Source organism: Colossoma macropomum, unplaced genomic scaffold (genome assembly GCF_904425465.1).
Source record: "Colossoma macropomum unplaced genomic scaffold, Colossoma_macropomum, whole genome shotgun sequence".
In the NCBI taxonomy this organism is placed as follows: domain Eukaryota; kingdom Metazoa; phylum Chordata; class Actinopteri; order Characiformes; family Serrasalmidae; genus Colossoma; species Colossoma macropomum.
Genome location: NW_023494800.1, coordinates 33360320 through 33432408, shown reverse-complemented (window position 1 = coordinate 33432408; position 72089 = coordinate 33360320). Strand labels below are relative to the sequence as shown.

At 39.6% G+C, this 72089-nt stretch overlaps 2 protein-coding genes across 2 annotated transcripts in view; both read right to left on the bottom strand.

The window, feature by feature from the left end:
- The window catches only part of notch1a (notch receptor 1a), a 31761-nt gene extending 27369 nt beyond the window's left edge, over positions 1–4392 (bottom strand). Inside the window, 2 exon segments of the mRNA XM_036588233.1 lie at positions 404–476; positions 4118–4392. Of these exon segments, the coding sequence (XP_036444126.1) occupies positions 404–476; positions 4118–4175 (131 nt within the window). The 5' untranslated portion in view covers positions 4176–4392.
- Positions 4393–33543: 29151 nt separating this feature from the next.
- Positions 33544–69829, bottom strand: kcnt1 (potassium channel, subfamily T, member 1). The gene is made up of 30 exons (XM_036588967.1): positions 69724–69829; positions 67625–67704; positions 65551–65653; positions 65313–65354; positions 64914–64962; positions 63740–63799; positions 63583–63657; positions 61100–61183; positions 60856–60950; positions 56757–56940; positions 55733–55897; positions 55384–55520; positions 53977–54040; positions 52809–52917; positions 52601–52709; positions 51360–51509; positions 50509–50744; positions 48909–49122; positions 47367–47472; positions 46397–46569; positions 45142–45213; positions 43285–43419; positions 42760–42871; positions 39962–40063; positions 38640–38723; positions 38414–38542; positions 36402–36693; positions 34887–34949; positions 34651–34735; positions 33544–34208 (listed from the first exon to the last, which is right to left on the bottom strand). The coding sequence occupies exons 1-30, from the start codon at positions 69810–69812 to the stop codon at positions 34103–34105; spliced, it is 3504 nt and encodes a 1167-aa protein (XP_036444860.1). The 5' UTR covers positions 69813–69829; the 3' UTR covers positions 33544–34102.
- Positions 69830–72089: the final 2260 nt, after the last annotated feature.

Genomic DNA, 72089 nt, shown 5'->3' with positions numbered 1-72089 from the left:
AACAGACAGACACTCTGTGATGTAAGCAGTGCTTTAAGGTCCTTTAGAGGCTTAAAAACTAGTAGCAGAACTTTAAAATCTATCCTGAATGATACAGGCAGCCAGTGCAGGTCTTTTAAAACGGTAGTGATGTGACCTCTCGGTTTTGTCTTTGTTACGATGTGTGCTGCTGCATTTGGTATGAGTTGTAAGGGATGTATTGTTTTCTTAGGAAGTCCGGTAAGAAGATCATTACAGTGATCAACTCTGCCCGAACAAGATATATGATGGGTAGTTAAGGTTTCAGTACTGGTTTCAGTAAAGAAAAAGTGGTTCTGTGCCATTTCCAGTTCTTGCCCTTTTAGTTTCCGTGGTGGATTTCATGCCTTCATCTGTGAATTTGCCGTTTTTGGCTGTAACTCACCTGCAGGTCGTCTGCCCGCTGGCCGTGAGCTCACATGTCCCTCCGTTCTGACAGGGCTCGGAGCATCTGAGACCTACAAACACATACTCATATTAGAGAATCGCTCACACTCATGCATGTGCCAACACACAGCTGCTGGGAAATAATGCATGAAACACACATGCATACAAACTCGCACCGAAGTGGAAAAACCCCGATGGACCCTAAGAAGTGGTGTGTCTTTTGTTTTGCAGTTTTCTAAAGCAGTTCAGGGTATTGTTTCAGCTTGTGACTCTGTGAATGACTGTCTTTGATAGACGAGTGAGTGTGCGTGATGGGGGGGGCTTCCCTATTCATCACTAACTACCCGTTATTCAACCCTAAATGGCAGTGTACCTTCGTTTCCTTTCAAAAGCTGACTAATGCTCTCCACTTCAGGGCCCTACCTTAAAGGGTACGGCACCAAAAATGCTAGCATCGCTAATAATGAATGGAAGACAATGGGGGCTGGTTAGCACTATGCTAATGAGATTGCGTTAACTGGTCCTCACTGGTTTGCAGTCATTGTGTGCCACTTTGTCGTTGTCAGATGATTTTGGTGAAAACTTGTCTCAGTATTGATTATTTTGTCTTGTTGCACATGTGCACAGCTGTGGCTTGCATGAACTTCCTCGTGACTGCAGCTGGAGGTGCAGTGTGTGGTCAATCCCGAAAGTTAAAGGGGAAGTCCACAAAGTTTCATATAATTAAGTGGTTAAGATGTAAACAGAGTCATTCAAAGTGGTTCGGTGTGAAATGCTCTGTTCTAGAGAAACTTGCAGAGTCAGAACTGTTCACAGTGGTGGTGATAGGAACCAGACGTCCACCTCTAAAAGCTCCCTCAGAAAGTTATTACACAAAATGGCTATGAATAAACTTACTGGTGACATAAAACGTCCTAAAACGTCTTGTTTATCCATTTATTTTAAGCCATGCATGGCGGAAGGATACACACAGGGTGTTGTGAGGTAAAATAGTCCCCAAAGAAATTATTTTTCACATTTATGACTATTTTGCCATCATCAACATTCCATATAAAAACTCAGAAGATGTGCAGGTTCTCTGACGGTTCTGGATAGTAAATAAAATGTCTATTTTTGTGTTGTAGACATGGTGACCCCTGGTTCCCATCACCACCACTGTAAAAAAAACCTAAGTCTCTACAATCAACCATTTCACTCCAAACCACTCCAAATGAGTTCATTTACATTGATGGAATTATGCAACATTTTTGAAAAGTTGGTGGAGTTCCCCTTTAAGACTGGGGTTTGGGGACTGTTGTCTGGACCGTGAGGCCGAATTTGGGCCTTAGAGCATCTGAACAGAACAGACTGGGAGATTTTCAGGCTCAGTATGAGTGCTGCAGCAGGTCTCTCTTCTTTTCTAACACTCTCTTTTCCTCTTTTTCTCCGGCTCTCTTCTTTTCTCTCACAGTAATCGAGCCTTGTGTGTTTCCTCTCTGATTGGCAGCGGTTCTGTTTTCTTCAGGTCATGACTTTTCTTGTATGACTGGCACTTTCAGTTCCTGTCTGAATCCGAGTCTATTAATGTTTTGAGAGTCTGTCTCACTGTCTGCTTCTTACCTCTCTCTCTATATATAACTCTCTCTCTCTATAACTCCCTCGATGACTCTATCTCTGTGACTCTCTATGTCTTTTTTCCCTTCCCCTTTTTGCTCTTTCTATATTTCTCTTTGTTTCTCTCTCTCTCCTTTCTAACTTTCTTTGTGTCTCTCTTTTTCTGTCTTTCCTTTCTTTCTTTCTCTCTCTATGCCTGTCTCTCTTTCTTTCTCTCTTTCTGTCTTTTTATTTCTTTCTTTCCTTTCATTCTTTCTCTCTCTGTGCCTGTTTCTCTTTCTTTCTCTCTTTCTGTCTTTTTATTTCTTTCTTTCCTTTCATTTCTCTCTCTCTCTCCTTTCATTCTTTCTCTCTCTCTCTCCTTTCATTCTTTCTCTCTCTCTCTCCTTTCATTCTTTCTCTGTCTCTCTTTCTCCTTTCATTCTCTGTTTCTTTTTCTCTCTTTTCTCTCTCTCTCTCTCTCTCTCCCCCCCCCTCTTCCCTTCCTTACTTCTGCCCCCCCCCTCTCTCTTTCCCCTGCACGCGCTCCGTGGGAAACAGCGCACGGCAGCTGCAGCGCGGACAAAAAAGAAATCAGAGCAGCACGAGCCATAAAGCAGCGGCGCGAGCTATTGTTCAGCAGCACGAGAACAACAGAGCGTCGCCCCCTCACCCCCCACCCCTCAATCCCGCTCCCCCCAACACACTCTCTCACGCACCCCCTCACACACTTGTGGCATCATGCCATAGAAAACCTATTAATCCCTCACACACGGAAACAGGAGGGCGATAAAACCGCAACACGATAAAACCGCAACTCAACCTGTAACACTGACACCAACACGGACTGTAAACGCTACAGAAATGACTGACGGGTCAAAACACACCACACAGAACCCTCAGCTAGAACTGCTCCCTCCCTCACAGAACCCTCAGCTAAAACTGCTCCCTCCCTCACAGAACCCTCAGCTAGAACAGCTGCCTCCTGAGCGGACACACTGATCCGGCTGCAGGTCACGAAATAAAGGCCAGCCAAAGCTGCACAATCCCCTGGCTAACGTTAAGTGCACTACTTTGGGCCAGTTTAATCACCTACGCAGTGCACTATGTAGGCAACAGAGTGATTTGAGATGCGGCCTCTGATTCAGTCAGTCTGCACGAACCTTATTCCAACAATTTGTCCTACCTGTGCAGCGGTCCTACTGAGCATGCGCGTACCATTACTATAACTAACAGTAACATGCGTTTTCAAAGGGGAACTCCACCAAAAGTTCACATTTTCTGCACAATCCAGTGGCTGCGATGTAAACAAAGTCATTCAGAGTGGTTTGGTGTGAAATGGCTCTCAGATGTCTTTACAGTGGTTGTGATAGGAACCAGGGGTCACCATGTTTACAACACAATGCAATTTTATTTACTATCCAAAACTACCAGTGAACTTACACGAGCCTTCTAAGCTTTTATAGGCTGAAATTGGTAAAATAAATTTGGGGACTATTTTGCCTCGGAATGTACCCATCCGCCATCAGTGTATATTAAAACATATGTTTTAAGCCAAAAGCTTAAGGCAAAACTATCGTAAAACAATGTCTCAGACACCAGGCAGCGGATTCATAACCACTTCACGTAACAGCTAAGTTTCTGTGACAGAGCTTTTAGAGGTGGACGTCTGGTTCCTGTCACCACCACTGTGAACAATTCTGACTGGGTAAGTTCCTCTACAACTGAGCGTTTCACACCAAACCACTCTGAATGACTGTTTACATCTTAACCGTTTAACGTTACTTACGTGGACCTTTTGAAAAAGCGGTGGAGTTGCCCTTTAGCGTTAACGGTAATCGTGGGAAAATGATGCGCAGATTTCAGTCAGGGAGATTAAAACTGGGTTTTTCGCTTCACAGAAACGTTTCACGAGCTTCTTGGTCGATTTTTCCGTTCCACCTTAAGTGGTGCAGCAGTTACATTCTGGTGCCTCAGGCGCCAGAATGTAATTGCTGCACCATTTAAGGTGGAACGGGGAAATTTGTACAAGTAGGCGATTAAGAAACCAAACTTTAGCTTCGTGTTTCCAAACAAGCCTACAACTTCACACAGGATTTATTCGAAAATAAAAGTTTAATAAAAGGCTGTTTCTGCTCACCTTCTGCCACAGTGCGAGTTACAGTCACAAATATGAAAATCACACAGAAACGGTTCATTCCTCTCCGCTTCAGCCTCACAGACGGGATAAAGTTCCTCCGGGAGTTCTCATAGAGTCCGACTTCAGTACTTCCCAGAGTCCAGACGTGTTAAAAGTGCGTCAAGGCAAAACAAAACAGACAGAAACGTAAAAGAAATCAGCGAAATAAATAAATATGTTGGTGAATAAATAAATAACGGTCAGTATCCTCGCTCGTGCTGCACCTCTCACAGCGTTCAGCGCTCTGAATGACTGCGGCTAAACACGCTCGAGCTCGGAAAAGTTCCCGCCTCCTCACTCACCTGATATCCCTCCGCCTGAGGCGGAGAACCGTTCGGCTGGAGTAAAGAAACAGTGAATGAAACAGAAGAATATAGTGTGATGATTATTATTCTTATTAACCCCACACGGTTTTACTGAGAGAGAGAGTTGGAGTTAGAGACTGGGTTCTGTTTCTGAGAGTTTGTTTTAGTTCGTGCTGTTGGTAAAGAGGGACTAGAAAAGGCAGACAGAAGAAAGAAGTTCCGCTCATTAACCAATCAGTGGGCGCGTGAGGGGGACGCGACGCTCTGTGTGCGCGTGTGTGTTGTGTGTATTTCTGTGTGTTTGTGCACGTGTGTATATGTGTATCTTTGTGTGTCTATGAGCGTTTGTTTGTGCGGGTGTGTATGTGTATTTCTGCGAGTGTGTTTGTGCTTGAGTATATATACGTGTGTGTGTGTAGGTTTTTTTTGTGTGTGTATGTGTATGTATGTGTGTTTGTGTGCATGTGTGTATGTGTCTATGTTTGTGTGCATGCTTGTGTTTGTGTGTTTGTGCATCCGTATGTATGTGTGTTTTTGTGTGTGTGTTTGTGCATGTGTGTGTGTTTTTGCATGTATATTTGTGTATGTGTATATTTGTGTTTGTGTGTGTCGCATGTGTATTTGTGTATGTCGCATGTGTGTTTGTGTATGTGTGTGTGTTTGTGCGTTCGTGCATGTGTGGGCTTGTATGTGCATGTATTTGTGTGTGTTGGGGTGTTTGTGTATAAGTGTTTTTGTGTGTATGTTACTATATGTGTTTGTGCATGTGTATATTTGTGCGTATGTCTGTGTTGCATGTGTCTGTGTATGTTACTGTGTGTGTGTTTGTGTGTTTGTACGTGTGTGTATGTTACTATGTGTGTTTGGGCATGTGTGTTTTTGTGTTTATGTGTGTGTTTGTGTGTGTTTGTATGTTTGTGCATGTGTGTTTTTGTGTGTGTTTGTGTATGTTACTGTGTGTGTTTGGGCATGTGTGTTTTTGTGTGTGTGTGTGTTTGTGTATATTACTATGTGTGTTTTTATGTTTGGGCATGTGTGTTTTTGTGTGTGTGTGTGTGTGTGTTTTTGTATGTTTGGGCATGTGTGTTTTTGTGTGTGTGTGTTTGTGTACGTTACTATGTGTGTTTGTATGTTTGGGCAGTAAACAGTAAAACTGCAGAATAAAAGTCTAAAGAACGTCGCTTGAATGACTCACACACTTCAAACGTTCGTGTTTCAGTCAGAAGTTGCGTGAAACCCAAACTGAATCCCAAACGGCTCTGTACTCCCTAAATAGTGTTCTAGCTATGAAAGTTTAGAAATTCTAGCCTTTACAGCCAAACAGTGCATCACTTGATTACAAATCACTGTTTCTTAGCTGTATTTTGCTCTGTTGGGCTGCAGCATCCAGTATTTAAACTCCTCCGTAGTGCACTATGTAGTGAGCAAGGAGCCATTTAAGATTTAGCCCCAGCGTGAGAAGAGGGGCCGCTGGACTGGTGCTAAATAAGACTTGGGGTGGTGATTTGGTGACCAAAAATACTTATAAAGTGAAGGTTTTTGCATTAAAACCGTGCTGTTATCATATGTTCATTGTTATATGACAAAAAGTTAAAATAAATTCATGAAACGACCGCAGTGTACAGCGATGGGCGACCGAACATTCTCCTCATTCAGTGGTCCATGGGTGCTTGGCAACGATACCGCACTCTAGGAACTACATTTCTTGGTGGAATACTTGTTTATGTCGATTATTATTAATAATAACTTACATTTTTTCTAAGAAGCTGTGGTTTTTGTCATATTTTTTGTTGGCCACTCTTTTATAAAAGCAGTAAGCCACTTGAGGCCGTGCGTTACTGAGATTTTATCACAGGAAAGGAGTTTTAGGCACAATGAGAAGCGAAGCATGCCTAAGAACACCCTTCCCGTGGTAAAATCGCAGTAACGCACGGCCTCTCGTGGCTTATTGCTTTAACATGTAATTAAGTGCACTCTTTTTTATGGTATATATTCTGAACTCACCGTAGATTACAGTGATTGTTAAATAAACATAATGAATAAAGAAAAAAAGCAATACAAAATCACATGGCATGTGAAAGAGGATGAAAGAATGATAATCTGCGTAATATCGATACCTACATAAAGGGCAGTCATTTAAATGATCGTGATATGTGATAATATCAATTATCAGCCCAGGGCCAGACTGAATAGCACTTTTTTGGTGTTAAAGTGCAATTTTGGTGTGAGTCATCTGCCAATACTATAGATTCACACACACAGATTGGGTAATAGTGACAGGCTAATCTTCACATCATACACTGCAGTGCTGGCAGATGTCTGATCTTATAACTGAAGCCCACAGTGCAGTTTCAGGCCTGCAGGCACTCGAGTAGAAACATTTCATCTCTGACAGCCTGAGTATGTGTGTGTGTGGGAACATCTCGCTAGTGGAATCTGCACCCGCAGGACACAGAGAGAGGGAGAGAGAGAGAGAGAGAGAGAGAGAGAGAGAGAGAGAGAGGGAGGGAGGGACCTGTAATACTTTTCATTCATTATAACTGCACTTTTTCTGCATTGCACACTCAGGTTTGCTTTAGTACTTTCTCAGGATTTAAGAGTTACATGTGTGTTATAGATGTATTATATATGTAAGTATCTATTAATTATGTGTATGTTTGCACCCCTATGTAATAACAATATGTCCAATATACATTTTGTGTAGGTAAGAATTTATATGTAGAAATAATGTCCCATATGTATTATATTTATGTAAGCACCCATACATAATACTAATATCCCGCATATAATAATATATCCCGTACATTGTGTACACATAAGTATCTACATGTTGTACTATATATATGTAAGTATCTATATGTAGTAATAATGTCTCATATGTATTACATATGTAAGTATCTATGTTTAGTTTAATAATATGTCCCATATGTGTTATATATATCACTGTTTTCTGAAGAAAACCTTGTATCTCCAAAATGGTAACTTTACAGGAGAAGGAAAAAACCTATTTTACTCTTAAAGTAAGTCAATGGAAGACCAGACTTTTTTCCAAGTCTTTTTGGGCCGTTTCTTTTGGTCCATTCTTTGAAATTTGCACACAGTGTGAAGGCCAATAGGCACTTTCAAATTATTTCAAAAACTGAAAAACAACAAAAATGTCGGGAGAAAATGAGGTTTTCTTCCGACAGCAGTAATATGTAAGTGCCTAAATGTAGTACCAATATAAAAGGCCTACAGAAGATACAGGGTGTCAATGAAATATGATACTGTTGTGCTCTCTAACTAAAGACCCTGAAGACCCTTAAGGGGACCAACAGTGACAGTTCAGTACCTTTTTTCTGAGAGTGCAGGTTAACCTGTAGGTTTCGTCCTGAAAAAGAGGAACTCATGCACCCGTAAGTCTGTATGTCTGTCTTCGCCCAGACTGGCAGCGGTGCAGCAGTGCAGGCACGTCAGACTCAGAGCTGTGATTATTCAAAGTTTGGCCCGTTTGTGTCTCCAGCTTTAGAGATGCAAATGGAGCTTTATTATTCAAACCGAGGGGGAGGGGGGCAGGGGGAGGGGAGAGACATATGTGTCCTCAGGGCATGCTGGGACCTGTTCACTCTGTGTGTGAGAGAGAGTTTTGTTTGTTTTATCATTTTGGTTTTAGTGTACCCCCCCCACCATTATCCACAAACAAACACACATTTTGGCTTTTTATAGGTTCAGTCTGTCCGTCTGTCCGTCTGTGTTCAGGGAGAAAGAAAGGAGTTTCAGGAATACAAAGCAGGTCTGAACAATTCCACTTTAAGTCTCAATCCATTCAATCCCAAATGTCTCCCAGAATGTGGGAACATGCTTTTTTTTACAGTCCTATAACACAAATACACAAACACTATTCGTGTCTTTGTGAAACTCTTGCCTTCATTCCAGCTTCCATTAGACTCACAGTCAGTTTCTCAAAGAATCTGCAGACACTCCTCCAAAGTTCAGTCTTAGAAGCTGGTTGATGATTTTCTGAAGTAATCAAACACATTCAGTGGTGTTGAGGTCTGGACTCTGGGGTGGTCAGTCCATTGTTCAGCTTCTTTGTTTGATGTGTCCGTCTCCTTTTCTCAGTGAGGTTCTTCTTGATCAGCTACACATCCTTTCAGACCCATAGCGCTGAGTCGTCTTCTCACAGTGGAAGGATGGACAGAAACACCTGTGGATGTTTTCAGATCTGAAGCAGCTTGATTTTCTCCTCTCTCTCAGAGATGAAAACTTTAAGTGCTGTTTATCTGATGGGGCAGTTATGGGGTCTACCAGCTCCTCCAGGTGTTTGGCAGGAGGCCCATTTTCCAGTTTTGGAAGCTCTTGGTTTTGCATTTGTTTGACTTTGACTTTCTCCTTTTTTACGAAAGGATTTTTTTTATGAAACGAGTAACATACTTAATGCCCGTTTTGACTGGAAATTCAATAAATGAAGAGCTGTTTCTGACTTTTGCGTAGTTTAGAGCTGCGTCAGCTGCTCTATTAGAACCCTGTTATACAGGGAATATAAAAATGAATTGATAAACAGTGAGCAATACTGATATGATAATAGAAGTGTTCACTCTCTACTGGCGTTATCATGTTCTGCCACATCCAAAACCTCAGATAATGTCAAGCTCTATATTTTCACATCCTTCCTTTGACTTCCTATATAGAGCTCTGACAGAGATATTATCTTTATCTGATACTTGCTTAAAATAAATGGTAACCAATTACACCACCTGCATGGAAATGTTTATATCAGCGCTGGCGGGACAAAACCTTGCACTTCCATTTTTGTAGGTTTTTTTTATTTGTTGACATAAATTGAATTTGGCAGCTACTCTTTACATTGTGTCAAAATTCAAAAATTCAAAATTCAAGTCAAAAATACATGATGAATGGACCAAAAGTATGGAAGTCCAGCGAGGCCATGAGGTGGCTACAGTTTTTTAGGACTTTTATCTCGTGATCACAACTTAATTGTGTTGTTATCTCGAGATCACAAGATAATTAAGTCAAGATAACAACTTTCTTATCTCGAGATCACAAGATAATTAAGTCGTGATCTCAAGATAACAAAGTTGTTGACTGTTATCTTGTTATTATTTTTGTTATCTCAAGATAACAACTTTGTTAAGAACAATTTTGGCCATTTCTATTGTACAGAGGTCCAGAGAGGCCATGAAGTAGTTATAATTTTCTGGATTGTTATCTTGAGATGACAAGATAATCAAGTCATGATCTCAGGATAATAATTAAGATTTTCAAGATAATTTTCTGGATTTTCAAGATAGTAATTTTCAAGATAATTTTCTGGATTGTTATCTTGAGGTCATAATTTAATTATCTTGGGATCTCGAGATAACAAATGTTATCTTAAGATTACAAGATAATCAAGTCGTGATCTCAAGACCATCACAAGATAACTGTCTTCAGATCATGACTTATCATAAGATAATTAAGTCGTGATTTTAAGATAACAACTTTGTTATCTTGAGATCACAAGATCTCAAGTCCTCTCTGCACTTCTGTACAATAGAAACGGTCAAAAATGAATTAAAAACTTTTATAGTTAAGAAGTTTTTTTCCTTCTCCTGTAAAGTAACCATGGAACAAAATCTGAAAAAAGCTAAATAATTAAAAAAATAATAACAGTTTATGTGAAATGAGCTTGTTAAATGATTACAGCATGTAGGCTACAGTATGCGTCACAAAATCTAACAGATAATAGTTGTTCATCTGTAATGAACTCCATTATTTCCTACGTATACTTTGTGCTTCACTGTCGTTTGTGAACTGTTTTGTCATTACAACGAACTGCAGCTACAGACGGAGTCGACGCATCCCTCATAATTTAATTTACATTTTACAGTTCAGTAGAAAACAGACTAACAGCTGAGTTTTACACACACTAAACAAATTTGGCTCAGAGCTGTGAGCGCCGGGATTAGACGGGTTCAGTTCTTTGTTTGTGCGAGTATTATCAGGTAGAGCAACTGGTCTTACCCCCATGACTGAGACAATAGCACTCAGGAAAGACCAGCCTCTACTCTTTCAACACACACACACACACACGTACCTGATAGTTGTGCTGCGGTGAGAAAGTCGGCGCCTTGAGCTTCATAGCAGGAAATAGTGCCCAATTCACACCAGACAAAAAGAACAGAGCAGACACCACACACACACACACACACACACACACACACACACACACACACACACACACATACACAATCACACATGCACTTTAATTGTGGGAATGTTTGATATTCCTGAGGGAGACGAATTAGGAAACACACACAGGTAATACATGAGCGTGGGAAACTGGGAGAAGTTCAAAATAAAGAAAGGGAGTGTGTATGTGTGTATATGTGTGTGTGTAGTATGCATGTGTGTATTGTGTGTACGTGTGTTTATTGTGTGTGTAGATACATATATTGTGCGTATGCTGTGTGTATGTATACATATGTATTGTGTGTGTCTTTATATATATATATAAATATATATATATATATATATATATATATGTGTGTGTGTGTGTGTGTGTGTGTGTATATTGTATATCATGTGTGTATATGCGTATTGTGTGTGTATACATTGTATGTGTGTGAGTGAGTATTCAGTATTTTTTAAGCTGGAGACAGATGAGTTATATCAGTTATATCAGATATTCAGTGTTCATGTTTCATATTTAGGGGAAAATACTCCCCATTAACAAGAGTGTCCCTTTACTGTAAAGCTAATCCTTATCAGTGTATGAGTTTATCATGTACAGGCCGATGATGCATAAACCCACCCACGGTTAGAGGAAGTAAACTCAAACTCCAGTAAAGAAAATGGTTCAGGTTTTTACAGGTTTCACAGAATGTATCATTACATCTCTAATCTTTTCTAGTCTTTGCATTCTTCAGTATCAGTAAGTCAGTGAGTCAGTAAGTACAAAACTGAAAATACTACAAAATGGAGGCTTCTAGCAATTCACCTCATTGACTGTACTTCATTTTAATAAGTTATGACAAAAGAAAAATCAGTAAAATAGAAGAATGTACACAATCAATATTTATTTTGCTGAATTTTATATATTGAAACAAATATATAATGTGGGCTGTACAAAAGATATGGCACACTGTATATTTCATTTTTCTCCAATAAGTTAAACTCAGCAGTATTATGCATATATCACAACATATATATATATATATATATATATATATATATATATATATATATTATATATATGTATATGTATAGACACACACAAACACACACACACACATATATATATATTATGTATATATGTGTGTGTGTGTGTAGTATATATATATATATATATATATATATATTATGTATATATATATATATTATGTATATATATTTTCTTTTACATATATATTTTATATATATTGTGAATAAAGGATTATATATACTGCTCTTCTCACACTACTCCCTACCCCACACCCTAAATGATCATATACTTCAAAACACTCTCCCTAAAATAAAAGCGTAGATCAATATCATCTGATGGCAATGACCCCAAAAAATTCCAGGGGAATAAATCAGATATTATTTATTAGACCGTAGCCACTCAGGAAATGTGTTGTGATCAGGAGAGAAAGTAACCATGCAGCACACACTCGGTCCCCATTACGGTCTAGGTTGGCAGTTTTAATGTGCAGTATATACCACACATGTACCGCGTGTGTGAGAGTGTCTGCATGACAGAAGCTGATGAGACCATCACTCGGCAGCTCTAAGCTCTAACCCTGATGCTGGTGGAGCCGTGTGTGTGTGAGATGGTAAGTGCTTCTGGCTTAGAAGATCAACGTTCTGCTATTTTTTGCTCAGAAGCTGATTGCAGGCTTCAGTAAAGCATCCTTCCATCTCTCCATCTCTCCTTCAAGGCCTCCGGGGTCAGACCTTGAGACATTAACTTCAGCATGCACATCATCTGCCCTTGTGTGTGTATGTCCGAAAATGTCACTCATGTGTATGCGTGTGTGTGTGTGTGTGTGTGTGTATGTGCGGGGTGTGTTTTGTGTCCCAGCTGTTCAGCATATCACTTTCTCAGAGCCTCCGACAACTGCAGCTCTGACCTCGCCCTCTTCGGGCACTCACCCTCTCACTTTCCAGAGCATTGTGTACATGTGTGTGTATGTGTTTTACTCCTGGATCAGCATAAAGAGAGAACAGAAAGTAGTTTACAGCACTTATTTCTGCCCTCACTCGAACTTCTGTCCCCCCTTTTCAGTAGTAGCCTCGTTAAGCACGCCAGGCTCGTTAAGCTCGTTAGCATTTTGAATTCCTTAGGCTCCGCCCTTGTGACAGATTCCTGCCCTCGGCATCAAAATATCATCCAACATTCTTCAAATGCCCTCATCTCAGTCTGGGGGTTTGCTCCAATACCTAGTGATCACCCTTGCCCCCTATTGCTTACATAGTTAGGTAGGTAGCATTTTAGCCAAAATGAAACCCTTTAAAGAAGCTGGCTAATGATGACAACAGCAAGCTAGGTATAGCGTGAAGTTTGTTAGCTAGATAGACATTTGATACAACAACCTGAGGTGACGAAGATAGCTAGCATGCTAACCTATGAATACCCTCAATGTAGCGACTGAAAATGCAGAATGACCATTGATTTAATTGAAAATGCACATCTATACAGTTTAGTCATGTGTTCAATAATAAGGCATCCCAGCATATTCAACATTCACAGTATTGTTATTGAGCACACTTTGTATTTTCAGAGTAGCTCCGCTTTTACCATCTCCCACAATGGTGTGATGTTCTGATCACATTTTACAAGCAAGATCTCATGAATAAACATGTTAGCAGTCACAAATTTCATGCAAAATGTCCAAAATCATAGTAAATATTCCCCATATAAGAAATAACAGCTTAGCAAACAGCTAATAAAAGTTTAAATGTAAATATTTTCTGAAAGATTCAATGTAAATTTCAACAAACAAAGTAAAAGAAATTGTTACTTGAATGTCTTACAAGCTTCAAACATCTGTGTTTAAGGTAGAGCTGCAGTAGTCATAAACCCAATGTGGGACAGAGAATGAACACTAGTGTTAGCATCGTCCTGATAATACATGAATACTTGCAAATCTATAAAATTAGCATTATCATAGTGGTACACTGAAACAAAAAACACAGCATGAATTCCATACTGGTGAAAGCTGGTTTATGGTGGTTTATGCTGGCCAAATGCTGTTCTCATGTTCGTTTAGCTGGTCACTCATACCAGCACTCAAAAAACATATGCTGGTTTTATGGGTGACCAGCATACTCTGAACACCTTCCCAGCTCTCTGTAAAGAGCACAGTGCTATCCTTTCATACTCATTGTGCTAGCTAAAGCACCAAGTGTCTACCATTGTACCCAGTGCCAGCTCTACCTAATACGTGAAATAAGCAGCTGCTGAGGGCCCTATGGCCACCAGAGGGCCCCTGACAACTTCTGGATTGTTACTGTCTTTTTATTGTTGTCAAAAATGCTTGATTAGGGAAAAAAACAACTGGTTAATCATGTCTCAAAAAAGAACATCTGGAGTTGAAAATGTATTGCTATTGCTACAGCCACCACGGTTAGGTCAAGCTTAAAAGCTGGATGACCAGCTAATCCAGCACTGATGTATTCAGGGAGTGATTGGGCTTCATATCAGGTAACTTCAAGAAAAACAGGCAGGGAATGAGGATTCTCAACCAAAACTGGCTAACCCTGATACAATGGTGGATCATTAAGACACAACCAGCATAGACCAGCATGGCTGGTCGCTAGCAACACCAGCATATTGTCACTTTCCAAAGATGAACACGTATTTCCAAAATGGTGAGTTTACATGAGAGGGAATTTTATTTTTAGCATTTTCATTGGAATATTTATCATGAAATGATCACATCATGATAAGCATGACCATGCTGGATGACCAGACAAGGATAAACCAGCTTTGAGCAGCATGGAATTCATGCCAGTCTGTGCTGATAATTTTCAGCAGGGAATTCAGTGAACATTAACTTTTAACACGTCCTTGAATTCCAACAGCTTTGCTCGCATTTAAGATTTTGTGTTCTGAATGAAAAACAAGTGCCTTAACGTGAGCTTATCCACTGACAAGGATATGTTATTAAGGATATACTTGCCAAGATAGAGATAATTACTCTAGACTAACTACTCTATCTGGCATTATCCAGAACCAAAAACAATGACAAGATATTTTAGTCTTCTAAATTTTACCCTAACAAGCTACCATGTTAGTTCATCATCCACTGAGGAGAAAACCTTTGTTTACAAGACAACCAGCCACTGCTGCACCCGCTAGATCTACAGTTAGCATAAGCTCATTAGCTAAATCAAGACTCTGTGACAAAAATGATTTCTCTCAGCTATTATCTGAATAATAAGACATGTTTTCATAAGTACACCTCAGCTAAATCAGCTGCTAATTCTTCATTTGTGGGGCTGGAGTTTTAGCGTGCTAGCACCAGAGCACCCGTGTATGTGTAGCATGATATGCTAATATTAAGCTAAATGTCTTTTTCTTACTTGCAGTTGACCAAATATCCATTCATTCACTCTTTTGGATACTTGAATATCAAAATTAGTCAGAATGCACCTCCTTAATTGAGACACATGTTGTATATTCATAAATACTCTCTCACTCTCTCTTCCTTTCTATTTAAATCTCTCTCGCTCTCTCTCTCTCTCTCTCTCTCTCTCTCTCTCTCTCTCTCTCTCTCGCTCTCTCTCTCGCTCGCTCGCTCTCTCTCTCTCAGCGGATGTGTGTCCTAGCCAAGAGTTTGCAATGCATATAACATTTCACTCTGATCCCATCAATGAAAGACTAAATTGAGTAGGCAGGAACTCAAACACACACACACACACACTCACACACACACACACACAGAGAGTCCAAGCATACCACTGCACAGTTTGTGTGTGTCCATCATTCTACAAGTGGACGCATCTGTGTGTTGGGCAATGTGCATTAGCATGAATGCATTAGTGTGTGTCAGCATGTGTTGAATCACATTGAGTGTGTGTGCGCTAAATGTATATTTAAAGGGGAATTCCACCAAAAATTTCTGAATAAAATTTTTCAAAATTTCAGAACACCTCAGTTCAGTGGTTGAGATGTAAACAAAGCCATTCAGAGTGGTTTGATGTGAAATGATTCAGATTTCTTTACAGTGGCAGTGATGGGAACCAGGGGTCACCGTGACTACAACACAGATATAGACATTTTATTTACTATCAAAAACCACCAGTGAACCTACACGAGTCTTTCGAGTGTTTATGTAATGCATTTAATTTATGTAAAAAAAGTGGAAAATCAGAAAAAATAAGTTTTCTTTGTGGACTATATTGGCTTAGAACACCCTTCATGTATCCCTCCACCATGAATGGATTAAAATAGGGGATAGCAGAGCACAACCTAACACATTTTGAATTTTGCTAATAATTTAAAAAATATTCAAGTTGAAATAATTATGTTTTTATACAAGCAACATATACATCTCTGCTACAAAAGAACACTTGAACTTTGTTTCTAGCGCCTACCTTTCATATGACATAATTTACTTTGTCTTTGTTTACTAAAGGTGCTAACAGCTAACCCTGCAGTACAGAGGCTGTACTTAAGCCCAGCTAGCACTCACTGTGAGCTTGTCAGCTGCTTCAAAATGGTGCTACTTTGTCAGCAACGAGACGGTGATTAAAGTCATATAAGGTTGGATTTTGTGATTTACACAAACAGCTCAGTAACCAAAAAAAAACTTGTGTTGGAAAAAAATGACTTATCTGCCCTGAAAACACTCTTTGGCTCAGATCTCTTTAAAACACTGATGAATCTCTCTGAATTTTGGTGGGAGGCTGCGGCTAGGAACTGTGGTAATGTGGCCAGAAGCTCATGTTGCTTGACCTTGTATTACAATGTAAAAAGCCCATGTTAAATTATACCCCATGTTAGGTGGTTCCCCACGCTCCACTACATTTTAGGCCAAACTTTATCACAAAACTACCATAAAACAATGTCTGTGATATCAGGCTGAGTATTCATTACCATTTCATGTAATAACTTGAGGGAACTTTTAGAGGTGGATGTCTGGTTCCTATCACCACCACTTTACGTTTCTCTACAATGGAGCATTTCACACCAAACCACTCTGAATGACTTTGTTTACATTTTAACCACTGAATTACATAGACTGAAAAATTGGTAGAATTCTGTTTAAATGAACAAGGAAGTGCACTTAAGTATCTTTTGTTCATCAACATTCTCAAATATATTACACAGCCATTGGGAATCCCTGTGGTGTTAACCACTGCTAGCCTAGCCATTGATTTATAAGCTAATATATGCAACCAAGCTAGTACTAGAGTAACTCTTGCCTCAAATGTAGAACTGAATAATAAAGAAAACAGCAATGCCATCTTTATTCTGTGGCAAAATGGATGCTAGACATAAACAAGCCAAACTACCTTTAGCTACCTTGCTAGCTTTTAGCTTCTCCACATCTGATGAGTCAATTCTGTCATTTGAGTAATCCATTCTCTCCATCGTAATAGTTACTACAGTTATTGCTGCAATAAGATTCAGCTTCCTAACAGCAACGTCAGTTATCTGCCTACTGCATTCATCAGCTAACAAAAAAGCAGCCAAAACAGCCTCAAAAATTACACAACAAAGACGTTTTTGGCTTTCAAAAGATTCTCCACCTTCAAGGTACATCATCAAAAGGGGTTTACCTAGTTTTTAAACTGCAAAATCCCACTTCAGAGACCACTGTATCACGGCTGTAGGAGGTGAGTAGACATGTTTACAACAGATTTAGCGATACATATTTCATTTTTGCTGGAATGTTTCTTTAATGTGTGTATGCACATGGGCTATTTATGTTAGTGAGTACATACACTGAGTGTGAGTGAGTATGGCTTCATGCCTGGATTAGGGGCTGTTTGGTCTATGCATGTGTGTATTAGTGTAGTAGACACTGTGTGTGTGTGTTGGTGCAGACAGCTGCAGTGGTGATTTGATAACCGTGTTAAAAAGCGAGGAATTGTTAATGGCAGCGTGTGCACGCAGACGCTCCGACATTACACCAGCTGACGGCTACTCAAACCTGACACCCTGACTCCCCCCCACCTCCCTCCGCCACACACATTACTATGCTGGAGTGGTTTTACATTGACTCCAGTAGTACTGTATCAAAACAACAACTAAATATAGACATTTTATTTACTATCCAAAACCACCAGTGAACCTACACGCGTTGTCTGAGCTTTTATATGAAATGTTGATGGTGATAAAATGGTGATACATCTGAAAAAATAAGTTTTTTGGGGGGGCTATTTTGCCTTGTAACACCCTTCATGTATCCCACCACCATGAATGGATTAAAATACATATTAGGCCAAAACTTTGTAACAAAACTACCGTAGTAAAATGTCCCAGACATCAGGCTGAGAATTTATAACCATTTCATGTAATAACTTTCTGTGAGGGAGCTTTTAGAGGTGGATGTCTGGTTCCTGTCACTACCACTGTGAACAATTCTGACATTTCTCAAGAATGGAGCATTTTACACTAAACCACTCTGAACGACCTTGGTTAAGTCTTAATAATTGAATTATGCATCTTGAAAAATTTGTGAAATCCCCCTTGTTTGTTTTTAGCTAAGGCCAGCTGCCCTTTAACCCTTAGATTCCTCGTGTTTCACGACAACTGTTTAAAGCTCTTTATTAATGCCTACTTCTGACTAAATGTCACTCTAACTACATATCCCAGCAGTCCACCCTCTAAATAGCATATCATGCCATAGAAACATAGAATTATCTGTGGCAAAAAAACATTAATATTCTGAAAATCGCAGCATGCCAAAGTTAAACAACATGTATGCGCCCTATTGACATTCTTTTTCCAACAGTCCTACCATGTTTAGTGATAACTAAATACAAATAAATAAATAAATAAATGAATAAATAAATAAAAAAAAAGTCTGATGAACAACAGGCCTCAGTTTTCACCACTTTTTAGTCCTCTTTTTAAAGAATTTATGATTATATCTTGTGTTCATGTTATAGTACCCAGCATACATTATGCAAACACATCATACAAAGATTGGTAATCCCTGTGCTGTCAACCAATCCTAACTACTAGCCTAGCCACTGAGTTATAAGCTACCAACCAAGCTAGCATTAGTGTAACGTGCCTTTAATGTAGCACAAAACCATAAAGAAAACAACAAATTCCTTCTTTTTTCTGTGGCAAAACGAATGCTAAACAAGCCAAACTGAGGTAAAGCACCTAAACAGGTAGCTACCTTGATAACTTCAGTGTTTAGTGTAACTCTTACCTCAGTCGTCAAACAAAAGTGTAAAGAAAACAGCAATTCTATCTGCATTTAGCACAAAATGGACGCCAGAGACGTGTTTTTTAATCTCTCAGGAAGAGAAAAGAAGCCAAACTGAGGTAAAGTTTCTAGTAGTTAGCCGTCTTGCTACTGAGCTTTAGGCTAATGAAACCAAGCGAACATTAGTGTAACTTTTACCTCAGTCTTCCACAAAATCATAAAGAAAGCAGCATGTTTATCTGAGGTAAGTAGCTAAACAGGTAGCTACCTCGCTAACTTTAGCTTTTAGTGTCATTTTTACCTCATTCGTCAAACAAAACTGTAAAGAAAATAGCAATTCTGTCTGTATTAAGCACAAAATGGTTGCCAGATATGAGTTTTTGGATCTCTCAGGCAGAGAAAAGAAGCCAAACTGAGGTAAAGTATCTAGATAGTTAGGTAGCCGCCTTGCTACTGAGCTTTAGGCTCATTAATAACACCCAAAGGAACATCAGTGTACCTTTAACCTCAACCAGCAAACAAAATCGTAAAGCAAATAGCATATCTATCTTTATTCTGTGGCAAAATGGATGCCAGAGACATTTCAGCCAAAAGATTGAAGCCAAACTGAGGTAAGCTTGGTAATTTTAACTTTTAACTTGTTGTTCTCCTCATTTGATGAGTCATTTCTGTTGTTCGAGTAATCCAATCTCTCCGTTGTAATCACATTTTGATGAGTTACTACAGTTAAATGGCTGCTATAAGATGTTAGCTATCTTCCTGCTGCATTAGCCAGCTTTTAAAAAAGATAAACAAAGAAAAACATCTTAGAACAGCCCACTCCCAAAAACACACCCTAAAGCAGGGGTACATTTTTCAAAAGTCCCTTCCACCATTACATCATCAGAATGGGGTTTCCTAGTCTTTAAGGTGGAAAATCTCACTCTAGAGATTACTGCAGCACCGCTGTAGGAGGCCAGAAGGCATGTTTACAAAAGATATAGCGCTGGTACACTTTCATTTTGTCCTTTAAGACTGTTTTCCTTTTCCTGCAGTTACCACTTCAGAGATACAAGGTTGTGTTACGACAGCTGACTTCAACAAAACTGTAAAAAACACCCCAAACCTCAGACCACATTAACCTTAACCACTATGAGGAAAAAGCTACTTTCTCATATTTTGTTGTTTTTTTAATCTCCATAATGAACGAATACATAAGGACCAGCAAAAGGTCATCGCAAATACTTCACACCTCATATTACTGTACTCATGAGGACACACACACACCGTTAGATGCTGAGCAGAAAGACTGAAATTTAATCTTCTCATCTTCAGCTGTAACCACAGCAACAAGAGACACTTTTAGGGCCAAAACCAAGACTCATCCTAAAATTAGTGATGGTTAGTCCACAGCGGAGAGGCCTAAACTGAGATCATTCTGGGTTGTTAATATGAATTTATTTTTTTACATTTTAAAGTCAACCTGAAATCAAAACATTTTTGTTTTGAGACCTGGGTCACCATTTATCATATCATACCCATGATTTAAAAGACAAAATTTTTGTTTTCCTGTGATCTTTTATCAAAAGTAATGACTTTTATCCACCTCTAACATGGCTTCTGATTTTTGATTAGGTCAGCGTGCACCATAACAATAATATTAAGTGTAATACTAATAATAAAAGGATTAAGCAATAAGATATCAATGGAGGGGCAAACTTTGGAGGTGTGTAAATACTGCAAAAAGTGATTTCAAAAAAGGAGAAAAACGAAAAAAAATCTGTTCTCAGTTTCAACTAAATAATTGTTTCAATAGACAATGACATTTTTTTTTTTTAGATTTTTATACTTTAAATAAAAAAAAAGAAATAACAAAAATTATATTTAATTGTATGATTATTTGGGTGACTTCTGGGAACTTGGCCTATCAGGATTATTCATTGGTGTCTGTGTGAGGGGGAGGTTGGTTCTCATGGCCTGGTGTCCCAAGAGACACGGTGGCAGATGTGATGTTTGCCCTCTAGCAAGCACACACACACACACACACACACACACACACACACACACACACACACACTTACCACACTGTTGCATTTCTCAGAGCAGATCAACAGGAAACAGCATCACATCATCTTCCTCTGAATCAGGGTCATATCTCTATTTTGAGGCCACTGAAGGCCTTTAAATAGATGCACACATGCAGTTTGTGACCTGATGAGTGAAAAATACATTCTGGTACATCAGCACACACACACACACACACACCTATTCTCCCTTTGTGTTCTGAACCGGTAATGTGGAACCTAAACAAATATGTGTAGTTACTTCAGTAATCAACAAATGATCAGACACTTAAACTGAATTATAAAAGTCAATCATCTGCAGGCCCCCTAGTGGCCATTCTGTGGAAACTCTTTAATCAGAAATCAGATCTTTAGCACTGCTTTGCGGTGCACAACACTAATGTTATCTCACAGTATATCGTCGCTGTCATGACTAAACCTCACATTAAAAAATGATAACTTTACAGTAGAAGGAAAAATGTTCTTAAGTTTAAATGTAAGTTAATGGAATAAGATTTGTTTCCAAGTAATTTTCGAGCTTTTCTATTGGTCCATACGTTGTGAAAATTTCAAAAAAATAAAACCAACAAAAAAAAGAGATTCCAACAGCAACATTCTTCTCATCATTACTATTATTTTCTGCCTGATTTATTTCTGCTAGCCTGCAGTTTACAAGATGTCACTGCTTTAACTCCAGATTGTTCAGTCTGATCAGGAATGGTGTGCTTACATACAGCTTTTTGGGATGTGTGGTTTTTGAACAGTAACGTTAAATGACAATTTTTTCCCATAGGAATTAATGGTGGAACTGTGTGGGCAAAACATTTGTGCACACCACTTCCATCACAATAATACAAGTACACTAGTAACACCCTAGCGACCTCCAGAGGTAGCATAGCAAACATATAGCAACACCCTTAAAAAGAACCTTGGACACCATAACAACCACATAACAACACCCTAACAACCACTGGAAATACCATAGCAACTGGTTTGCATCACCCTCGTAACCACCTGGGATATCATAGCAACACCCTGGCATTTACCTGGAACGCCATAGCAATCACCTAGCAACCATCTGGAATACCTTTTAAACACTAACAACAACCTAGCAACACCAGGAAATTGCTTGAGCTCCACAGTCGCTCTGTATTTTCTTAAGGAAATGCACATTTATAGTTCTAATCTAGGTTTTAATAACTGTTATCAGATTATCTAGGACACTGATGGCTCTCTGAGTGTGATATATTGTTGAGCTGCTAGTAAGCAATGAGGAGTGAAACCCCCCAGCTGTGAAAAACAACTCACACCTCTCCACAAAGACAGAGATTAAACAAACAAACAGCATTTACAGAGACAAAAATCCAGTTGGCTTCTGTTTTTTCCCCGCCATAACCATATAGATAACATTATTAAAGAAAAACAACCAGGGAGTTCCAAAGCAGGCGGCTGCTATGAAAAAGGGGTTAAGTTTGGTAAAATCAGTCGGGAACCCTCTAAAAGATTTCTGTGAAATGGAAAAATACATATCTGTAATATTTGTTCATTTTTATTTCATATTATCATCATACCTATTGTATCGAAACTTTACTGCTCCATTGCTAAGTTTTGTTGGAAACAAAACGGTTATATTCTTAAAATGCCCAACAGAAAACTGTCCAGTCAGGATTCTTTTCTTGGTGGTATCTAGGTGGATACAGCCAAGCAAGCTCTCCCATTGGTTAGGACTTCAGGAGCTGGACTGAAGGCCTTACACACTAGATTAACCAGCAATTTAACTAAGAAATGATAGATGAATCAACCAATCACATTATGATTTACATTGGGACCAATTTCATGACAAAAAAGGTCACTCTGGGCCTTCTGGAAGTGACTGTGAATAGGAGTCGGTATAGACAATTGGCCTCACTCTCTGCCATACAGCCCCCCCCCCACACACACACACACACACCCAGCGCAATGCTAGTCAGCTGATGGAGCACAACAGCCGGTGGTGCGTGATAGGTCTCGGAGGAAGCCTGTGCTAGCCTTTGCCCTCCTAGCGCTTGTGATGTTGTGTGATTGGGGTCCTAACTAGTGGATGGAATTGGACATGGCTAAATTTGGGAGGAAACTGGAAAAATCCCAAAAAAGGAATGGCAACTCTATGCCAGGACTCATTGCTGAAAGAGTTACTGTAGAATTGATACATGCAAGCTCAAATATACACTATATGGACAAAAGTATTAGGACACACCTTCAGATCAAATCAGACAGTTGGTGAAATTTCTTCCCTCCTAGATATTCCACCATCAACTATGATTGGTATTACTGAAAAGTGGATATGGGGTTGTTTTCAGGGGTTGGCCTAGAACTCTTAGTTCCAGTGAAGGGAAATCTTAATGCTTCAGCACCAAGACATTTTGGACAATTGTACACTTCCAGTTTTGTGTGAACAGTTTGGGGAAGAACCTTTTCTGTTCCAGCATGACTGAGTCCCAGTGTACAAAGCAGCTCCATAAAGGCCTGACTGGGTGAGTTTGGTGTAGAAGAACTTGACTGACCCTCACAGAGTCCTGACCTCAACACCATCAAACACCTTTGGGATGAACTAGAATGGATATTGTGAGCCAGGCCCTCTCGTCCAACATCAGCGTCTGACCTCACAGATGCTCTTCTGGATGACACAAATACCCACAGACACTCTCCAACATCTTGTAGAAAGCTTCCCAAAAGAATGGAAGCTGTTACATCTTCAAACCAACTCCATATTAATGCCTATCCAATGCCTGTCCACATAGTGTATGTTAAGGTCTATTACAAGCTTCAAATGTCTATGTCTAAAAAAAGTCTAACATCCTACTAGAAATCCCATAGAGGTGCTAGCACACATGATCAATATCATAAAGATCAAAGAGGGTTTAGCCATAGTTTCAAGTGTCTTGCAAAATATTTCTACTTTTATGCTAAATTTCCAAAAACAAGCAAATAAGCACTTGAAGTGAACTGCAGTCAGTGTTGCAGGACTCTTCAGTACTTTTCAAACCCTCTTATGTAGATGAGCAGCCTACTTTCACACACATGCCCACTGCTTTGTCACAGCGTGTTCAGATCAAGGTGTGTATGCAGTTCAGGAAGCTGTGTTTGTTTTGGTAACAGGCAGCCCGGCCACACACACTCTGCCGTCACGTTACTGTGGGAGTCCTAATATCACACCGATAGAGCTCCCAGTTCATGAGGAAGTAATGAGAGAAAGGTCAGTGTACTCACATACAGTATAACCACTGGGCAGACATGCAGCACCACACATCCACACCTGACCATCACACCTGTATGAGCATGTTGGACGTTCCATTCCAAAACTGTGGTCATTAACATGGAGATGGCCCCCCTTTGCGGCTATAACAGCGTCCACTCTCTTGGGAAGGCTTTCCACGTGATTCTGGAGTGTGTCTGTGGGAATTTATACAATTCAGACTTTTTTCCATTCTAGGAAGGTCTTGGTTTAAAACTGGGTTTCATCCAAGTTTGCTAGCCTTCACCCTCCAAGCTTGGTGGCACTGTGTGATGTGGAGAGACCCAGCTAGCGAATGGAACAGGACTCCACTAAATTGAGGTGAAAACTGGGTAAAAAATCCCCCCACAAAGTAAACGGATAAATAAATAAATAAATGTCAATATGAACAGAACACGTTTAAACCGAGCAGACTGGTGCTGTCGTGAGAAGCAGTGCTGACATTGTGTACCGCAGATGTGCGTGTGCTGCCCAGTGGAGTGTCTGATTTGTTTAGCCGGTGAGTGGACGAGTCTGTTTGTGTACGGTCAGTGAACGGTCAGTTTAGACTGAAAGTGTTTACAGTCAATTCACCCTCAGTCTTATCAACCACAGTGTAACAACACAGAGTTAGACACTGCAGAATGAGACTGTGTTTATCAGTAAACAACACAACCACAGCACCCTCCATCTGTTCATAGAGAGAGAGAGAGAGAGAGAGAGAGAGAGAGAGAGAGAGAGAGAGAGGAGAGAGAGCGAGAGAGAGAGAGAGAGAGAGGGAGAGAGAGAGTTTAAAACCCATTTATTTCAGTATAATTTAGAAACAGAATCTATCAAAAGCACATCAACTCAGCAACACCACCACCATCACCAGCACTTTAACAGAAAACTAATAAAACAGGCTTAAACACAGAAAGAAAACTCTAAGCAAAGTAAAACATTTCCAGTGTTTTTGAACTCGTAACAGCAGCTGGTAAAACTAACAACAGTGTTTTCGTGCTTTAAACTGGGCACATTTAATAAAGCAGCACGTAATGATCTTAATGATCTCAATACACTGTAAAAATGCGTTCAGTGTTTTAGCTTAAAAACATAAGTAACCTGGTTGCCTTAAAACATTAAACTTCTCAGACTGAGTTAACAATCATCCACATTCTGCTCATTTATTATTCAAAACTCAAAACTTTCAGGCAACCAGCTTACTAAATTTTTCAATTAAAATTCAAAATAAAATTAAAATTAAAAGTTAAAATACTGAATCACGTTTAGTGTTACTGTGTTTTTACATCCCTGAAATGCTGAAGAGTGATTTATGCACTTTTTCACAATGAGCGTTTTTCAGCAATTTCCAAATGTTTATCTCTGTCATCTTCATTTAAAGTGAATTACACAACACTGTGTGTGTGTGTGTGTGTGTGTGTGTGTGTGTGTGTGTGTGTGTGATTCTAATCCTCTCAGCGATGCTGGCTGATTGTGCGTGTGTACGTATCTGCGGGCGCTGTGTGATGACACGTGCAGGTTCGGGCCTGAGGGCGTCACGCTGCACTTCTCAGAGTGATGACACGGTACGCTGCTATCAGCCAATCAGAATTCACCCATGAGGGTATGGAGGCCACGTCCGGAGGCGATTTCTCTAAACGTTATCTGCTCGGTCTCTGATGTAGTAGACCGATTTCAGGATCTAATGCCGACTCCTGTGCAGCACTTCTTCTGAAATGAGGGGTATTAATAGGGAGTTTGTGCTGCAGTAACAGCCTCTACTCTTCTGGGAAGACTTTACACTAGATTTTGGAACATTGCTGTGAGGATTTGATTGAGCATTAGCGAGGTCAGGTACTGATGTTGGATGGTCAGTTCTGGATCACTCCAACTCATCCCAGAGATATAGGACGGAGCTCCTTCACTGAGAACACAGTTCCACTGCTCCACAGCCCAATGCTGGGGGCTTTATACACTCCTAGCCCATGCTTGGCATTGGTGACCTTAGGTTCATGTGTGGCTATCCATTCAATTCAATGGAAGTGGTTGGTACAGTGTAGTGGCCACTATACACTATACCAATAAGAGTCCTTGGGCAAGACTCCCAACACTACCTTCACCTACCTTTAAAAAGATCAAATTGGATAAGAGTGTCTGTCAAATGCTGTAAATGTAAATGGTCAACGCTTCTTTATTGAGACTATACAAGCTGTGTGGGCGTAGGGTGCACCTTAAAATAGCTGAATTCACTCATTAAAATGGTACGAGGCAGCTGTTTAAATGAAGTGAATGCGGAGTGTTTGACAGATTAATAAATTAGTGGTGCGTAATGCATTTTGCAGTATTAGTGACAGTGTAAGCTGCACTGTGGTATTAGCAATAACATCAGCTGCAGCACAGCAGCACTGATAGTACAGATACTGAGCACTGTGTGGGAACAGAGAGAGAGAGAGGGAGAGAGAAAAAGAGAGAGCATGGGAACATGTTGTGTATACAGTCGTGCAGACTATCTAAACCTTCTGCACTACATTCATCTCTGCTGAGGGAAAGAGCCTGTGAGTGGTAGAGAGAGAGATGAAGAGAGATAAAGTGAGGGAGAGAGATAGGGAGGGGAGGACAGAGAGAGTGAGAAATAAAGAGAGAGATAGCACATTTAACTCACTTGGACTTTTGCTTTGAGTGCCCCTATAGCAGGGGTGCCTAAGTCAACTACTAAAAGGGCCATATTAACAATTCCCAGCCGTGTTTTTATTTCATTTTTACTTAACATTTTGTCTTGATCCGAACGGGCCGTTGTTTATTGGAAATATGCCAAAACTGCAACAGCAAAACAGACACTGAATATTTCTTTAAAAATAACTCTAAATAAAAATGCATTGTTTTAATTAGTATTTTTTAAAACTGCCTATTTGCTTGAACTAGACACCCAGACATCATAGATTGTTTTGGAGGAAGGGGGTTGGAATACACACTATGCACACAGTGCATGCTGGGGAAGGTAGTGCATTTGGAACGGGCTGATAATAACAGAAGATTAAAATAATTTCGCAGGCTGAATAGGATTGTGCCACAGGCATGACTCTATACCTTAAAGCTGCACTATGTAAGATTTGTTTGTTAAAATTGACAGAATTCACATTACTGAGTCAAGAGGAAAACAAATCTGATAAAATATACATTTTGCTGTGTCTGCTGTGTCTGATCCACTCATACCAACACAACACACACTAATACACCACCACCACCACGACAGTGCTACTGCAGTGCTGAGAATGATCCACTACCCAAACAGTACCTGCTCTGTGAGGGTCCATGGGGGTCCTGACCACTGAAGAACAGGGTAAAAGGGGGCTAACAAAGTATGCAGAGAAACAGATGGACTACAGTCTGTAACTGTAGAACTACAAAGTGCACCTATATAGTAAAGTGGAGCTGATAAAATGGACAATGAGCGTAGAAACAAGGTGGTCATAATGCCTGATCAGTGTGTATATGTATGTGTATATATATATATATATATACACATACTTACCTACGTGTGTGTGTGTGTGCGTGTGTGTGTGTAAAGACAGACCTGGATCTATATAGAGCAGTGGTCACCAACCCTGTGCTTGGAGATCCACTTTCCTGCAGAATTTAGAAAGAAAGAAAGAAAGAAAGAAAGAGAAAGAAAGAAAGAGAAAAGCTAAAGTGAGAGCTACACAGAGCAACAGATAGAGAGACATGGGAGAAGGGGGGACAGAGAGAGAAAGCTAGGGCGAGAGCCATACAGAGGGAGATAGTGAGAGAGAGGTGTGTGTTTATCTTGGTCTCTTTTTGGTTTGTTTGGTTTCAGTGAACGGTTCCATTAAATTGTACCATTAATCACACATTCACTCTCCTGATTCTGTTCACACGCCTCGCTGTCTCTCTCCTTCTCTCCCTCTCCTGCTCAGACCTGCCGACCGAAACCAGCACACAGAGCGGGTGTGTGTGTAAAAGCTGCTGCTTTGGCACGCAGCGCATTCTGAGCTCCAGCTACTTTCTGCCTCAGCCTGAACAGACACACCTTCGCCTTCACTGCACCTTTCAGCGTCTGAGAGAGAGAGAGTAGAAAAAAAGAGAGAGAGAGAGAGTTCTGCAGTTTCACTTGTTTTTATTGCATCAGCTCACAGAACAGAAACATAAACCAAAACGTACGGTGTCAGACTGTGCACACGTTCACACAGCCCTAAATCTAGCAGCATTAACACCATCCAAAAACATTAAAGGTGCAATAAGTAACTTTTTTTCATATAAACTCTCACTATTAGGCACGTTTCTGGTGACGTTAGCTTGTCACAACATTATAAAAAGAGAAAAAATCTCCACCATTGGTCGACCACCGGGGAAAGGGAATCACCAGTTTACTGTTGTGGGTTGCCACAACCTTCACTTCTCCACATCAAGTAACATTTCCTAAGGGCTACCTTTAAAGGAATATTCCAGTGTTTTTTTTTCAGCCTAATCTCCATCTGGTGTATCTGTAGCGCTCCACTGACAAAACATTTAACATGTTTCCCTGAACTTGGGCCTCGTCCAGAGATACTTTTGCTTTTTTTCCATCATTTTCAAAACTATAGCAGAAAGAAGTACAGCTCAAAAATGCTCATATAAGCATGCCAGCCCAGTAGAGGGTGATATGTCAAACAGCTCAAGAAGAACACTATGAATGCACTGTGAAGCTGTGTCCCAATTCAGGGCAGGGCTGGGCGATAAAACGATGACAATAATTACAGTTAACTTTCCTCGATACAAATAAAAGAAATGTTTGAGGAATGTTCCCTGGTGGCATTTTCTACCGGAAGCAAAGCTATGCTACTCTGCTGCTGCCACAAGATAATTATCGATACCGACTGATATGAAAATTTTTATCATGATAACATTTTTGGCCATATCACCCAGCCCTAATTCAGGGGCTCCTTCGGAGGCTGCATTTGAAGGCCGATTACGTCACAGCGGCGCGACTAGGCTGTCCCATTTCAAAGGCTCCTTCAGATGTCGCCGATAAATGTGTCCTTGTTTTCCATGGCATTGAGAATTGCAGCATCAGCAGAAGAGCGAACAGCGGCTAAATGTAGGTATGGGGTTTAAATTCGAATAGCTAACGATACAAATGTTAAAGAAAGCCAAAGTGTTAACTTACGCTAAGGTTTCGTTTTGTTTTAGGGAGCAAGGAGCAGAAGCATCTCCAGCTCTAATAAATGAAAAAATAAAAAACTAAAATCAAAGTTTCTGACTCCATCTTTAAAGAACTTTAAAAGAACCTGATGTTCGTGTTGCAGCGGTTAGAGCAGGAACAGCGGTGGAATCCGCCGTAGGGCAAACCGTCTCATATCGGTTCAGCCTTCAAGGGTCTACGCCTTTGAAGACAGCGTCCTTCAAAGGATGCAGCCCCTGAATTGGGACACAGCTAAAGTGATGATGTATTACAAACACAAAGCTTTCGGCTTGCAGGCCAGCAGACCTCTGACAAATGAAATTTCACACACAGATTCAAAGTCTGATTACTGCCAGAAAATAAAAGAAAGAAAGCTATAGCTTGCTGTAGAACGTTTACGTCGCTGTGGCTACCCCACCGTCTCTGAAACATCCACCCATCCCCGATTAGAGCAGACAAAAATGTTTTTTTTTAAAAGATATGTCACATATCTTTTAAAATTAATTAAGTATTTTTAATATTTGGAGTCGAGTTGACTCATGTAAAAGAAATGAGTGCAGTCACGTTACCCCCCGACACCTCAGCACTACAGTTTAATGAAAAAGTAAAGCCAAGTTTAGTTTTACTAACTGCCGAACCTACAGAAACAACCCAGTTGTCATTAGGATTTCAGACAGAGCTCTGAATACAGACTAAATAAAAACTGCTAGCAAGCTAACAGCATGATATCAGCGTTTTTTCGTCCACATGAAAACACTACAAACTGATTTTGCAAAAATCAGCAGTAGTGAACCGTGCCTATTAAAGTCAGACCTTTAATTTGAGCCATAAATGTCAAAATTCAGAGAAAAACACTTCTGCTAACATCCATGTGGTAAGCTAACAATGACTTCTATGAACATTTTTTGGCTGCTCTTCTAAAAGACATTTTAGGTTTTACTTGAAGTTTGTGAGAAACATAATAGCATATATTTTAACTTGTAGCAGTTTTAGTAGTGAGCTCTGGTGAAGACCTGCTGTCACTGTTTTCCATTTCTAACAATCCTGCTGCTCATATTCACAGTCAGTGATGTATCTAGAGCTTCCAGAACGCCTGGAGTGACATTTTTCCACATTAAATTGGCCTTATTGTAAATCAAAGCATGACTGGTTGATTCTTCTGCTGATGGTTAATCTAACCATAGGCCTTCTCTTTAGCTCCTAAAGCCCAAACCAATAGGAGAGCTTGCTTAGCTATATCTACCCAGATACTATGGAGAACAACAATTCCTGATTGGCCAATTTTCCACTTGCCATTTGAAGAATTTAACCCTTTGGTTTCCCTCCAGAACTTCAGAATGGAACAAGAGTAGTGCTGAAATACTTGCAGTTTAAATACAAGCATGATTCTACTGCATACAAATAACCGAAACATTACAGATATGTATATTTTTGGTTTCCAGAAATCACTAGACTTTCTCTGAAGGCCTAGAAGACCTCAGTTCTTGTTGTTTGTGTGTGGACAGAAGGGCACTTGCTGTATGTTTATGCAAGTATTTCCCATTGAATCCTTTTATTATAAGTGAGTTTTGAGTCAGTGGGTTTCCTGTTCTTTTCTCCGTACAGATAAGTGTGCAGAAATGACTATGTCAATCATTTGTATGCTGCACAATTGTAGGGCAGATATAGATTAGGTTAAAAAGCTGGAATATTCCTTTAATATTCCTAAAACTTCTGCGTTTATTAAAAGGGAAATCCACAGATTTTTCAAAAATTCTGCATAATTAAATGACTGAAAGATGTAAACAAAGATTGAAATGATGAAAGATGTAAACAGAGTCATTCAGAGTGGTTTGGTGTGAAATGCTCCGTTCTAGAGAAACTGACCAAGTCAGAATTGTTCACAGTGGTGGTGATAGGAACCAGACATCCGCCTCTAAAAGCTCCTTTTAGAGTTGCTACATGAAACTGTTTTATGATAGAACATTTTATAATGTTTTATAATCTAAAACATATATGTTTTAATCCATAGGTACATATAAGGTGAAGCAAAATTGTCAAATAAAACATTTTTTTCAGATTTAACACTGTTTTCCCATAATCAACATTCCATATAAACCCAGAAGACTCGTGGAGGTTCACTGTTGGTTTTAGACAGTAAATAAAATGTCTATATTTGTGTTGTAGTCATGGTGACCCCTGGCTCATATTACCACCACTGTCTCCACCACCATTTTACATCAAACCACTTTCTGAGTTATACAGATATTTTGAAACATTGGTGGAAATCCCCTTTAATATCTCCTCCTACTGCACTATTTTAGTTCATGAAAATGTATCCTGAGTCTTACAGCTTGTAGGTTCGTCCTACAACAAATAATTAATAGAATCTGAAAAGAGCTACATGTAAGATTTGTAAAGTAGAAAGTGATTAAATGATCACTGATTGTTAAAAACCAATTATAAATGCTAAACAGACATTATTAGTCAGTGTTGTTTTTTTAATAATTATTAGCCTCTTTGTTGAGACATGGAGGTTCAGGCATTTGCTTCCACAAACTGGAAGCCAAATGGCCATTAATGTGCTTAACCTTATATGTAGCTCCTTTGAAGCAACAATTAAAAAAACACAATTCATTACAACTTAACACCAGTCAAACTGATTAGTATGACTACACTGCACGACTCAATCTATAAATTACTCTGTGATCTTATCAGCTTATGTTGCTATGATATGACTACAAGCCATGCGTTAAAAATCCATGGATGAGCATTCGCATAATAAACATACAATAAAACTCTGGAAAACACAAGAAATAATCTAATACTGACAGGCTTTTTGACAACTATGAAATATGTCAATGCTGGTAACAATAATAACATTCTGGTTTTACCAAGACAAGAAAATTCATCTTCAGCATGTGGAAGATAATGTGCGCAAATTTCTCCTCAGCTTGAGGATCGTTCCTGGGTAGATGTTGCTCTTTTACGCTGATCTAAATCCAGCTTCCCCTAAGCGTACTGTAATGTTGCTTTTATACATTCACCATAGACTTTACTAGAACTCGAGCTGTAGCTTTAGGCCCTTTTTCCAAGCAATGAAATGAAAATGTGCTAAATATCACAGACATTTTGCACTCATACTGACTTATGTTGATAAATGCTGTACATAATGACATTTGCAAAATGTACTGTCAAGTATGTTCTCCAATGTGTCTGTCGAGTAGAAAACTTTCTGTCAAGAAGTTGCATCTTGTCGCATCTTGACACACCTCCTTATAAATGAGTTCAGGTGTTTCAGCCACACCCACTGCTAACAGGTTTATAAAGTCAAGCACATAGCCATGCAATCTCCATAGACACACACTGGCAATAGACCTTAAACATGGTGCTGTTGTAGGATGCACCTTTGCCACAAATCATTGAAATTTCCCCCTTGCTAGATCTGCCCTAGACAACGGTAAGTACTATTATTGTGATGTGTTTCCATGGCTGAGCAGCTGCACACAAGCTTAAGATCACTATGTGCAATGCCAAGTGTCGGCTGGAGGGGTGTAAAGCACACCGCCTCTGGACTCTGGCGCAGTGGACACAGGTTCTCTGGAGTGATAAGTCACATTTCACTATCTGACAGTCTGGTGGACAAATCTGAAGAACACTACCGACTGGAATGCAGAGTGCCAGCAGTAAAGTTTGGTGGAGGAGGGATAATGAGCTGGGGCTGTTTTTCAGGCCCCTTAGTTCCAGTGAAGGGTGATGTTTATGCTACAACACACAAAGACATTTTACACAATTATATGCTTCAAAATGTGTGGCAGCAGGGCCTTTCATGTTCCAGCATTACAAAGCAGCTCCATAAAGACATGGTTTGATGAGTTTGGTGTGGAGGAACTCCAGTGGCCTGCACAGAGCCCTGACCTTAACCCCACTGAACACCTTTGGGATGAACTCGAACGTCAATTGCAAGCCAGGCCGTCGTGTCCAACATCAGTGCCTGACCTCATTAATGTTCTTTTGACTGAATGGCCACAAATTCCTACAGACACTCTCCAAAATCTTGTAGAAACCTTCCCAGAAAAGTGGAGGGTGGTAAAGGGTGGCAAAAGGGGCGGTCATGGGCTGGAGGTTAGGAAACCAGCCCTGTGACCGAAGCGTTGCTAGTTCGATCCCCTGAGCCGACAGTATGTTACTGAAGCGCCCTTGAGCAAAGCACCTAACCCCCAACTGCTCCCTGGACGCTGTACACAGGGCTGCCCACTGCTCCGGGCAGGTGTGCTCACTGCCCCCTAGTATGTGTGTTCACTAGTGTGTATGTGGTGTTTAACTGCACAGGTGGGTTAAATGTGGAGCTGAAGTTACGCTGCTGTGGGACTAATAAGTGTCACTTAATCATAAAAGGGTGGGAGGGAGTCCATATTATTGCCTATGGTTTTGGGGTGAGATGTCCAATAAGCTCACACAGGAGTGATGATACAAGGCAGGAGTTTCAGTCAAAGTGGATGGAGAATGTATGTATAAAATAGCAACAAAAAAACCTGATCAGAGATCAGCTTAAAAAAGCAACATCTACAAAGTGCTGGAGGCTGTGATGCGAGGTACTGAAGTTCTGCTCTAAAATCAGATATGTTGGCGCCTCCTACTGATCAAAGTGCAACACTAGCAATCAAACACTGGAATCAAATGAATTCTGTCTCCACCTGCTGGTCATAATGCAGCACTGCAGTGGGATGCTTGTGTTACGGGGCTGTGGACCAACAGGTGTAAACAGCTGGACAACCCACTTTCAGTCTTGTGATAAATATGACCACTTCAGGTGGATCTTTCTGCTGTGATTAAGGTCAGTTCAGTCTTGTGCCGGTTAAACCTGGTTCATCTCTGGTGTGTCTGGTCTGCACTCTTTGAAGTGGGTGCGTATTGGGGGCTCTGCCGGGACGTGTGCCAGTGGGTCTGGTCGGATCAGAAACCTGTTGAGACATAAGACAGCACTGCAGCAACTTATAAGGACTGGGACAAAAAAATCAAGATAAAATTATTAACAAATTTTGTTTTTTAAAATTATTTTAAACCATGAGTACTTTTTGCGGTTGCGTAATATCACTGTCGGAACATATCTAGTATCTCCATTTTTCATTTTTTCACGTGACTTGAAAGCACCAGTTGGCATTTACATTGTTTCAACATTTCATGATGCACAAACAAATAGAAATCGTCCAAAATGACTTAAGATAAAACTTTGTTCCATTGACTTCTATTAAAAGTTTGGAATGGTTTTTTGCTTCTTCGTATAACTGTCAAGTTGCACGGAAATGATGTAGCATGCAACTCTCAACTAGTTGCATGAAAGTTTCACCATGCAAAGCCAGCCTAAAGATCAGTCAGACTTGCGTGTGTGTGCGTGACACATACACTACGTCGTTGAGCTGGAGATGTGTGTCTGGCGCGGGGTTGACGAGCACGTAGGAGAGAGAGTTCTGCTGGTCATTCAGCTCCCCTGCAACACCAACGGGACATCACACCTGTCACTCGAATATTATGTTTGGTTTTAATGTAAGTTTACAAGCAGACAAATGCCGTCTATTTAGAGTTTCATATCTTTCATCCTTCTAACTGGACAATGCAAAAAAAGCATCTGAGCATATTACCTTGCAAATAACCTAAATTTACTCTGTTCATCACATCACTGGCTGTCAGATTAGTGACATCTTCTATAAAGAGACAGTGCAGAGAGAGGGATATGGAGAGAATGATGGGTGAAAAGTGAGGAAAAGATGGTTGGAGAAGAAAGAGAAAATGCACTTAAGTTCTACTTGGAGCTTTGTCAATATCTCAATATATCAATATCAAGTGTTATGTTAAAACTTTTTTAAAACTAAAATAACGTTAAAAACCCCAGTTTTGAAATGGATTCTTTTTGGTGTTTTCATATTGTCATGCCATTCTGTTTTTTGACCACAAATGTTAGAAAACAGAATTATTGTTCCAAACAGTACATGGGATAATAATCCAAGACTGAGCTGTGACTCATCTAGAGCAAATATATCGATGTATACAAACTGAGTAGACTGACTGACAAATTTAAGCACTGTTGAAGCTGGATTAGTTTCAGAGGCCGTCAGATGGCCCTGACTGAAAGGTTTGAATGATGTACCACTCAATAACAATAACAACACACTGTCCATTCCATTAAGTAGGTTTCGTTATTCCTTTAGCTTGAGGACAATGAGAACAAGACTGAAAACTACACACGCTGCAGATTCATACTGGATTAAAATCACTCCACAATTATTACTGTCAGACTGTAAAACTACACACACTGCAGATTCATACTGGATTAAAATCACTCCACAATTATTACTGTCAGACTGTAAAACTACACACTGCAGATTCAGACTGGATTAAAATCACTCCACAATTATTACCGTCAGACTGTAAAACTACACACACTGCAGATTCAGACTGGATTAGAATCACTCCACAATTATTACTGTCAGACTGTAAAAACTACACACACTGCAGATTCATACTGGATTAAAATCGCTCCACAATTATTACTGTCAGACTGTAAAACTACACACACTGCAGATTCATACTGGATTAAAATCGCTCCACAATTATTACTGTCAGACTGTAAAACTACCACACGCAGATTCATACTGGATTAAAATCACTCACATTTCCGTCAGACTGTAAAACTACACACACTGCAGATTCATACTGGATTAAAATCGCTCCACAATTATTACCGTCAGACTGTAAAACTACACACTGCAGATTCAGACTGGATTAAAATCGCTCCACAATTATTACCGGCAGACTGTAAAACTACACACACTGCAGATTCAGACTGGATTAAAATCGCTTCACAATTATTACCGTCAGACTGTAAAACTACACACTGCAGATTCATACTGGATTAAAATCACTCCACAATTATTACCGTCAGACTGTAAAACTACACACTGCAGATTCATACTGGATTAAAATCGCTCCACAATTATTACCGTCAGACTGTAAAAACTTCCTCAGGTAAAACTACTCCAGCTCAAACAGGGCTTTATTTAGATTTTAATAATTAAAAATGTATTTAGATTTTAACAGGATTCTTGACTGGGGTATTTATATATTTTCATTAAAAGTGATGGGTAGCTGTAGTTTACTGAATCCTGTGTGTAAGCCCAGGTGCTGCATGCGGTTCCTGACGAGTTCCGTAAGCTCCTCCCTCTCTGAGCGGCGGGAGGCACTGTGTTTTGGCTGGGAGGAGAAAAAGGAGGAGTCACTCCTCTTCATGGCCCGCCGACTGAGACGCCTTGTCCAGTGCATGCTCTTCCGCCTCAGGAGTGGGTGCTCTGATTGGTCGCTGCCTGAGGAGCTCCGGGTCAGAACTTTAGGCTCGTCCCCCTTAGTCTCCTTAGTGTCTGACCACCCCTCTGAGCTGACCGAATACTGAGACTGGCAGGTGCGTTTGCCATGGAAACAACGAGGACAAGGACAGTAACAGTACAAGAGTAAAGTGTACACATCTTATTTCATTTATACACTATAGATGAACAATAAAATGTACGTATGACTATTGAATTTTCAGTCAAAATGGTGATGAAGTAAAAGTTATTAATTTTTCTGGAGATATTTCTGATTAGTTTCCAGAGGTAGAGTTTAAAAATGATTAAGGCTGAGGGGAGATGGGCCTCCTAACAACCGCCTGGAAGACCTGGTAGACACCATAACTGCCCCCATCAGATAAACAGCACTTAAAGCTTTCATCTCTGAGAGAGAGGAGAAAATCAAGCTGCTTCAGATCTGAAAACATCCACTGGTGTTTCTGTCCATCCTTCCACTGTGAGAAGACGACTCAGCGCTGTGGGTCTGAAAGGATGTGTAGCTTTCAAAAAGAACCTCACTGAGAAAAGGAGACGGACACATCAAACAAAGAAGCTGAACAATGGACTGACCACCCCAGAGTCCAGACCTCAACACCACTGAATGTGTTTGATTACTTCAGAAAATCATCAACCAGCTTCTAAGACTGAACTTTGGAGGTGTGTCTGCAGATTCTTTGAGGAACTGAAAGTGAGTCTCCTGAAAAGAATGGAAGCTGGAATAAAAGTAAAGAGTGACTCACTGAACAAATTGATATATTTAGTTTTGAGGCTTCCATACAACTGAATATTTTAGAAAATATTTTAAGCAACTTTTATTTTGACAGTTTGACAGTTATTTTGAATAGCTCGAAAGGTCTTGATCTCAAGGCACAAAGAAGAAAACTTAAAAGTAAGTAAAATAAAAAAGGTTTATATAGGCTATTAAGGGGCTGTATTAGAGGTTGGCTTTTCGCCCGATCTTGTCTAATCTTGGAAGCTAAGCAGGGCAGGGCCTGGTTAGCACTTAGTACTACCATGTGCTCTAAGCTCAACTTTTATTTTGTTTCTTCACTTTTTTTCCTGACTTCTTTTTTCTGCAAAACTAATAACTTCTACTTGATAGCTTAATAATAATACTGAAAAATAAAAAACGCAGAAGAAATAGAAAGACTTGGTGCCATTTCTAGGCCATTACTCAAGTTTAAGCACATTTGTGACAGTGACCACGTTTAGGCCTTTGTAGAAAAAGGTTAGATATTTTTTGAGTCTTATCTCTTCCAGTGAAGCTTGTGTTCAAATGAGTATTATGTGGATTTGATCTACTGATCAGAGGCTTTCGCACAAACTTTTTATGTCGACACAATCGTTTGCAATGAAAAACCTCAAACTAAACCTCAAAAAACCTCAAAATACTGAACCTCAAAAAACCTCAAAACCTAACATGTCGCTGCTGTCGGAAGAAAACCTTGTATCTCCATTTTTCAGTTTTTACATAATTTGAAAATGTCTGTTGGCCTTTACATTGTGTGTAAATTTCATGAAGAATAAACCAAAAGAATCGGCCCAAAAGGACTTGGGAAAACTTCTGGTTCCATTGACTCACATTAAAAGTAAAGCAGGTTTTTTCCTTCTCCTGATAGCAGCAATACACATATATATGAATATATACACATATATACACACATATATACATATGAAAACACAGCATATAACAACATCAAATAATTCCATACACAGTCAATCTCACTGTTGTAAATTATTAGCTAACATTATTAGATAAGAAAGTTTAGTTGAGAGTGTGTCTGTTTCACCTCAGATGGCAGGAACATGTGGGATTCTGTGCGGTAGATTCCGATGGGAATTTCTGAGCTTGTGGAGCAAAGCTTCTGAAACAGTCTTCCGTACGTACGGATCCACAGGTCACTTTCACACACTCGCATCTGGATGGACACACGCAGAACACTAATGCAGATCAAACACATACATATACGCAGACTACATACATATAACGCCCCCCCATAAACAGTGCTGACTCACAGCACACAGGTATCCTGATCCAGGAGTGGTGTCCAGCCCCAGCAGGAGCCTCGTGATCGGGATCATGTAGTCCTTCACAAAACACTAACAAACAAACAAACAAAAACAGAAAATATCTCTTACCACAACTGACACCGCATCATTTTAACCCTCTGATATTCATTGCTTCCATTGCTTAACACTCTATAGCAGTTTTCCATAAAGTACAGAACTAAGATCAGTTTAAACCCCATGCGTCAAACACAAGAGGGGCCAGAACCTGTGGGCCAGATCAGGCCTGTGGCATAGTCCCAACCAGCCCTCTAAGTTATTTTGATTTTTTATTAATATTAGCCCATTTCAGCAGCACTACAATCCCCAGCATGCACTGCAACGTAATTTGCACTGACACCCCACTTCCAACAACAATCTATGGGACAGCAGTTTTCTACCCAGTTGCACACATCATATCACCAAACACACCAGCTGTGTTTCAGCAGCAGTTCAACCAACATAAACACTACAAACACTCAGCAGCTCAGAAACTGAATAAGAATTAATGAACTTAAAAGATAAAAGATGTCAGGTGTCGAGACCAGACACACAGGTAGGTTTAACAGACCTACATCCTGAAGAGACGCCATCTGTTTATAGTTTATAGCCCAGATTTGTGGAAAAATGGGTTGACTTTCAGTAGACAAAAATCTGATTTCAGCTTCTTTTATTATAAGGGTTTAAAATTACATCACCCATCTATTTGACTGGAAAGAAGACAGTTACAGCCTCATATGACCCCCACCTTTTGAACGTAACTTATGAAATATGAAAGTTATGAAGAATATGACGAAGTGCGTTTTGGAACCACCGGTGGTCTCAAGGAGTTGAAGAGGTACAAATGGTGTCTATGAACTCCTCCGTCGCTACTGTAATTGTAGTGTTGACTGGCGATACATAAACAATATGGTGGCAGAAACAAGCGTGATGTCAAGAGAATCTATTGTTTACAATGGCTAAATAGCTAACTAGCTAGCATTAGGTCGTAGTATTGGCTGGGTAATGTTTATAGTGTTAACATGCTAAATTATTTGATAGTGGTCTATGGGCACCTAGGCAGCTCACTAGTTATTCCGACAAATAACAGATGATGACATGACAACATTCTGCTATCTGTAAAAATGGACGACTGTCTGTTGCATAGCTAACAGTAGCAGCTATTTTGAAGCCTGAATTTTTAGGCACTACATGTGCCTGAATGACTACATTCGTTTTTAGGAGGGTAAGGGGGGAAACTGTTTTTTGCTGAACTAAGAGACAAAATAAAATATTTCTTCAAACCTCAGTACCTGGTAGAGGAGCGTGTCCAGCATGCTAATGCTGAAGACTCGTCCAGCGGCGAACGGCAGGCGGAACATGAAGGCTAGATTAGAACCTTTATCACGCTCCTTCTAAAGAGAAAACACACACACACACACACACACACAGATAATGCATGCATGACACTGTGTGTATGACCTTAACTGCCTGAAGATACAGACCAATCAGAAGGCTTGTACATGTAGAAGTTGGCTAAACCTCTGGTCGCCTCCAGTCAGCATGGAAGCAGCTCATTTCACGTTACAGTAAATACGAACAGAAAAGACAAAACACTGACAATAACAGTAAAATCTGGATGCATTTGAGGTTATAATGTCAAATGTGTCCAAATACATAATGTATTTTAATTTTTGTGTTTTACAGCTTTGAAAAAGCAGGTATACAGTAGTGTTAATTCAGCTTGCAGCTGAAGATGACAGCAATTACATTCTTTCCTCTTTCAGGTGAGGATAAAGCCACCAGCGCTGTTATATCATCAACATTACATCACTTTTTTATCCATATGAGGTTTGATTACTTTTGGTTCAATGTCAAATACAGTGTGAGCTAGAACTAAAATGCAGCAGTGTAGATTTCTCTGCTTTGGTCCAGACCAAAGAAACTGAATCACAAATATAAACACACCCTCACACCCCGTCCACACGTACGTTTTCATTCTGAGGTTTTTGAAAATGCTCTCCAAGGTGGATGGAGATGTTTGAAAACTGTATTTTCAGTGTTGTCGTGCTGATGGCAAAACAACTTTTTTAACTTGTGCAAAGGGACGTGAGAAAGTGTTTTAAGTTAGGGTTGCTGAAATTTTAAGCAGCACATATGTGACGGGACTGATGATGTTTCGCAAAATGATCAGCATTTTTTAATTGGCTTTTTTATTATTCTAATTTACATTAAACAGAATGTGTCAGATAGCACTGTAATGAGGTGACAGATGACGAAATATACATCTAAAGCCGGGGTTACAATACAAAACTTTTACCCCGATTTCAGCCCTGATTCTCAGTCTGTCCGAGTCTGTGCTGTTCGGCTCTAGTCTGCAGATTTTTGGGTCAGTCTGAGTCGACAGTTAGAGAGAGAGTCGAGTCGTGTGTGAGGGGCCCTAACCCTTTTAACCCTAACCCTAACCTAACCCTTGTGTGGTGTTGTATCTCTGGGACCCATTTTCAGTGTTTATCAAAAGAAAAAATGATGCGATTAATTACTATTTCTACCTCAGATTCTTGGCCTTTGCTCATTTTCTGTGAAGATTATATAAAATTTTCAGTGTCTTCACTCTGTTCACCCCCCACACATTTATATTACAGAAAGTGAACCCGCTGGGAATAAAAGTGTGGAGGTGCTGTGTCCTTCACTCTGTTCTCCTCCTACATGGCCTGCTGTTAGTGTGTGTGTGTGTGTGTTTGTATGTGTGTGTGTGTGAGTGTGGACAACATGGACAGGCTGCTGACTGGCTACAGCTGCTAAAGGAGAACCCTACGCTGGACACTTGTGATATTTTAAACATCTGGTATTTTTACATAAATTGTTATGGCTGTATTGATTTAAATAAACAATAATGTGGTGGGTCCACCGGACCACTGAGTAACAAACACATCAACACCACTAAAGGGTTAAACAGTAAAGCTACTGCAGATTTTGAAAGATATGAAAATACAAATTCAGTCTTAAACAAGCACATACTGGTTTTCACTATGCTTAAATTATTGTAAAGTTCAGAATATTGTATTGTTTATTTATTTATTTAATAAATAAACAATAGCAGTACCTTCAGCACCCCTCCTTCCTGCGTCCATGCTTGGGGACATCTGTAGCGGTTTCGACTTATTAAAGCTGTAGAACTGTCTGAAATATGACTGCTGACTGGGTGGTTTCGTTTGTGCTCTGCAATTTGAAGATGATTTGGGAGCTTATAACACATTTATTGAATAAGGTTTTATTTTTTCAGTAAACCTCAGGCATCAGAATGTACTGCGCTAAGTGCTTGTAAACAGGGCGTCACCTTGATTGCATATTTTAAAATTACCACAGTGATTCTAAAGATATAAGACTTGATCATAAACCCAAATTCAGACTCAAAATAAATCCTAACTCCATGATTTAAATGAAGCAAAAAGCTAGAAAAATGCTCTTCTGCCTGATCAGCACTGTGTCGGTGCTTCAGAGATGGTGGCAATGTAAACCCTATGGTGCTTTTATTTTCTGGCAGTAATCAAACCTGAATCTGTGTGAAATATCAAACTATGGAGGTCTGACGGCCTGCAGGTCAAAGTCTACAGCTTTTGTAAAACGTCATGTTAGTAAATCTCTGCTTTAGCTTTGCAGTGTGCCCTATATTTTTTGCAGTGCACATGTTTATAATGTTCTTCTTGAGGAGTTTTACATCAAATTTTATGGGGTATTATCGGCCCATTACTGGGCTGGTGGGCTCATGTGAGCTTTATCGAGCCGCTTTTGCATTCTTGTGTGGACAGACAGATTTTAGAAAACGGTGCTGGTGTGGATGAAGATGTTTTTTTTAAATATCTGGATATAAGTGGACAAGGTCTTAGAAACGTGACCATTAAAAACCAAAGGCCGCATTTCACAATTCAATCATATCAGTCATATTTAATTAAAACCAGTGGAGTAAAAAGGTAAAACATAAAAAGATTATATAAACCAAAATTATAGGTGTTTGGAATTTGTAATCTTTTAAAACCAGTATCAGTATCTTATGCCAATACTGATATCGGCTGTCTGACTCTTTTCTTTGACCTTTGACCTTCCCCACCTTCTCCAGTTTGGACAGGGCCAGAGAATAGCAGTCCTTTGCTCTGAACTGCATAAAGCGCATGTTAGATGGGTGAGTCAACTCCGTAATGATACTCAGACTGGGGAACAACCTGGATGGAGAGATAGATAGAGAGAGAGAGAGATAGAGAGACAGAGAGAGAGTGACAGAGATAGAGAGATAGAGATAGAGAGAGAGACAGAGACAGAGATAGAGAGAGACAGAGAGAGAGAGAGACAGAGATAGAGAGAAACAGAGAGAGAGAGACAAAGAGAGAGAGAGAGAGATAGAGAGAGACAGAGAGAGAGAGAGAGAGACAAAGAGAGAGAGAGAGAGAAAGATAGAGATAGAGAAACAGAGAGAGAGAGACAGAGAGAGAGAGACAGAGAAAGAGAGAGAGAGAGAGATAGAGAGACAGAGAGAGAGTACAATGAGACAGTATAAGATGTTCAGTAATGTGATGTATTTGTTTCTATTATTGGGTGATTATTCTGTAAATACTGTAGACATGTGTTTCTGACCCACCTGAACATGGTCTGGACATTAACGATGGTTTTAGCGTCAGCCATGTAGTCCTCCTCTGCGCTCATAGTGCTCTCCTTATCCACCACCACCAGATTATCTGCGTACAGGACCCCACACTGCAGCAGACTGTCCAAGCTGACAAGCAAACAAATGACCAGTCAGGATTTCTGCTCATAAAACCCTTCATCACAACAGTAAATCACCGGAGTATCTGATAAAGCTATCTACTAACACATCACGTGTCCATAATACAAAACAACTGTGAATAACCTTGTGCATTCAGGGCTTATTATTCAGGTATTTATCTTAGATTTAAAATTATAATTATTCAGTAACTCCTGTGGATTATTCAGTAATTACAATGAATTATTCAATATCTACTATGAATTATTCAGTAACTTCTATAAAATATTCAGTAACTATGAATTATTTAGTAACTAAATTTAATTATTCAGTACTAATTTAATCATTCAGTAACTACTATACAGTATTCAGTAACTATTAATTATTTATTAACTGAGTTTAATTATTCAGTACTAATTTAATCATTCAGTAACTACTATAAAGTATTCAATAACTATGAATTATTTAGTAACTAAGTTTAATTATTCAGTACTAATTTAATCATTCAGTAACTACCATAAGGTATTCAATAACTATGAATTATTTAGTAACTAAGTTTAATTATTCAGTACTAATTTAATCATTCTGTAACTACTATATAGTACTCCATAACTATGAATTATTTAGTAACTAAATTTAATTATTCAGTACTAATTTAATCATTCAGTAACTACTATAAAGTATTCAGTAACTATGAATTATTTACTAACTAAATTTAATTATTCAGTACTAAATTAATTATACACTAACTACTATAAAGTAACCACTGGGATAGGCTTCAGCTCCCCCCACGACCCAGAAGGATAAGCGGATTAGAAAATGTGTGTGTGTGTGTGGGGGGGGGGTACTATAAAGTATTCAGTAATTATGAATTATTTAGTAACCAAATTTAATTATTCAATAACTACTATAATTTATTCAGTAACTACTACAGAGTATTGACTAAATATGAATTATTCAGTAACTACATTTAATTGTTCAGTCACTACTATGACTTATTTAGTCACTATTATGAACTGTTTTATGACTACAGTGAATTATTCAGTGAGTACTACAAATTATTCAGTAAATACAATGAATAACTACCGTGAATTATTCAGTAGGTACAATGAACCATTTAGTAAATACTATAATTTATTCAGTAACGTCTACACATTATTTTGGAAACTACTATTAAGTATTCAGTAGCCATTATGAATTATTCAGCAACTACTATAAAGTATTTTGGAAACTTCTATTTAGTATTTAGTAGCTATTATGAATTATTCAGCAACTACTATAAAGTATTTAGCAATTATAAATTATTTAGTAACTACGTTTAATTATACAGTAACTATTATCAAATGTTTTGTAACTACAATAAATTATTCAGTAAATACAATGAATTATTTAGCAACTACTACAAATTATTCAGTAACTACAATGAACTATTCAGTAACCACTAAAAATGACTGAATATTTATGAATTATACACCAACTAGTAAGAGAGAAACAAATCCTTTATATTTTTGCCACATTTTTATCATTTCTTGATGCTGAAACAAACAGAAAGAAATCTGACGTGTGGACTGAAACACAAGCGTAATCCTGTATGCATGTCCATCATCTCTGCAACTGTACGTGAGTCAGATGTACAGCTAAACAACACTCTAAAACAAATCTCTAGACTGTATAAGGGTTGACTTGTGCAAAACTATAAGCACCTGTTTGGAGTGTGTTTTAATAATGCCTTACTTGTCAATGGTTCCCACCATGTAGTAGACCATTGGGAAACAGGAAATGGCTTCCAGGAAGTGCTCATCAGGCCTGCACAAAATAAAAGACAAAACAGTGCACACAAAATGAGACTTTTAAAACGTTTCTTTATTTTCCATATATTTTTAAAATATGTGTCAAGTTTGTAATATATTTAAACATTTGTTTGACATATATAGAAATTGACAATATTACCCATATTTTATGACATATTTTTCAAAATATAGACAAATGTGTGCAAATATTTGCATCACATATATTTGTAATATCAGCACATATTTTCTTCCACTGGGCTATTAAGGAACTGAAAGGGCTTTTATGTCTCTCACAGGCTTTCCCCTCACTTAGCCCATTAAGGAGGGCTCCTAAGTGAGGGGAAAGCCTGTGAGAGACATAAAAGCCCTTTCAGTTCCTTAATAGCCCAGTGGAAGAAAATATGTGCTAATATTCACCTATATTCATAATATTCATTCATTCACCTATTCACACACAGCTGTTCTCGGAAGTTGCTTAAAAAGTGCTAAAAGACTCACTAAGCTGCAAAGAGCCCGTTTACACATTAAATCCCTCCTCAGTAATTCAGAGTGGAGCTGCTTTTCATCCACTGTGTCTCTCTTTCCCTCCTCCTGACTCTCTCAAGGTGCACTGTGGCTCATACTGAAAGCACAGCCCTGTTTCTATGGCAACCCATAGATGACTGATGTATTTCTCTTCATCAAGTTCAGATTTTTTTTGTAGAATAAAAGATAAATGACTCTGAATAAGAGCCATTTCACTGCCAATGGCTCTGCTTAAGAACCCCCACCCCCCCCACACACTTCCCACTTTCTGCATTTACATGATTGAGATAATATTACTGAATTACTGAAAGGACATTGTGATGAAGCTTAGTTTAGCCACTCATACAGCTATAACAAAATGCACTGCTTTTTAATTGGGAAATGTATCAGTTTCGTAAAAATTAAAGGTGAATTTACAGTAAATTACCATCTACTGAGCTGCACTACTTCTATGGTTGTTATGTAAAAATACAGGATGTTACTGTATTTGAATTACAGCGTATTACAGTAAATGTAGAGCAGAATGCAGCTACATCACAGTAATCTTGTGTCCACGTGGCTTTGGAGTCATTTTACTGTTATTTACTGTTAATACGGTTCGATAAATTACTCTGTCTAAATAAGGGCTATTGTGTTTATGTGATTTACTGGACTGGATTTGTACATGTACTCACAGGTTGTCCAGTAGCAGTACTACAGGGTTGAGCTCTCTCCTGGGTCTGTAATACGCTCTCAGAGGAACTATAAAGTTGTACAGGCCGTTTCCCGCCGTCTCCGCCGAAACGATGATTAGCTTGTTTTTGAAGCCGTACGCTTTAGCATCCTCGAAGCTAACATGCTCGCAGGCCTTCAACAGTAAAAAAAGCACAGGCATCAGTACAGTCATACGCATATGTTTGTCGATTTTCTAAGTAAAGACATCCTCTTGAAGAAAAAAACGTGTTTTACTGATTTTTTTTGCTAATTTTACAGCACAATTTCTATTTATTCACCTAGTTTAACGTATTGGAAATAAAAGAGGGTGCCATAACTTTTGCACAGGCCACACTTTACATTTTTTTCTTCCACCTATATGTTAAATTCAGCAAATAAACAGTAATTGTGCATTAAAATGTGCAGTGTCCTGTGTAGAGGAGGTGTTCACTTATTTTCTCAATAAGAACATCTTTTGATGCACAAACTTTTGCATACGACTGTACAATATACAGTACTATAAGACAATTCAAGTTTGCCTGCATGAAGCCATGATTTTCAAGATTACATATGCTTTTAGCTGTATAAACGTCTCTATAATGACATTACATATGAAATATATAGCTTGTTATGCATATTAACATACATAATTCACTGTATACCAGACAGAAAAGTTCATTTTTTTATCAAAATGAAAATCTTGGATTTCAGTCAGAAAGTCAGTTAAAGGGGTTTTCCTGCTAAATGTTAAGTTATAGGGTTGTTCTTAATGAACGCTGTTAGCATGCTGCTAGCTTCATAGTTAGCATGTTAGCCCATGTCTGACAATTGTACAGTTACGTCATTTTTAATTGCATAATAACATTTTTGCGATTGTTCAATCAGAGTTAATGACGGTTGTTAGCATGTTAGCACAGGCAGGATTGCTAACACATAGCCTTAGCGGCTAACCTTGTCGAGGCGCAGGCAGCAGAATGGAGCTTTCTGGAGTAGGAGGTGGCACAGCGTGGGGGAGCTGCCGATGTAGGGCGAGTTGGGAGGATAACCCTTCATGCATCTGTGGACATAAAAACACTGCACATTACTGCACACTCTGACTGAATAGACTGGAAACTCTCGTAGTCTGATAGCCTGGACCGATTAACCTAGGATTTTTTAGACTTTGACTGATTAGCATGGGATTAACCATTTTAGAATAAGCCTGGTATTAGTTAGCCTGGACGGCTTAGCCTTGTATTGATTAGGCTTGGTTTGATTAGCCAGGTTAAGCTATGATTTGGTAGTCTAGATTTGTTAGCCACAGATTTCTTCACCTAGGACTTGTAAGCCTAGAATTGGTTAGACTAGAATCCTTAGCTTAGGACTAATTAGTCTAGGATTCATTACCTTGGAACTGGTTAGCCTAGGACTCGTGAGCCTGGATTCATTAGCCACAGATTGGTGAGTCTGGATTTAGTAGCCTAGAATTGGTTAGCCTGGGACTGGTAAGCCTAGGATTTGTTATCCTAGATTGATTAGCCTAGGACTGGTTAGCTTATGATTGGTTAGCCTAAGCTCTGTAAGGGTGTGTTAGCCTGGTTTGATTAGGCAAGGACTGATTAGTCTAGATTTCATTATTTTAGGATTTGTTATCTTACGATTTGTTAGCCTGGCCTGATTAGCCTTGGATTGACTAGTCTATGATTCATTATCTTAGAAGTGGTTAGCCTGGGATTGGTTAACCTGGGATTGGTTAGCCTAGGATTGGTTATCCTGGACTGATTAGCCTAAGATTGATTAGTCTATGATTCATTATTTTAGGAGTGGTTAGCCTAGGATTGGTTAACCTGGGATTGGTTAGCCTGGACTAATTAGCCTAGGATTTATGGGTCTATAATTCATTATTTTAGGAGTGGTTAGCCTAGGATTGGTTAACCTGGGATTGGTTAGCCTGGACTAATTAGCCTAGGATTTATGGGTCTATAATTCATTATTTTAGGAGTGGTTAGCCTAGGATTGGTTAAACTGGGATTGGTCAACCTGGACTAATTAGCCTAAGATTGATTAGTCGTTGATTCATTATCTTAGAAGTGGTTAGCCTAGGATTTGTTAGCCTGGACTGATTAGCCTGAGATTGATTAGTCTATGATTCATTATCTTAGGAGTGGTTAGCCTAGGAGTGGTTAACCTGGGATTAGTTAGCCTAGGATTGGTTAACCTGGGACTAGTTAGCCTAGGATTGGTTAGCCTGGGATTGTTAGCCTAGGACACTTTTTTAAGCCTGAGTAAACCAGCTAGCTAGCTAGTCCAGTGAGCTGCTTTCTATACACATTTAATGTAAAGTGCCAGATTAAACGCTATGTACATAGTTGTAGTACAGCACATTTTCTAATTGCAGAAGAGCAGTGAGAAACATAGGTGTTGCTTAGAATTTACTGCACCTAGAGGGCGCTGTTCAAGATCAAGTCTTGGTCTGGGTGAAGTATTATATCAGTGTAAGTTTGGGCCACATACTCAGAGGCGGAGGGCACATCCTCGTCAGAGTGAGCTGCCTCATCCTCTGACTGGTCACTGAGGAGGTCACATGGCAGTAAGGAGGCAGAGTCAGCGATCTCCAGAACTGGAGCAATGCTAGGGCGGCGACTTCCTTGTCCGTTCTCTGTGGGTGGGGCCAGTTTGGCCGTGTCTCCGGTTGGGCTGGTGTTTTGGAAATCCATTGCAACTGTTCCTACAGGAAACACAAACTTGTAAATAAATCCCCTCGTTTTTGTAAGACTCAGTTTTCTATTTGTTGCCCCGCAATAAATCAGGTTTACATTCACTTTAAATTCTGTATCAATAAGTTTGAGTTTCTGCTTCTGACTGTTTTGTTTCGATGTCAAGAAATGAGAAAAAATTGCAAAAATGTAAAGGATGTTTTTGACTGACTTTTCAAATCATAATTAAAATATTTCCGATTTTATTTACAAACACTAATGTGCCTTGAATTGAAAGGTTAGAATCTTCGTCTGCAATTTCTCCACTTTTTTCACTGAGTTACAAGTGAGAAATGATTTATGTAATGTTACAAAATGTTTTTGTAATCTCTGGTAATAAACACTTTAACCCTTTAAACTCGACAGCTTACAACATCCAGTATTTAGTAACTCCTTAGACAGCAAGGCAAATTGGTTGTGTTATTCTAAAAGGGGAATTCTACCGATTTTGCACAATTTCTGCCTATTTAAATGGTGAAGTTGTAGATGAAGTCATTCAGAGTGATTTGGTCTGAAATTATCCATTCTAGAGAAACGGTGGTGATAGGAACCAGACGTCCACCTCTAAAAGCTCCATCACAGAAAGTTACTACATGAAATGACTGGCTGATGTCTGAGACATTTTGTTTTATAACAGTTTGGAGAAGGTTTTGGCCTAAAACTAAAAATATACTCATGGTGGAGGGGTACATGAAGGGCCTTGTGAGGCAATATAGTCCCCAAAGAAAGTAAATAAAATGTCTATATTTGTGTTGTAGTCATGGTGACCACTTGTTCCTATCACCACCACTGTAAAGAAACCTGAGTGTATACAATCAATCATTTCAGACCAAACCACTCTGAGTGAGACTGTTTAAATCTGAACTATTGTTCATATTATTATGAAAAATGAAATTTTGAAAAATAGATTAAATTCTTTATTTTATAAGAGTGAGGAAATGAACACTGGACCTGCCGGCAGCTCCTGATCATTTAGAAGGCTGTAAGGGTTAAAAGTGAAACGTTCATGCAACTTTAGCTGCTTGAAACCTACATGCAACTGTTATGAAACTTGAGTTGCACAATGTAAAAGCATCCTACAACTCATCTGCAACTTTGTAGAACAAGCTTCATGAAAGGACCAATCAAAATGCAGTGTGTCAGGTGATCACATGATCAGTGAAACTTTCATGTATGTATTTCATCATCAACATTCCATATAAAGCTCAGAAGACTCGTGTTGGTTCGCTGGTGGTTTTGGATAGTAAATAAAATGGCTTTGTAGTCATGGTGACCCCTGGTTCCTATCACCACCACTGTGGAATGGAACACTGGACCTGCCAACAGCTCCTGATCATTTAAAAGGTCAGAAATCTCACCCATGCTGGCGATGATGCTGTGGACGGGTAATCCTGAGGGGCTGTTCAGAATGTCGCAGTGGCCACGGTTCTTGCCCTGATGCGCCTCCTGTCTGACGGTGAAGGCAGAGTTTTCCTCCTTTGTTATGTTGATGTAGTAACAGGTGTCTCCAGCAGCCATGACGTGTCGGGGTCCGGGGTTCAGCAGAATGCTCTTATTGTCCTCTCGCTTTATTCCTATCAGACACACGCCATACCTACACACAACACAGAATTCACACGCTGAAACCTTCATGCAGCTTTAGTTGCTTGAAATCCACATGAAACTATGGTACGAAACTTGACTTGCGTAATGTAAAGTATTCTGCAACTTATTTGAATCTCAGCCACAACAGCTGCAACAATCTCAACTGTGAGACATACTGTTAAATAATTGACTTCACTGGATCAAAAGACAAGAAATGAAGGTGATTTATTGGTTGAACAGAGATCCCTCTGACTGACTGACTGCCGGTAGTTTATGCATATATACATGCCATAGAATATATATATATATATATATATATATATATATATATATATATATATATATATAGATATAGATATATATATGTACACACACACACACACACACACATATGGTATATATATATATTCTATGGCATGTTTACAGCATGGTTATGTTCATGTTATATAGCAGTGTTACAAGTTAGTCTTCTACAGTCTGTAAAAAGTACTTAAATATTATGAAAAATTTGAATTTTGAAATGCTCTATATTGCTCATGCCATTCTGACAGACTGTAATTTACTACAGGAAGCACAGGGTGTGATAGTTAAGAGGTTGTGATTAGCTGAAGCCTCATATACTCACTTCTTGTGTGCGTGGAACGCAGCATAGGTAAAGCTCTTGTTCTCGTATTCTCTGAAGAACATGCTGTCGCTCAGGCGGATGTGGTACACTTCATTACCGGAACAGCGGCCGTACATCCTTTGCCACTGCTCCGGAGACTGCTGACCCTCCCTGTGGTTATTAACATCTTATTCCATGCTTAAAAGTCCTATTATACAGTTATTAGCATGTAATAACCAACAAGTTTAACTATAAATGATGAATAATATGGTAACAGCACATAGAAAGAATGAGATGGCATATAAAAAGGCTGAATATAATGGAAAACTGATTTATTGAATTTTTGAGTCTGAAGTAATACGCAAACCATGTTACATTCTCATACTGTGCAATTCACTTCCCAGTCCATACAGTCACATATGCAAATTAAACTACAGAAACAACCCATTTCAAATTCACTGTTTCTGTGATGTCACAAGAACCAACTCATTTACATATACCCTCCTATTCAGCCTACAGCAGTTTAGCTCCACCCACTCACACTGAAGTTTAGAATTCACTGTTTCTGTGATGTCACAAGAACCAACTCATTTACATATACCCTCCGATTCAGCCTACAGCAGTTTAGCTCCGCCCACTCACATTGAAGCTTTGAATTCAGTTTCTGTGATGTCACAAGAACCAACTCATTTACATATACCCTCCCATTCAGCCTACAGCAGTTTAGCTCCGCCCACTCACACTGAAGCTTCGAATTCAGTTTCTGTGATGTCACAAGAACCAACTCATTTACATATACCCTCCCATTCAGCCTACAGCAGTTTAGCTCCGCCCACTCACACTGAAGCTTCGAATTCAGTTTCTGTGATGTCACAAGAACCAACTCATTTACATATACCCTCCCATTCAGCCTACAGCAGTTAGCGCTACAGGGCAGTGAATCAGAATGGACCTCGTTTACATATATCAGTCTTAAAGACACAATAACAAAGAAAGAATTATTTAGTTAGAAGAGGACCTCAATTGAAAAAACAACAAAACAACAGCTGCAGGACGTGGGCACTTTAAGTATTACCAATTACCAATCAATAAATAATAAATAAATAGTAAATAATCATTAGCAATCGAGGTGATCAGCATCTATATACTGTGTTTACTAATCAATCAAACAAACAGACAGAGGTGGGCGATCAAAGAGATGCTGAAGATGTGTGGGTGGATAATGAAGAAGGACAGCTGCAGAGAGAGGTCAGGCTACTCACTGCCCACGGGATGTGTGGACCAGCAGAGTGACCAGAGTGGACGTGGCTGGACACAGGCAGTTTAGAGCCAGCAAGGCATACTTAAACTCCTCCTCACACACGACGTGGTCTACAGCAGGAAGCAAACCCACCACTTAGAGCAAAATGATTGACACTCATGGAGAAGATAGCTAAGAAAACAGTGAGAGAGGCTGAGAGACAAAATCACCTGCAAATTTAACGTGGAACTTGTTTTCAGGTTTGAGGATCTGGACGTAGAGAGGGCAGTTCGGGGCGAAATCCTTCACTGCCCACGCTCGCAATATCGTCTGATGATCCTGCTCAAGAAAATCAATAAAATTAAGTACATATACACAAATAAATCATTATAGCAACCAACTATTGGTACATAATCTATTGATAATCAATACATGATAAGCAGCAAATTAACCTGTAAATTACCTCTTTTGGGTATGTGACAGAATGGGACTTTAGATCAGCCAAGGTGATCAGTAAGTGGTCAACTGAGGTGATCGATAAGTCACCTGTCAAGGTGATCAATATTTGTGCAGTGTAATTTCTGATTAATCAAGGTGATTAGTAGTGGTCAATCAATGTGATCTGTAAGTGATCAGGTGATCACAAGGTGATCAATATGTGTGCAAAGTGATTTCTGATCAATCAAGTTGATCAATCAAGTTAATCAATAAGTGGTCAATCATGGCGATCAGTCAAGGTGATCAATGTATGGGCAATCTGATTTACGATCATTCCAAGGTGACCAAGTGGTCAGTCAAGGTGATCAATATTTGTGCAATGTTATTTCTGATAAATCAAGGTGATTATTAAGTGATCAATCAATGTGACCTGTAAGTGTTCAATCAAGATGAGTAAGTGATCAGTCAAAGTAATGCATGCCATGTGATTTCTGATCAATCCAGGTGATCAGTACATGGTTAGTCAAGGCGTTCAGTAAGTTGTCAGTCAAGGTGATCAATATGTGTGCAATGTGTTTTCTGATCAATCAATTTGATCAGTAAGTCGCCCATCAAGGTGATAAGTATTAGTGCACTGTGATTTCTGATCAAGGTGATCAATAAATGGTCAATCATGGTGATCAGTAAGTGATTAGTCAAGGTGATCAATAGATGTGCAACATAATATCTGATTAATGGAAATGTGATTTCTAATTAATCAAGGTGATCAGTATTTGGGCAGTGTCATTTTTAATCAATCAAGGTGATCAGTATTGGCCAGTGTGATATCTAACCAATCAAAGTGATCAGTATTAGGCAGTGCGATTTCTAATCAATGAAGGTGATCAGTATTAGGCAGTGTGATTTCTAATCAATCAAGGTGATCAGTATGCTGTTGATTGATCAGTAGTGGTTACTTACTGCGGCCATTCGATCCGCCTCGTTTCTGCTGCTCAGAATGAAACAGGCCTCTGCGTCGTCCATCCTACAAAACAGAAATGACCGATCAGGACAGAGATGTCAACACAATCAACCAATCAGAGTGCGGCATTAGCACAGGACGTCATACTGAGGGGGGCTGATCAGATGGTGGGGTTTAAACACAGAAAGAGCTCCAACAGACAGCCAGTCAATCAGAGCAACACTCTTAAAAGTATGGTTCTTCAAGGGTTCTTTAGTAAATAAAATGGCTCTATATAGAACCATGGACACTCAAAGCACCATTTGCATGCCTAAAGGGTTTTCTGCATGGTGAAATGGTTCTTCAGATCAATTGAGAATGTGCTGTGCATAGTTCTATATAGAACCTATTTGAAAATGGTTCCACACTCTTAAAGAAACGGTTCCTCTATGCTTCTTTAGTAAAGAAAATGGTTCTATATAGAACCATGAACACTCAAGGAACCCTTTACACGATTAAAGAGTTCTTTGCATCATTAAAGGGTTCTTTAGATGAAAATGTGCATGAAGGTGCTATAGATGGTTCTGTACAGAACCTTTTTAAAAAGGGTTCTTCTGTTGTTACAAGTTTGACATCATAACACTAGAAGAACCCTTTGGGTGCTATATAGAACCCTTTTTTAAAAAATGTTCTATATAGAACCGTATTAATCTGAAGAACGCTTTCATGATGCAAAGAATACTCTGATCATGCAAAGGGTTCTTTGAGTGTTCATGCTTCTATATAGAACCACTTTCTTTACTTAAGAACCCTTGAAGAACCATCTTTTTTAAGAGTGTAGAAGAACACTTTTTGGTGCTATCTAGAACCCTTTTCAAAAAGGTTCTGTATAGAACCATATACAACCTAAAGAACCCTTGAAGAACCATCTTTTTTAAGAGTCTATATAGCCCCAAAAAGGTATGCTATTGTTATAAGCTTGACACTGTAACAACAGCAGGACCCTTTTGGTGCTACAAAGAACCATTTCATTTATTAAGGAACCCTTCAAAGAACTGTCTTTATTGAAGAATGTAAGAAAAATACTACATCCAAATCCAGCCGGGTGGTCCGGCCCAGTGACTCAGCTGCAAACTTTCAGACTGAAAAGGTGAACACGCCCACCCACGCGAACCGCTCTATTATATAGAGAGCCCTCGCGCGCTAAAAATTCCACACTGTTATTAGCCTCTCACGCTTCCGAGAGCTCAACACCATGGCAACAGATGAAAGGCAGAGACTGTGGGAATGAGGGGAGAGGAGAGAAAGAAAGAAAGAGGAGGAAAAGGGTCTTTCTCAGTGAGGAGAGAATGAAGGAGAGGATCAGAGGAGAAAGCAACTTAAAACTTCACTTTCACTTCTGATTGGCTGACGAAGCCGTCACTCACTTGGCTCTGAGAAGGTCCTGGTTTTTGAGGACGGAGCCCTGCAGGTAGATGACCCTTTGTGACCACAGCGGAATCTGCAGGACTCTCCTCACCTGGCTGTCCGCTTCACACGGACACAGGATCACCACGTAGTAGTCCTACACACACACACACACACACGCACGCAAACGACACTGCGGCTAAATTATCATCATTTGAAACTTAAGTGCTGAGCTGCTCTGACTCGACCGCCCTTTCTGTCCACTGAGAGAAATGAAGAAGTCAGCTGACCTCTTTTATTTTAGGTCAGCCAAAACATCAAGTAGTTAGCTACAACCACAAACACATGCATGCGTGCACGCTCTCAGACCTGTGTGTGTGGGTGAGCGTAGAACTCGTTGAGGAAGTCCATGAGCAGGTCCATTTTGAGGGAGCTGACGCAGAGCACGGCGTGTTTCTCCGTCTGAGCGCGATGACGGCTGTAGTTCCCCCCAGACTTCTGTCTCTCCATCCACAGATAGATCAGCTCCTCGAACTACAGCGCACACATAAACAAGCAACACAGCCATTAATGAAAACTCTTTTTGGGGTCTATGGAACAAATGCAATACAGCCCATCCCAAAACTACCCAATTAAAAATGGAAAAACCTGGAAAATATACTTTGAATAGCTTTATAAAAATCCAGAATGGCATAATTTAAATTCAATCCAGGTCACAATCTCAAATAAAAAAGTCCTGAAATCAAAAACATCTTATATAACAATGTACAGACTCAGTGATCATATTTCAGAAATAGAAAAAGGTGCCATAAAAACACTGGAGGCTCAAAAAAGCCGAACAACATTTTCTCTCCTCGTGTAGCAAATATGAAGATCTCAGAGAAGATTATTTCAACTCAATTAACACTTACATCCCATCATTTGAGGAGAAAATGATTAAAACTGAATATATAACACCAGAATGTGTTGAACTATGAGCTAAGTTTGTTTACAGCTGTAAACATACTTATATAGCAGTTATAGCAGTTAACAGCTTTACAACACACAGAGAACAGAATGAGACAGCGCCTTAAACTAATTCCAGGTGAATATATTATTTATTTAGTATTATATGTATGTGTATGTACAGATATTACATATATCTGTTTGCATGGGTGTATAGATTTATGATTTCATGATGAATGGACCAAAAGAAACGACCCAAAATGACTTGGAAATAATTCTGGTTCTATTGACTTACGTTAAAAGTGAAGTACGTTTTTTCCTTCTCTGAGTTTTTCTTCCGACAGCAGCAAATTAAATATGTGTGTGTGTGTGTGTGTGTGTGTGTGTGTCAGTGTGAGTGTGTGTATGTGCGTGTGTGTGTGTATCAGTCCTATATCAGGCCTCCTACCTGCAGGGGCAGCACTACCAGGGCCACACAGATCATCACCACCACCAGCAGCTGTGAGGGCCAAATCTGAGGGGTGACGTCCCCAAAGCCCACCGTGGAGAAGGTGACGATGCAGAAATAGAGAGAGTTAAAGAGAGAGAGGCTGTTTCGTCCCGCTCGCTCCAAATGCTGGATACCACACGTACTGAGAGAGAGAGAGAGAGAGAGAGAGAGAGAGAGAGAAAGCAAAATTAGCACAAGGTTAATTCATCCTTATTAATTAGCCAGATAATGAAATTTTCACAAAATGAATGAATTCATTTGAGAGACACAGAGACAGAGAGAAAAAGAGACAAACAGAGAGAGATACATAGAGAGAGATGCACAGAGAGAGAAAGAGAATGACACAGAGGAAGAGAGAGATACCGAGAGAGAGAAAGAGAGGGGAAGAAAGAGAGACAGAGAGAGAGCAAGAGAGAGACAGACAGAGAGAGAGAGATGCACAAGAGAGAGAAGGAGAACGACACAGAGGAAGAGAGAGATACAGAGAGAGAGAAAGAGAGAGACAGACAGTAAGAGAGAAAGGGAGAGAGAGAAAAAGAGAATTTAACACAAGGTTAATTCATCCTTTTTGATTAGCCAGATAACGACATTTTTACAAAATGAATTCATTTAAAAGGAAACCTAAAGAATCAGAGTCAGGGGGATGTCAGCAGGGGCTCATCTCTCTCTTTCTTTTGCTTTTGAGATGCTCTTTGCTTTTCTTCACTACACTGTGTTGGTAGAAACATGTTGTTATTTCTATAAATATATAAATATGTTATAAAACCCCTTTACAATGCCAGTAATCGTGATGTTCAGCTTTGAGTCACCCTGCTAACAGGCCTTTTAGCATAATGTAAGGATCAGCATAGCCTGTATTAACAGCACTGAGAGAGAGAGAGAGAGAGAGAAAGAGAGAGAGAGGGAGAGCGAGAGAGAGAGAGAGAGAGAGGGAGAGAGAGAGAGAGAGAGGGAGAGAGGAATTAACGTCGCTGTCAAACAGTGAAAGTTGGACCCAGACTGTTTCAGTGACGGCTTAATTGGACCCCGTCACGCAGAGTTTCTGTTAGAGCTCCACAAATGTGCTAAATCACAAAAGCTTTAGAGCACATTCACCACCTCACTGACAAAGAGCTGGAACTCTTAGGGGGGCTTCACTCCGGACGCGTTTTTCTATTGTTTTCAATGGGAGTGATGTGTTTTTGCATGTTTGGTGCCTCATATTTTATGTGGCCTGCGCGTCTCTGTCCTGTTCGGAGCGCTCCGGGGGCTCTTTCTCAAAAAAGTTGAACTCCAAGCAATCAGGAAGCTTAAGTCCATTTTATCAGCTCCACTTACTATATAGGTGCACTTTGTAGTTCTACAGTTACAGACTGTAGTCCATCTGTTTCTCTGATACTTTGGTAGCCCCCTTTTACCCTGTTCTTCAGTGGTCATGACCCCCATGGACCCTCACAGAGCAGGTACTATTTGGGTGGTGGGTCATTCTCAGCACTGCAGTAACACTGACGTGGTGGTGGTGTGTTAGTATGTGTTGTGCTGGTACGAGTGGATCAGACACAGCAGTGCTGCTGGAGTTTTTAAACACTGTGTCCACTCACTGTCCACTCTATTAGACACTGCTACCTCGTCAGTCCACCTTGTAGATGTAAAGTCAGAGACGATAGCTCATCTGCTGCTGCACAGTTTGTGTTGGTCATCCTCTAGTCCTTCATCAGTGGTGACAGGACGCTGCCCACAGGACGCTGCTGGCTGGATATTTTTGGTTGGTGGACTATTCTCAGTCCAGCAGTGACACTGAGGTGTTTAAAAACTCCAGCAGCACTGCTGTGTCTCATCCACTCGCACCAGCGCAACACACACTAACACACCACCACCACGTCAGTGTTACTGCAGTGCTGAGAATGATCCACCACCCAAATAGTACCTGCTCTGTGAGGGTCCATGGGGGTCCTGACCACTGAAGAACAGGGTAAAAGGGGGCTAACAAAGTATGCAGAGAAACAGATGGACTACAGTCTGTAACTGTAGAACTACAAAGTGCACCTATATAGTAAGTGGAGCTGATAAAATGGACAATGAGCTTAGAAACAGGGAGGTGGTCATAATGTTATGCCTGATCGGTATGTAAATTTTGAATATTGGAGATATAGGCACAATTTACGGATTATACATATATATCTGATAGGTGAGTGAATACATGCATAATAAGCTCACCGGACAAAAAACTAGTCACTTGTGACTGGAATGTAACTAATAGTGTGTAATACCTCCACAATCACGAATAACAGTTGTGATTCAATTTGGCCTGGACTGGACACGGATGTAGGCGATGTCAAAGACAAAACCTGGTTGTCCAGCAGCTCATTGTCGGCACTGTGGTCACCTCAACCAAAGTAAATAAAACACCCCCAGAACATCACAGAGCTCCTCCAGCTTGAACCACACCTTGTACACAGTCCTCATTGAAGGCTTCCTGAGGTCTATGATGAACAGGGTGCCGAGCAGAAACCAGATTCATCTGACCAGATAACACATGTCCAGCCATGATCAGTCCAGTTTTTGTGTCTCTTTGTCCACTGTAACCAGGCAACTTTGTGAGCATTAGTGAGCAATGGTCTCTTGCACACCACTCTGTTCCCTATGTTCATGGTATGCAGTTCTCTGCTGAACATTCTTTCAGAAATTGGTTGTGAAGAACCTGTGTTTGACTTCTAGAAGCAATTCCTGCCTGGAAGTGAAGCGATTTTTATTCACAAGCTGTGAAACATGCCAACGGTCCCTTTCCGTCAGTTTCGTCTTTCAGCAACAATTCTGATGAGAATTTCCTGTAGACTGAGATTTTTGCCACTGCTGGTCGACCCGTATGACCGTACGCTTCGATACACCTGCAAATTCAGCTACTTCTTTCACACTGTGGCCTTTGGCAGCCCAAATGCAATCACTCCTTCTTGCCAGTCATTAACATCTATTTTATGACCCATTTTCCACACATCGAACGAGACATTCGCTGCACTGTACCACCTTTTCTCAATCTATGAATCCTGTCGCTCACCCCGCAGGTATTTATAGCCCGATCATCCTTGTGCAGCGCCATCTGCAGGAGCCTGAAGTTACTCCCTTCTTAAACACACAAGGTGACAAATTGTTTAGCTGGGGAGCTTAAATGCATCATACATGTCTGACATACTGAAAGAGTTTTTTACTAGTTACTATTTTGGAGATACTTGTTTTTCTTTGGACAGCAACAATATGTTTTCTGTCATATATCTTAAAATATATATATATTACACATATATATTTCAATAAGCTAATATATGTGTGAAATATATGTCCCATATTTGAAACTGGTCAATTTCAAATAGGTTGTCATATATATATCACATATTTGAAACCCATATATTTCCATATATCGGATTTCTGTATATTTTTAGTGCCGACCAATCTGACCTAAAGTGACCATTGTAACGGAGAAGGTCTGCAGACCTTCACAGATGTAAACCACGACATAAACAAAAAGCAGCTTTCTACATGAGGAAAAAGTTTTAAAAGCATCTAAATCAGGGGTGTCAAACTCAACAACTAAAAGAACCGTTAATATAAGATCTCAACAAACCCGTGGGCCAGAGAACGCGGACATTTTGTTTTATTTTTAATTAAAGTTGTGCTGTAACCCAAACTGACCAGTTTATTTAAAAATACGCAAAAACTTCAGCAGTAAAATGCAGACACTTGTAGTAGAGCTTGAAATATTACATGAATACTTAAAATATTGAAAATGTAAACGTCCCCAGGAGCTCAGTCTTTTATACCTACCTCTCTGATTGATCTTGACGCCTGACATCCTTTCTTCACTGCACGTTCATTAAGACTTGGCCTCAGTTTCTGAGCTGCTGAGCTGACATTAAGTGTTTATATTGGCTGAACTGCAGCTGAAATTCTACACTTTTAAAAAGATGGTTCTTCAGGGGTTCTTTAGTAAAGAAAATTATTCTGCATAGACACATGGGCACTCAAAGAACCCTTTACATGATTAAAGGGTTCTGTTTGTTTCGTTTCGAGAGACAGAGACACTCACCCTGTGAAGACGAGGCAGAGCAGTGTGCAGATGAGAATCAGAACTTGGTTGAACATGGCTGAGTGTGTTCTCTGGATCGCTCTGTGCAGATCGTTCTGAAACACACACACACACACACACACACACCACACACACACACACACACACAGTCTTCCTGACTCACAGAGTGACTCTGAGGCCTCATTAAAGCAGCATAATCAGCACAGACACTGAAACACTCGCAGCTGGAACCTTCCAAACTCACGATCATGTTCTCCAGAGCATGCTTGGCCAGCCAGCAGTTGAGGAAGACGGGGATGAAGAGGTTTCTCAGAGTGGGCCAGAAGATCTGTGACGGGAGAGAGAGGACAGTACAGGTCAGCAGGTCAGTTCTTTTCCAACACAGATTCCTAATAGGGGCTGGTATACAGGCTCACGCATCATACCAACTGAAAGTTTTTTTAAGCAGGGCTGCTCAAACTTTAGCCCGTGGGGACGTTTGATTGGCCTGGAAAGTTACCCTGACCCCACCATCTCACCCAACGAGAGAAGAAACGTTTTTATACCATATATAACTTACTCAATTCTTCTCTTCCTTATGTAGGAAAATAAGAGGAATTTTTAAACTGTTTATTTGTATATTGCTTTGTGTTTTAGGTCTTGGCCCACCACAAACAGTGCCCCCCAAGACAAAGAGTTGGCAAATTATCAGTACCTTTATACTGACATGCCGCAAATAAGCCCCCGTTGCTCACTAGCAGCTCAATAACATTTCACACACTGATAGACAACAGTGTCCAGGTTTACTCGATAACAATAACATAAAATAATAAAATATTTTTTTTGATCAGTTATTCAACATGTCTGAGTAACTTTCCATTCCGCCTGTAGAATGACCACTAGGGGGCCTGCATAAAGAGAATAAATCAATTAAACATTGCATTCGGAACAAAACCTTCCATCTATATTTTTGTAATTTTTCACAATTTTCACATCATTTAAAAACACCAGCTGCCCTAAATATTGAATGAAAATTTCATGATGAATGGAGCAATAGAAACAGTCCAAAAACTAATTGGAAAAAATTCTACATTAAATTATATTGAAAGTTAAGAAAGTTTTTTTGTTTCTCCTGTAAAGTTACCATTTTGGAGATACAAACTTTTGTATCTAGTTCTAATATGGTTCTAATTAAAAGTGAAAGGACACTAAACCTATAAAAACAGGTTTGTTTAAGCAGCTAATCTGGTTTTATTTGTATAAAAATTATATAAATACACTGGCCATTCTATGCAAAAATACAAATTCGCTTGGAACAGTATTTCAGCACAGATTTGTTACAGAACTGATCCACCACCAGAATAATTTCCACCACCAGAATAGTTTCAGGAGTGCTGCTGGATAATATTACCTCAGCTAAAGTTACTGGAAATCAGTGCTTAAATGGTGCTGCTAAATGAAACCTCTTCTGTGCCATAGAAGTTTCTTGAGCAGTTGGTTTCATTTTCACAGATATGATATCTCTCTTCAGTAAAAAGCTTGGAAGGGTAAGTGTTTAAAAGGTTAGTATGAGTAGATTTTAAATGTTTGCTACCAAGACAGTCAGGTACCACTTCATTTTGTCTGAAATTGGTGTAGAACACATTGCTTTCAGTGGACTGTACTCCCTATGAGAGATAAGCAATTGTCTGCAAATTACACCACAAGTGGCAATCATAGGGGTCCAAGCACTTAGCGTCTTATGGTGCCAGTATAAGCCTTTCAGCAGATAAAACACAAATGACAATGAGTTTTTAGATGGCCCCTATTTAGAAATGTTGAAGAGGGATCTTAAAAGATGTCTGCCAAATTTCATATGCACTGACATTGGTATGGTAAGCAATAAGTTATACACAAATATTTAAAAATACCTGAAAAGCAGTACAGTTTTGACATGGCCTGAATTGCCATGGTTGTTGAACTCAATAAACTGAATACTTCATCTTTCAAGGGCACCCAATCCTGGTCCTGGAGATCTACCAGCCTGCAGAGTCCAGTTATATAACACACCTGCTGCAATTAATAGTCAAAAAATAGACACACAGTGTGGATCTCCAGAACCTTGATTGATCCCCTCCATTGTACAGCAACTACCCTATTCCCCTATTTCCCTATAGGAATGCATCATAATGCTTAATTTTCACTTAAAATAATCATTTACTAAGCCAAATGTTCTAAGCCTGTGGACCCTGTACAAGGGGTTTGTTTTAACTTGTCCCATTTTTCACTGCAAATTTGCATGTCTGTATTTTGTAGGTGTGAAATTATTAGCCTCAAGATTAAATTTTACCATGTCTGCTGCCAAATGTAAACCACACTGAATAATATATGTGCATAATGTGAATAATACATACAAATATATTGGATATATTGTGAGTAATTATAGAGCTCTTAGAATTTTTAAGTCATTTATTTGGCCCCTGAACAGGAACTGTGGCCCCATTACAGCCCCATCTAAAAAAAATCATAGAATGGCCAGTGTCTGTGGTGGTCCTGTGGGTAAACTTGGTGAAAGAGGGGCTAACAAAGCATGCAGAGAAACAGATGGACTACAGTCTGTAATTCTAGAACTACAAAGTGCTCCTATAGGGTCAGTGGAGCTGATAAAATGGACAGTGAGAGTTGATACAAGGAGGTGTACTTAATGAAGTGGTCAGTGAGTGTATACTGATCTGAGAGAGGCGTCGTGAGAATGAAAGGTGTGTTTACCGTGATGATGAAGGGGACTGTGTTTAACATCTCCAACAGAAACGACACCTGGAACATCTGCTCCCAGATGTTACCCTGAGAAAAACACACATATAGTCACTACACAGGCAGGCGATGCCAGGATCTCAGTCCTAAAGGTGCACAGAGACAGGTCTACCTTGTAGCTGAGGTACATGAGCAGCATGGCCTCCAAGAAACTGATGGACGCTACTATCACCTAACATGTACAGAACACAGAGCACACTCAATTCAACTCAATTCAACTCAATTCAGTTTAATTCAATTCACATTTTTATGTTAAGTGTACATACACTGGAGTGTGTCTGAATAAACTAGAATTATTGAAAAAAGGGATCAAGAAAGAATAACATATGAAAAATTTATGTGGCAACAATTCTTTACATGATGCCTTAGAAGAACCACTTTTTTTGCAAATGAGTGTGAAGAACCACTGAGGTTCTAGAAAGGACACTTATATTCCTATAAAACCTTTTCTACATTACATCTGTGGTTTACACAGGGTTCTTCTGGGAACCAAAAGTGGTTCTCCTGAATCATTCTTAAAGAACGTTCTAAGCCACATTATTAAAAAAGGATAAAGAATACGCACAGAAAAAAGGCAAAAAAATGCACAAAAAAGCAGTTAAGTATGTTGTTTTCAGTATTTAGTGTGTCCACTGTAACTGACTTGGACTTTAGACTAAAATCCTTTTGCTTTGAGTGACTCTATACCTTAATTATGTTTATTTTATTAAAGCAGATGATTGAACATTCCATTTTGTCACTACCAAAACAATCATAACACTAAACTTTACAAAATGTTTCAATAGTGACTGTTTCAGTGGTGACAATTGTAGCTCATTTTGAGCAGAACTCAAAAACATTAGCCAGTACTAACAAATACAGCTTTAAACAGCTGTACACACATAAAATCATCATATTTTTCTTTAAAATAGAGAAAAGTTAATTAATTGCAGAAGATATGTGTTTCAGTAGTGACAGTTCTCAATGTTCCACACTGATCAGACTTTGGGACACATTTACTTCAAAACATGGGAAAATGGGATCTATCTGCTCACCATGTGGCCATGAGGGACAGGGACGCAGCCTCGCATCCTGCTCTAAAATGCAGGGGCGTGGCTAAAATAAGGCCCGCCTATAGACTAAAACCCTTTGTGTTTCACGTGGGACACTATTTTGTAATTTTAAAAATTAAACTAATGGGTTTGGGTTTGGGATCCACACCTCCCAACAGAAAGTACCCTATAAATGCTGATTTTGTATATATTGTTATATGTAGCTTTCTCTGATAATGTCTTGGGTCAGCTCACCTGAATGGCCCACACAGGAGTTTTCCTATCCACCCAAAAGATCAGCTCCCTGAGCGAGAGAGAGAGAGAGAGAGAGAGAGAGAGAGAGAGAGAGAGTGATAGAAAGAAAGAAAGAGATACAGAAAGAGAGAGAGAGAGAGAGAGAGAGACGGATATAGAGAGAGATACAGAAAGAGAGAGACACAGATATATATATATATATATAGAGAGAGAGAGAGAGAGAGGAAGAGAGAGACAGAAAGAGAGAGACGGAGAAAGAGAAAGAGAGAGAGATACAGATAGAGAGAGAGAGAAAAATACAGAAAGAGATAGAGAGAGAGGTAGGGCATGTGTGGAATAAACAGTATTATATTTTAGTGGACTGTGAGTGGACAGAGTGATGAAGCGGGGCTCTCTCACCAGTTAATCTCGTTATTTTGAGAAGAGCTGTTGCATTTTACACTGGAGAGAGAGAGAGAGAGCGAGAGAGAGAGAGAGAGAGAGATAGAGAGTGAGAGAGAGAGTGAGAGAGAGAGAGAGTGAGAGAGAGTGAGAGAGAGAGTGGGAGGTTGGGGAGAGAAAGAAAGACAGAAGCTGTTAGACTGGGCTTTCTTTCTCATATTTGCAGTCTCACTGTCAGACGTTCACAGGTTCTGACCATGTGTTGCGGAGCTGAGCTGGATTGTCGGTCATGACTCGTATGATGTAGAGCACACACGTCAGAACCTTCAGACAGAAGTTAAAAATACGGATCCGCAAGCCTGCAGAACGAAGGAGAACAACAAGGCCCAGGTCAGGTGATGTCATCAATACTGGAAATCAGTGGTCAACCATTATTATGAGCGCTGGGCCTTTAATTCAGGCCATAAATGTCAAATTTTGCTAAAACGAGGAAAAAAAAGCCACTTAAACGCTAATGCTAACTTTTGCTAGCATCCCAATGGGACTGCAGTAGTGTTAGCGCTAAGCTAAATGCGTTTCAAATGAACTTTTTGTGAAGTTCTAGATTAAACAGACGTGGAGCTTCTAAACGAAATTCTGTGCTTTAGCTGAAGCTTATGACAGACACGTTAGCATATATGCTAATATATATTTGTTTCACAGTGACTCAGTAGTGAGCTCTGCTGCAGAGCTGCTGCCACTATTTTCCATTTCTAACAACCCATTGCTCGTATTCACAGACAGTGACATATCTAGAACCTCCAGAAGGCCTAGAGTGAGATTTTGTCTCACAAAATTGGTTCCACTGATTGAAAACGAAGTGCAATTGATTGATTTCTCTGTCACTTCGTAATTATGCTAATAGTTAATCGAGCTCATCAGGTCTTCTCTCCAGCTCCTGAAGTCCTAACCAACAGGAGAGCTCGCCTAGATTTATCTACATAAACACTTAAAAAAGGTGGTTCTTCAGGGGTTGTTTAGATGGTTCTATTTAGAACCATGAGTTCTATATTCACTCTTAAAAATTGTTCTTCAAGGGTTCTAGTAAAGGGAAGGGTTCTATTTAGAAATATTTCATGTTTAAATGGTTCTTTGCATGGTGAAATGGTTCATTAGATTGATGGAGAATGTGCTGTATGTGGTTCTATATAGCACAAAATAGGGTTCATCTATTCTTGCGATGTCAAGCTTATAACAACAGAAGAACCTTTTTTGGTGTTATATAGAATGAGATACAACACATTCTCCATCAGTCTTACCATGCAAAGAACATTTAAGCACATAATGATTCTATATGGAACTTATGGTTCTTAATAGAACCATTCCCTTTGCTAAAGAACCCTTTAAGAACCATCTTTTTTAAAAATGGAGAACCATGTCATGCTTAAATGGTTCTTTGCATGGTGAAATGACTCTTTAGATTCATGGAGAATGTGTTGTATATGGTTCTATATAGAACCTTTTCAAAAATGATACTGTATGGCACCGAAAAGGAATTGAAACAGTAGAAGAACTCTGTTTTGGTGCTATACAGAACCATATACACACATTCTTCATCAATCACCATGCAAAGAACCATTTAAGCATGAAATGGTTCTATACTTTTTAAAAAAGATTGTTCTTCAAGGGCTCTTTGGTAAAGAAAATTGTTCTATATAGAACCATGAACACGCAAAGAACCACTTGCACGATTAAAGGATTTTCTGCATCATGAAAGGGTTCTTCAGATTGATGGAGAATGTGCTATATATGGTTCTACCTAGAATCTCTATCTTTTAAAAGTGGTTCTTTATAGCGCTCAAAAGTTTTCTTCTGTTGTTATGATGTCAAGCTTGTTACAACAGAAGAACCATTTTGGGAGCTATATAGAATCCTTTTCATAAAGGTTCTGTATAGAACCACATATAGCACATTCTTCATCAATCTGAAAAACTCTTTCATGAGGCAAAGGACCCTTTAATCATGCAAAGGGTTCTTTGAGTGTTCATAGTTCTATATAGAACCAGTTTCTTTACTAAAGAACCCTTGATAAAAATTCAATTCCTGATTGGCCAGTTTTCCAAGAATTTAACCCTTTTGTTTCCATCCAAAACTTAATGAAACAAGAGTAGTGCTGTGATAGTTCCCACAAATCATTAGGCTTTCTCTGAAGGCCTAGATAGCCCTGAGGGTTCTGCTCTGCAGGAGAGAACATGAAGGACTACAGGACGCATGAGTGAAGCACAAATAAATGAGAGCTGTTGATGTTGCAAGCTAAACACATTGATACCAAATAGACAGTCATGACTTACTGGAGCGCTGGTTCTTAATGAAGAACAGTTTGAGTCTCTCCTTGAACGTGTTCTCATTCACATAGAACTCCACGTGAACCCTGCAAGGACAAAACACACGGCTCACAGCCAGGGCTTCATTTGTATATGACGAGAAGACTGAGTACCGAGGGATCCAGCAGGCTGATGGGCTGAGGGGGTCCGAGACAAGAAATTGTGCATTAAAAAGGGGCATCGTGTGTGAGATTTTGCTATATTACCACTAATGAGGTTCTCAAGCATCGAATGAACTGGCAGCCCTGGCACTAGAACAAAATCAGGAGTATAGCATTCAAAAATCACATGGCTGTGTGTGGGTGGGCCACATTTACCGCAAATGACCGAAGATCATGCCATTAAGGAAATTTTTCTGCACTATGTACATTTTGGTGATCTGGAGCCCTCTCTGGTGGAAATGTGTAATTGCATGCAACATATTGTAACATGGGTTGTGCTTCGCACCCTTGCTGAAGGATGTATTTTCGAATTATGTGAGTTAATTTTGTCCTATTTTCATCAAATCCTCATCAGTATAATGTGGATTGTGCATTTGAGACCTAAACTTCAAGCTGGGCCTTCCTTTTGAGCCCGTGTGGGTGATGGATGCAACGTGGTGCTCTGAGGAGTATTTCAGGCTTTACAGGGCGACTCACAGCAGTGCACACTCACTATATTTTGACTCAGGAAAACTTGCAACCATGTTAGCTTTTTTTGTTCCCCTTTAGTTGAAGCAAAAATCTTACATAGTGCAGCTTTAAAAAAATACTGTTTTTGCATTCTTGCTTTCCATTGTCACACAATGTTGCCTCAAGGCAACAAAGCCCGAAAAGACACATTAAAAATCTATAATTTTTTAAAATTTAATTGTTCAGGTCCATTTTATGACAGGAAGGTCAAACACTGCTCTCATACTGTGTGCAATATAGAGTTAGAGTCAATAACAGATACACAGCAACACTGGATTTCTTTACAGCTGGTATATATTATGCATTACAGATGTTGTGACTTCACATTAACATTCATTAGCAACTAACAGCCACTGAGAGAGGCAGTGAGTGAGCGAGAGAGAGATGACTTAATTAGGAGAGGTTTCCGTTGGTGTGGAAAGCTGTCTATGGCTGGACGATCAACAGTGCTGCCTTATAAAGCCATGTCTCAGCGTGTGTGTGGTTATATATATGAACGTGCGTATGTCTGAGAGGGCATTACGGAAGTGAAGCGCCTGTTAAAATGAAAGAAATGCTCATCGTTCGTCCACCAAACCGACGTGTTCACATGTGTAGGCCACAAACACACCACAGCTCTGTCATCACATGAGCATTTCACCCCTGGTCTCCATGGAGACAGCAATACCATCTGCAGTGTTTATGGCATCCACGCGCAGTGCAAACACGCACATAGACGCATGTACAACGACGAGAAGGCAAACTGAGAGAGTCTTAGCTAAACGAGAAAGTTTTTATTGAGTTCTATATAATTGTCTTTTTTTCAGATTTTTAAATATTTTAGCATCAACATTATTCCATATATAACTCAGAAGACTCGTGTAGGTTCTCTGCTGGTTTCGGATAGTAAATAAAATGTCTATATTTGTGTTGTAGTCATGGCGACCCCTGGTTCCTATCACCACCACTGTAAAGACATCTGAGTTGGTAAGTTTCTCTAGAACAGAGCATTTCACACCAAACCACTCTGAATGACTTTGTTTACATTTTAACCATTATATTATGCAAAAAATTTGGAAAAATTGGTGGAATTCTCCTCCCCCCCTTCATTTCTATTGATGGTTTTGTTCCAATTGCATTGCAATGCAATGCTGGTACGTATATGCAAGTATATATGCATATATATATATGCATATATATATACATATATATACATATACATATATATATATATATATATACACATATATATACATATATATATATATATATATATGCACAGCAAAACAGTAATACTAATACTAGACTACTAAGGGTTAACAACACAGTGAGAATGTGAGAGAGAGTGAGAAAGAGAGAGAGAGAGAGAGAGAACATTATATAGAGAGAGAGAAATCTCGTCCCTTTTCTCTGTACCTCTGTCCAGCGTCGCTACCGAATGAGTCCAGTCTCCAGGTGACCACAGCCGGGCTGACCCAGGACGGCGCCGGGCTCTTCGGCTCCATGCTGAGAAAAGGCTGGGCTGAGGACAGCAGCCCGGAGAGAACACAAGCACTCAGACTGCTGTGGAGGGTTTCAAACCAGCCCGCCTACACACTCCGCACAGCACACACACACTCCGCACAGCACACACACACTCCACACAGCACAAACACACTCCACACAGCACACACACACACACGCGCGGCCCGTGCAGCTTACGCAACCACACACAGCAGCAAGCTTCCACCGAGTGATGAATGAGTGAATAAATGAAAGAGTGAATTAAATGTACTGTACTAAAGTCCTGTCAGCTTTTAAAGGGGAATTCCACCCATCTTTCAAAATTTCTCCACAATTCAGTGGTTGAGATGTCATTCAGAGCGGTTTGGTGTGAAATGGTTCAGATGTCTTTACAGTGGTGGTGATAGGAACCAGGGGTCACCATGACTACAACACAAATATAGACATTTTATTTACTATCAAAAACCACTAGTGAACCTACACGAGTCTTCTGAGTTTATATGAAATGTTGATCATAGTTTTTTTATATTTTTTAAAACAATTAAACATTCAGACTTTAGAAATTTATATGTATTATGTTATGATCTCAAGGCATTAACAGAAGGATTAATACATTAAAGAGTAAACATGTATAAAATCAATTTGTGAAAATAACTCTCCCATTTGTTTTGCATTTTTAAATATATATATTTTTAATTTTTTCTAAAGTAAAGTTGAAAGATTTAGATGCATCATGAGCTCATTTTTAGATAAAAAAAACTTTGTTCAAAAAATGCCGTTCCACGTTTTCATGTCACTACCGAAACACAGAGTTTTAGTCTGTAGCCTTATTTTAGCCACGCCCCTGCATTTTAGAGCAGGAAGTGAGACTGCATCCCTGTCCCTCATGGCCACATGGTGAGCAGTTAGATCCCATTGTTTTGAAGTTAATGTGTTCCAAAGTCTCGAAATCAATGTGGGATATTAAGAATCGTCAGTACTGAAACATAGATTTTCTGAAAATATAATGAATTGTGTGTGTACAGCTGTTCAAAGCTGTGTTCGCTGGTCATGTACTGGCTGCATTTTTGAGTTCTGCTCAAAATGAGCCAAAATTTTCACCACCGAAACAGTCACTACTGAAACACTTGGGAAAGTTTGAGTGGTGTTGTAATTGTCTTGGTAGAGACAAAATGGAACATTGAGTCATCTGCTTTAATAAAATAAACATAATTAAGATTTAGGGTCACTTAAAGCAAAATGATGTTAGTCTAAAGTCCAAGATCAGTCAAAAGTCCAGCACATGTTTCGGCTCTGACTTTGAACCTGTTCAGCAGAATCATCCACATCTCCTCTAAAGAATACACCATATGAAATAAACATGCTCTCTCTCTACCTCTCTCGCTCGTACTGTGGTCCATGCCGGTTGCCACAGCAACGTGGGCTCATAGTCTACAGAAATAAACAGTAATGCTGTTGGACCGTTGGTCACGGCTCAGTGTCACTGTCAAACTGTCACTGCGCCTAAAGAAAGTGTGATGAAGTAATAAAGTCCTTCAATAGGTGGAAGTGTTGAAAAAAGAGTGGCACAGCCTTTCACCACTATTCATTTCTTTCTCTCTGTCAGCCTGGAAACCACCTCTTCCTCTCCTCTCGCTCCTTCTCTTCTCCTCTCCTCTCTCTCTATTATTCCTCCTCTCTGGCCATTCTTCTTCTTTTTCTTTCTATTCTACCATCACTTCACTTGTTAGTGCACTAATGTCTTTGCACTGTGTCTATAGTCCTATTGGAGGTCCGGTGATGTGATTTGTGCATGATTTAACTTGTTGGTTCATACAGGATAAAGTATCTTTATAATTTCCCTAAATTACCCCAAAAAGCCTGGAGCGAAACATCATCTCGCAGACGTTAATGTCAGCATAAACGAATAAAAATTCAGATTTTAGAGGTTTATAAGTATTGTGTTATGACCTATTTAAACGCAAGGCACTAACAGAAGTATAAATACTTGAAATATGTTGAAAATATATACAAAATCAACTTGCGGAAAAATATTGCTCCCATTTGTTTTGCATTAAAGATCTTTTTTTTTCTTTCAAAGTGAAGTTAAAAGATTTAGATGAATTATGAGTTTTAAGATAAAAAACTTGAAAAAATGCTGTTCTAAATTTTCATGTCACTAACGAATCACAGAGTTTGAGTCTGTAGGCGGAGCCTTATTTTAGCCACACCCCTGCATTTTAGAGCAGGAAGTGAGGCTATCCCTCATGGCCACATGGTGGAGAAGGGTCTGTCTGCAG

Excerpts from the sequence above, each read along its gene's own strand:
- kcnt1 (XM_036588967.1), bottom strand. The coding sequence starts at position 69,812 with ATGGAGCCGAAGAGCCCGGCGCCGTCCTGGGTCAGCCCGGCTGTGGTC. Across the intron at positions 55,898-56,756 it reads TGGTAGTGCTGCCCCTGCAG|TTCGAGGAGCTGATCTATCT; the intron begins GTAGGAGGCCTG and ends TGTGCGCTGTAG. Across the intron at positions 50,745-51,359 it reads GCGTTCCACGCACACAAGAA|GTATGGCGTGTGTCTGATAG; the intron begins GTGAGTATATGA and ends TGTTGTGTGTAG.